The sequence below is a fragment of the Zingiber officinale genome, chromosome 3A, assembly GCF_018446385.1.
Source record: "Zingiber officinale cultivar Zhangliang chromosome 3A, Zo_v1.1, whole genome shotgun sequence".
NCBI classification, from domain to species: domain Eukaryota; kingdom Viridiplantae; phylum Streptophyta; class Magnoliopsida; order Zingiberales; family Zingiberaceae; genus Zingiber; species Zingiber officinale.
Genome location: NC_055990.1, coordinates 66,631,302 through 66,703,390, shown reverse-complemented (window position 1 = coordinate 66,703,390; position 72,089 = coordinate 66,631,302). Strand labels below are relative to the sequence as shown.

At 38.2% G+C, this 72,089-nt stretch overlaps 3 protein-coding genes across 5 annotated transcripts; 2 read left to right on the top strand and 1 right to left on the bottom strand.

Annotated features, from left to right (window-relative positions):
* The first annotated feature begins 36,556 nt into the window (after positions 1–36,556).
* On the top strand, positions 36,557–40,480 carry LOC122051962 (uncharacterized calcium-binding protein At1g02270-like). 2 transcript variants are annotated; one of them, XM_042613327.1, is made up of 10 exons: positions 36,557–36,792; positions 36,882–36,980; positions 37,058–37,163; positions 38,699–38,919; positions 39,011–39,087; positions 39,156–39,270; positions 39,377–39,502; positions 39,664–39,774; positions 39,851–39,958; positions 40,073–40,480. In XM_042613327.1, the coding sequence occupies exons 1-10, from the start codon at positions 36,613–36,615 to the stop codon at positions 40,292–40,294; spliced, it is 1,365 nt and encodes a 454-aa protein (XP_042469261.1). In that variant the 5' UTR covers positions 36,557–36,612; the 3' UTR covers positions 40,295–40,480. The 2 variants fall into 2 exon arrangements, with proteins under 2 accessions (XP_042469261.1, XP_042469260.1); XM_042613326.1 differs by having other exon boundaries at positions 36,876–36,980; positions 40,073–40,479.
* Positions 40,481–43,169: 2,689 nt separating this feature from the next.
* LOC122051961 (60S ribosomal protein L21-2) lies at positions 43,170–45,098 on the top strand. The gene is made up of 2 exons (XM_042613325.1): positions 43,170–43,482; positions 44,662–45,098. Exons 1-2 carry the CDS (start codon positions 43,246–43,248, stop codon positions 44,917–44,919), a joined length of 495 nt encoding a protein of 164 aa, XP_042469259.1. The 5' UTR covers positions 43,170–43,245; the 3' UTR covers positions 44,920–45,098.
* Positions 45,099–47,131: 2,033 nt separating this feature from the next.
* Positions 47,132–65,233, bottom strand: LOC122051960 (ras-related protein RABC1-like). 2 transcript variants are annotated; one of them, XM_042613322.1, is made up of 7 exons: positions 65,057–65,163; positions 64,723–64,945; positions 64,536–64,604; positions 61,682–61,747; positions 58,561–58,682; positions 47,981–48,109; positions 47,134–47,511 (listed from the first exon to the last, which is right to left on the bottom strand). In XM_042613322.1, the coding sequence occupies exons 2-7, from the start codon at positions 64,865–64,867 to the stop codon at positions 47,398–47,400; spliced, it is 645 nt and encodes a 214-aa protein (XP_042469256.1). In that variant the 5' UTR covers positions 64,868–64,945; positions 65,057–65,163; the 3' UTR covers positions 47,134–47,397. The 2 variants fall into 2 exon arrangements, with proteins under 2 accessions (XP_042469258.1, XP_042469256.1); XM_042613324.1 differs by lacking the exon at positions 61,682–61,747 and having other exon boundaries at positions 47,132–47,511; positions 65,057–65,233.
* Between the last annotated feature and the right edge of the window lie 6,856 nt (positions 65,234–72,089).

The window sequence follows — 72,089 nt, the reverse complement described above, 5'->3', positions numbered from 1 at the left end:
ATTCTTTGAAAGCCGCCAGGGAGCCAGTGAGGGCCTCGTTCAGATTCTGAAGCTTTTCCGCGTCGGCCGAGCGGCCCGCCTTCTCTCTGTCGAGCTACTCCATCAGCTCTTTTACCTTCAGCTCCAGGCCCCGAGCTTCCACGTTCTTTGTCTCCAGATCGGAGATGGCTGTATTTTTTTCGAGTGGTGGCCAGGGTTAATTTTGTGTCGAGCTACCTGACTTGTCGCTCGGACTCGGCCAAGGCGTGGGCCTGATTGGCTGTTTTCTTCTGCTCGGCCGCCAGCATATCCTGAGCCCTCTTAAGCTCCTTCTGCAGCTCGGAGTACGACGGGCCTTGAGAGCCGGACGGACCGCACGCCGCCTTCAGCTGCCTTAACTCCTCATCCACCATGTCTAGGCGGTTGGAGACTGCAATCTCCTCCACCCATCTCTGGCAAAAGAAAATTAGAGTTATTAGCGGCCGATCGGAAAGAATACATACAAAACTTCGGAGAGAGCGAACTTACCCCCGTGGCCTCCCGCATGTGGCTATTGGCCAAGTTTTGGAGGGGGATCAGCGCGGTGCGCACCCGAGCATCGGCCCACATCTCAGTTAGGGGCCCCTTCAATGTAATGGTGTGCTCGGGCGCGGTTGGTCGGTCGGCCTCTGGCAGCGGCTCTTCAGTCGGGAGATGAAGAGTGACCCGAATCGTGCGGCCATGACCGGGGGTCGTCCGACCGGCGGTCGGAAGGGGATCAGAAGCCGGCGCAGAAAACTGGGAATGAATGGTCGAGCGCTGGACTGAGTGACGAGCGGGCGGAAGGGTGCTGATCGGAGTAGCCTCAATGGGAGCAGCTGGCTCGTCCCATTCAGAAGGCGTCCGGTCGGACGGAATGGTTTCGGCCTCTGGCGCCTTGCCCCGAGCAGTCGCAGTGACCCGCTCGGATGGTTGGACCGCGGAGGTAGCCGACCGCAGGGGAGTCTCCACTCGGCGCCTCTTTTGTAGAGGCTGCTCCTCCTCCCGAGCGGAACCTTCCTTGGGGGCAGTTGGTTCTCCGGGGGGTGGCTCCGCTGGCCACGTTTTGTTGAGAAGCTTGAGCAGTCGACTCAGCCTGAGTCCCGCTCTCTCCTTCGTGGGATCCGACCGGCTGGATACCCAACGCTTCCATTTCTCTGGCCGCCACGGCTTCTAGCGCTGCTGCCTTTCTCTTCAAAACGCCGGTCATCACCGAATCCATGACGATGTCCGCTGCAAGGGAAAGAAAAGAAATCAGTTAGCAATTAAAGCAAATGCCCAAGCAAAATTCTTACCGAAGCTGGTCGGAAGAGGAGTACTTATGGGACTCAGGCCGAAGATGTACATCACTCCTTCGTGAAGAAGCTTATTGATGTCAAGTCGCAGACCGGCTAGTATATTTGCAGCGTGGAGATAGTCCAGTCGGGTCTTGAATTTCTTCAGCTCGGGAGTGGGGGGCGAGCTGACCTACCACTTGGTCGAGAAGTTGGCCTGATCGGGCATACAGATGTAGAAAAAACAATCCTTCCAATGTTTGTTGGAAGTAGGTAGCTTGTTGAAGAAGACTAAGCCGGGTCGAGCTTGGAACATGAAGGTACCCTGCTCGGCTTGCTTGGGGTAATAAAAATAAAAAAAGACCTCCAGTCGGAGGGAGATGTTGTGAATCTTGAATAAAACAACAACACCACAGAGGAGACGAAAGGTGTTGGGTACCAGACTGCCGAGCGGAATACCGAAAAAATTACAAATGTCTATGATGAAAGGATGTACAGGGAAACGCAGACCGGCAGTAAACTGGTCGTGGAAGACACAAAAAGCTCCGCGCGGCGGCCTGTGCGGCCGAGCGGAAGGACCGGCTAAAAGAAGTTCAAAATCTTCGGGGATTTCGAAATTATCGGTTAGAATGTTAAAGTCACGCTGATCAAATCGTGACTGCATGGTAGTGTACCAAGGGCCGAGGGACTGGTCTTCGGGATGGGAAGAGCTAGCCATGGGCCGATCGGAAGGAATCAAAAAGGTGAAAAGGCAGGAGAAAAACAACAGCAACCGAAAGGAGGTTGCAAGGATATCCCGAGGATGAAAATATGGAAAAGGAATGTAAGGAAAGTACCGGAAACAAGGAAAGATGACCTTACAATGAGAAGGAGCGGAAAAGAGGCGCCGGAGGTCGTCGGAAAGCAGAAGCGGAATCGCCGGAGCTCCAAAGCGCTGGGGGCAGGGGTCGAGATCGCAGAGGCAAATGAGAGAAAGAGAAGAAAACGAAGAATTTATAGGGTGGAGGCCGGGCGGCCTCCACCGTTGGATCCAGGTCATGGGAATCAAAGCGTGCATCGTGCCGTCCATTTCGAATCGCTTCGATCCCATCAAAGCACCATGCCACCGCCGCCGTACGATGATGACAGTGCACCACGTGGCATTCGACTATTTGAAGCATTTAATGAACGCATGCTCAGCCTTAATGTCGAAGATTGGCGCAGATTACGAGGAGATCCGATGAAGGCCACTGTTGATTCACTCAAGGCCATCTCTGCGGTAGGCCGATCGGAGGATACTAGCGTAAAGGAGCCGCCCAGCCAGACTCGCAGTCCAGTCAGTCGGACTAATCACCTCCTTCGACTAGACTTGAAGGGGAGGCAAGTGATCCGGCGGTAAGAACAGGGGACCCTCGTTGTAAGGGGTCAACGCCACGTGGAAGTCAAAGAGCCGAGCGGTCCATCGAAGAAGGTCGGACCAACTAGGCCGACAAGAAAAAGGGGTCTGACCGACCTTGCGGCCGCCCGGTGTTTAGCCGATAGCAAAAGGCACCCCTATGGAAGTCGGGGTTCCGGCGCTCATTGAGCAAGATCGTAGGGCCGAGCGGACGGCACGCTCGGCCGAAGACATGAAGCATACTGCTAACATTCGCCACAAAACACATTACCGATAATTTCCAGAGTGGACCATCATACATGATCGGTCGGACGGAAGGTGGAGGTGGGCCGGTCGGACGCCCGGCAGGAGTACGGGGAAAAAGACAAGGGACATTTTCTGACAGCGGGTATGTTCCACATGTAGGCCATACTCCAAATCTTATGACAGGGGGTTCCGCTGTCTCATCAAGGACATGCTTTGACTGTAGCAGTATGGGTCAGGTAAGCTTTCTGACAGACACATACCGAGGTATGGGTTGCGGACACGTATGCTCCTCGGAGGACGTGCAGGAGCTCTTTCACCGCTCTATATAAAGAGCCTCACACTTCACCGGAGGTACGCGTTTAAGAACTTTGGAGCCACTTGTTTCACTGCTAGCTTGCCTGACTTGAGCGTCGGAGGGTCGCCGCCGGGAACCCCTTCCCGGCCTGACTTCTGTGCAGGTTCGCCGGAGCTTCGTACGACTAGCCGGGGATCTACATCAGCAAATCGGAGAGCGCCACGTGCCCAGCGTCCGTTGATTCAGCATTCGGACAGGATCACTTCACCTAAGTCCTTCATTGAGAAACAAGTCCCTAGACAAGTCTTGACAGACTGTAGCAAAGGGATGTCTTTCCCAATGAGTAGTATGTCATCCACATACAATATAAGGAAGACAACTGTGCTCCCAACAACCTTCTTGTAGACACAAGGTTCGTCTTCATTCTTGATGAAACCAAACTATTTGATTGCATCATCGAATCGAAGATTCCAGCTCCGAGAAGTTTGCTTTAGTCCATAAATAGACCTATGCAGCTTGCATACTCTGCTAGTATGTTGTGGATCTACAAAACCCTTAGGTTGTGTCATGTACACATCTTCGAGTAGGTTTCATTCAGAAACACAGTTTTGATATCCATCTGCCAGATCTCATAATCGTGGTACGTCGCAATAGCAAGCATGATCCGAATGGATTTAAACATCGCTACTGGAGAAAAGGTTTCATCATAGTCAATACCATAAATTTGCTTGAAACCTTTAGCTACCAAGCGACCCTTATAAATAAGTCCATCCATGTTAGTCTTTCTCTTAAAGACCCACTTACACCTAATGGGTTTGACCCCTTCAGGTGGATCAACTAAAAGTCCATACTTCGTTAGTGTATATGGATTCCATCTCGGATCTCATGGCCTCTAGCCATTTCTTAGAATCTGGTCTCATCATAGCTTCCTGATAGGAGGTAGGCTCATCCTCAATGAGCACAACGTCATTATGGTCAGACAAGAGAAATGAATATCTCTCAGGCTGACGACGTACCCTATCAGACCTGCGAAGAGGGAGGTCTACTTGATCTGGTTGTTGTTCCTCAACTCCTTGTGGAACAACATCATCCACAACACTTTGTGGTTCTAGTTCAACTTCCATCGAGGCTTCAGTGCTATGGTTCACATCTTGAACTTCTTCATGATCGAACGTACTCCCACTAGTCTTTCTAGAAACAAAATCCCTTTCTAGAAATACCCCAGTCTTAGTCACAACTATCTTGTGTTGACTGAGAATGTAGAAGTAATATCCCTTCGTTTCCTTGGGATATCCAATAAAATAGCACTTATCGGATTTGGGTCCCAATTTGTCCGAGATTTGACGTCGAACGTAAGCCTCACAACCCCAAATCCTCATAAAAGACACCTGGGCATCTCTCCTAGTTCATATTCTATATGGTGTCTTTATTGCAGCTTTAGATGGAACTCGGTTGAGGATGAAGGCTGCTGTGTCTAGAGCATAGCCCCAAAGATACATGGGAAGATCTGTGTGACTCATCATAGATTATACCATATCTAATAAGGTATAATTCCTCCTTTCGAATACACCATTCCACTGTGGTGTTCCAGGAGGAGTGAGTTGAGATAGAATCCCACACTCAGCAAGATAGTCACGAAACTCATGGCTAAGGTATTCACCACCTTGATCTGATCAAAGTATCTTAATACTCTTGCCAAGCTGATTTTGTACTTTATTCTTGAATTCTTTGAACTTTTCAAAAGATTCTGACTTATGTGTCATCATATATACATAACCATATCTACTGAAATCATCAGTAAATGTAATGAAGTGCATATAACCACTCCTAACAGCGACATTAAAAGGTCCATATACATCACTATGTATAAGTCCTAACAAGTCAGTCGCTCTCTCGCTGTGTCCACTAAAGGGAGTCTTGGTCATCTTGCCCAGTAGGCATGACTCGCATGTCTCATATGATTCAAAATCAAATGAGTCCAATAAACCATCTTTATGGAGCTGGGATAAGCGTTTGTCATTTATATGACCTAAGCGACAATGCCAGATATATATTTGGTTCATATCATTTGACTTGAACCTCTTGGTACTTATGTTATAGATAGGGTTCTCAAGGTCTAGAATATAGAGTCCGTTCATCAGAGGTGCACTACAATAGAACATATCATTTAAATAAACTGAACAACATTTGTTCTTTATTATAAATGAAAAGTCTTTCTTGTCTAAACAAGAAACTGGTATAATGTTCTTAGTCAAAGCAGACACATAACAACAATCATCTAATTCTAGTACAAGCCCAGAGGGCAGAGATAGAGAATAAGTTCCTATAGCAACAACAGCAACCCATGCTCCATTACCTACTCATAGGTCCACCTCGCCCTTCTTCAATGCCCTGCTATTTCTCAGCGCCTGCACATTAGTGCAAATGTGAGAAGCACATCCGGTATCTAATACCCATGATGAAGAAATAGATAGATTGACTTCTATAACATATATACTTGAAGTGGAAGTCTCACTTCTCTTCTTCTTAAGATCTTCCAGGTACACTTTGTAGTTCCTCTTCTAGTGCCCGGTCTGACCGCAGTGGAAGCAGGTAGCATCCTTGGCAACCCCTCCTTTGGGTTTCAGTGCCTTGCCTTTACCCTTGGCTTGCGACTTTCCCTTACCTTTGGGCTTGCCCTTTCCCTTATGTTTCTGAATCATCAGAATAGAGTTGGGCTTAACCTTCTTAAGGTTGAGCTCAGCAGTTCTTAATATGCTAAGCAGCTCGGGCAGTGGCTTGTCAATTTCATTCATGTTGTAATTTAGAACAAATTGACTATAGCTATCTGGCAAGGATTGCAAGATCAGGTCAGTGGTCAGCTCTTGGCCAAGTGGGAATCCCAACCTCTATAGGTTTTCTATGCACCCAATCATTTTGAGTACATATGGACCTACGGGAGTCTCATCTTGCATCTTGCACTGAAATAGTGCCTTAGACATCTCGAATCTCTCGTGCCTCGCTTGTCCTTGATATAGTTGACGAAGATGTTCAACCATATCATAAGCGCCCATCAACTCGTGTTACTTCTGAAGCTCAGAGTTCATGGTCGCGAGAATAAGACATGACACATCTAATGTGTCATCTTGATGCTTCTTGTAAGCATCTGGATTAGCTCGCGTGGCAGTGGCAAGAGGTGCCTCGGGAATGGGCAACTCCAGGACGTACAGTTTTCTTTCCTGAGTGAGAACTATTCTTAGGTTCCTGTACTAGTCCAGGAAGTTAGCTCCATTGAGCTTGTCCTTATCGAGGACAGAACGCAGGGAGAAGGAGTTCGTGTTTGACGACATGGTAATCTACAACAAAAATGCAGAAAATAAATACCATATTCCAATTAATCATCTAATTAGGCCTTTAATTAAATGATGCTCCCACTGAATTATAGAACTTTTGTAGAATCAAGTCATGGTCGTGGTCAAACCACACTTACTAGATTCTTTCTAGCTATAATTCGTGTGGAACAAGATCCACATCATACTACACCTTGAGTTAGCTTTGGCTAAATCGCCCAAGACTTAGTATGATCGGTAGGTAAATAATTACCAATTACATCTCTATGCAACTCTTGTTTATAGGATCAAGATCCGCATGTATATTAAAACTTGAGTTAGCTTTGGCTAAATCGCCCAAGAGTTAATATAAATGTGATTTTGACCAATCTACCGAGCATTGGAAAATGTCTATAGTTAAACTCGATCCAATTGAGTTAACTAGTTACTCAATCTAATTGAGTTGTACTCACCCATGCGTTGATAAGTAGGACCAAGATTGTCCCTCCGCACCCTACCAAGATAATATGCGTTGCTCTGCTTTGGTAGATTCAACAACAACATGTGATCGAGGTAGTGATGGGTATCACGACATGGTAGACATTTTGAGTTGACGCGATTGAGATCTAATCTAATCGACGATGTGTATCATATACGCGATTTAGATCTAATCTAATCATGGAGGTGCATCATGTACGCGATTTAGATCTAATCTAATCGTTAAGGCACTAATTAATTACTATTCTAGCATGCATCACATACACACACACAAGCAATTAATTAAATTTTGTGATTAGTCATGGCCCTACTACGATCTTCTCAAGCCAATGAGAAGATCAGATGGTCAACCTAGGGTCAACAGCTTCCTCAAGCTCCTCCCTTTGACCGTCATGTGTTGCTCGCACCCTCCTCGTAACTCCGTATCGAGTGGACCTTCCACCGCTCCAATTTTGTACATTACAAAAGGTGAAACTCAAGTTAAATTTGAGTCTAAAAACTATTTTACAACAGGAATACAAATAGAAGGGCACGACGCGCAGGTCGCAAATCAAGTACAACACGCACAAACACACAAAATGGCGCCAGACCATATTATGAATTACACCACATATTTCCAATCAAATTGGGTTCTTTGGGCCATGATCATCACAAAATGATACATAATTCTAAATTATGTGATTTCCATAAATTTATGTAATTTTTCTAATATTTTTACGATTTTATGAGTCGCAACTTCCCGACGGTCCCAATTAGCGATTTTCGGGCGCAATCGCGGAACGAAGCCCCTTGCGGGGTTAGGGGCAGTACCCCTACTTGCGATATAACCATCACAAGTGTTCCTAAGTGATCCTATAGTGCCTTAGCCCACTGTCCCAAATCATTTTGGGCGAGACCTTGCCGATTCGGAAGGTGTTTCTCGGTAGTCGAAGCCTACAAGTGTTCAAACCCTTGTTGCTTCGCTTCTACGAGAAAAATACCCATAAAATACATAAAAATCGTAAATATACAGAAAGTTACAGAACTAATATTTTTCATAAAAATATAAAAGAAATTTGTACACGCTTCGCACGTGGCTCTGATACCACTGTTGGGATTTTCGAGCCGCAAAAATCACTTTTTGCGTTGCGGAAACCTTGAAATCTCATGCCACCAGATCCGTGCGAAGAAAATAATTTCAAAAACTTTACGTGTATGAGTTTCTAAACCTAGATCTACTCTAGATCTACATGGTAGAGAGATTACCCTTGATGCGAAGCCCTTCGCAAATCCCGCTCGTCCAAGGTTCGCCGGATCTCAAGGTTGTCAAGTGTACACCCCTCTATGTGTATCCACATGAACAAATCAATGGAGAGAACCTCTAAAGATGTGCTAGCAACCTTATAGGATCAGCAATGGTGGAGGAGAGGGAGAGAAGAAAGGTAGAGAGGAAGAAGATGGAGTTACAAAAACCAAAATGAAACTCACACACAACCATAAAGTGGCCGACCACTTCAAAGCCTTTTAAACCTCCATGGGATATCAAGAGTCACAACTCTTGATCTCCCTCATGAGGTGGCACACACATGTGGTAGCCTTGATGATGTGGCACATCATCATTAGTCCACTTAATGCCAACTCACAAATGAGGTGGCAATGGTCAAGTCAAACTTGACCTTTCATCTTCCTCTCAAGTCAAGTCAAACTTAACCACTTCTCTCCCATGGTTGATCAAATCTAACCATTGGTTCAAGTCAATTTTTAATTTAATGAATCTCTATTCATTGAATTAAATTAGCTCAATGAGTCTAAGTCCAAATTAGACTCATTTAACACATGAACCAAATTGAGTCCAACTCAATTAGTTTACTTTGGATTACTCTTAATCCAATTTGGTTCATCATATGAACCTAATCCTCTAGGTACATCAAATGAACCTAATCTCCATCTAATTGCCCTTTGTGTGTGACCCTATAGGTTCTTGTAATGTTGGCAATGCTCCTAAATCTATTTAGAAGCATAAGTAATGAGCGGTATCTAGCAACACATCATTACTACCCAAGTTACAAGAATGTTGAGATCCAACATCACCTTGTGACTACTAATTATGACCCCTCACAATATATGACAAGTGTCCTTCTATCCTAGACATCTAGATTTATCAATATGAGGCATAGACCGTGTCATCCTCTAATCAATTTAAATCTTGAATCCTAAGTAGACTCACTCAATCAAATGAGCTCAACATCTCATATTGACTCATTTGGGAATGGCCATGCACTTAGTGGTCTCACTCTATCAAGAATAATGATGTCACTCCCGTCATATAGGAGGGATAGATCTCATCGACATCACTGATATCCCTCCGCATAATTTGTTACATGCCCAGTAATCGCCTTTATAGTCCACCTAATTACGGGTGTCGTTTGATGAAGCCATAGTATGTAACTCTTTATGTAGGGAACCATGGTGACTTCAAGTCCAATGACTAATAGTCATACTAATAGCCACATGAGAAAGTATATGACAATCATATAACGATCCATGATACTTTCTCATGGCGGGTCATTCAGTATACATTCTCCAATGCATACCCATGTGTCAACTTGATATCTCCATATCCATGACTTGTGAGATCAAGTCATCGAGTTGACCTACATGCTAGTCTCATCGCATTAACATTGTGCCTGAATGTTAATACTTGACTAGGAATGATTAAGAGTAGTGTTCCCTATATTATCTCAATATCGATTTAACCAATCGATTGATATAGGTAAGAACCTTCTACTCAAGGACATTATTATACTTAGTTATTTGGCACCAATACAAGTAAGCATAATAACCATAAACAAATGCCTTTATATACATAAGAATATGATACAGCAAGTCCATACAACAATCATCAAATGATTGGCTCTAGGGCTCTAACTAACAGCCATAAATGAGTCCAGATTGAAGGGGATTATGTTGGCCACTGCACTAGTGTCTGTCCTAGTGGGAGTGGTGTCATCCTATTCATTTGTAAGAGTTCTGTTATTGTTACTATCATTATGTATGAATTGTATTAGTCCATTTAGTTCTTGTCCGTTTGTTATATGTTAACATATGTGGCATGTTTATATGAATGATATGTTCATTCATATCCTGATTACTTCATGATACATGAAAAATGATTAGTTCATTTAATTAAAGAAATCATGATAGAACGATGATTAGTTCATTTATTGGGATGTATGTAATAGTATTGATCAATGTTGATTTGATTGGACCATACAAATGATGAGTGGAAATGTAGTTATCACTTGATTTTGTAAACCAATTCAAATTAATATTGAGTCAATCATAAACTGCATGCATGTAAATTACACTGAATACTAAATAATATATTTATTTATGTAAGATCATGACAAATAAGAACATCGTAACTTGTATCGGGATAACTACAAAATCTGATAACTCAAGATATAATATGTTCTTGAAGAAAAATAAGTTCTTGAGGCTATAAAACATATTATGGAAGACCTGTAGATCCCACTATATAGAACAGACGAGATCTCAATGCCTATAGGGCATGGAAAAGGAAGGACTCCATTACTAAGGGAATATTGATTAGTTCAATGATGGATGACCTGATATTTGAGTATGTGCCATTACCATCGGCTCATGCTATCTGGGTCGTCCTTAGAGAAAAGTACAATGGAGGAAGTCTGAGCAAGCTTCGAAAGCTAACGATTAAATTTGACAATTGCATTAAGCGTTCGAATCTTTCAATGGTTCAACACCTCAGGGAGATGTCGAACATAATTCAGGAGCTTAAAACTACTGGTCATGAGTTGACCGATGAACAACAGGTTCAAACAGTTATTCGTTCCCTTCCAGATTCTTGAGAGACCATAAAGCAGACCCTAACTCACAGTGAGAGTATTAAGACTTTCATTGGCATCTCACGCCATATAGAATTGTAGGCGGAGAGAGTTGAATCCGCAAGGATTTTTGGACGAGCATATGTGGCTATTGGTTCTGTTGGATTGTCTGGATCTAAGAAAAAGAAATGGTTCAAGAAGGGGAAGGGAAAGAAGAAAGAAGTTGCTTCTGTGGAACAAGACCCAATCAAGAAGAAAGGAAAGAAGACTAGATTGAAACAATGCAAGTGTGTCTTCTTTTCTTGAGTATTTTGTTGCCAGCCCAGTGTTGTTAGTAGATTCTTATCTTTTGTGGATTATAGATTCAGAAGCAACCAATCATGTAGATCGGGAGTGAGTTACATTTGTGGAGTACCGTCGGATACTAGCTGGCAACAAATGGATATATGTAGGAAACAATGCAAGAATTAAAGTCAAAAGAATTGGCACTTGCAAGCTCAACCTACGTGGTGGGCGTACCCTGTTTCTATATGATGTCCTCTATGCTCCTGACATTCGACGGAATTTGATTTTCATCATTTGTCTTCTTGATTTAGGTTATTGTGTAAATTTTTTTAGCCGTTGTGTGGAACATTGAATTAACTCTGTGTTAATTGGGCATTGTTATGTAATAAATGGTTTTATGGTTCTTAATGTAGAACCGAATAATAATGGTTATTTTTCAAACATTGCTCTTACTAGTAATGCTGATATTAATGATGAAATTTGGCATGCTAGACTAGGACATATAAGACAAGAATAAATGAATAGATTAGCTAAGGAGGGCTTTTTAGACACTCATGCTAAGATAAACTTGTCTATATATGAGTATTGTCTTGCTGGAAAAGTAACTAGGAAACTATTTTTAAGACTATTAGGGCTGAATCATCATTGCAATTAATTCATTTGGATATTTATGGTCCAATAAATGTGAAGGCTTGAAATGGGAGTTCTTATTTCTTTATATTTATTGATAACTTCACTCGTTTTGATAATGTGTATTTGATTTCTCACAAATATGAAGCATTAGATTGCTTTATTCGTTACTTGAACGAAGTTGAGAATCAATTGAAAAGTAAGGTTAAAACCTTGTGCACTGACCGTAGAGGAGAATATTTGTCTGATCAGTACAAGATAATATGAATGAGAAAGGGATTATTAGACAGCTAACTATCCCTAGAACTCCACAGCAAAATGAGGTTGCTGAAAGAATAAATATGACTTTTCTTGAAATGGTTAGGTTTATGATGGCGCAGGCTAATTTGCCAATCTTCTATTGGGGGATGCATTATTAGTTGCGACCTATATACTTAACAAAGTGATTTCAAAGTTAGTTTCATCTATCCCACATGAACGTTGGATGGGCAGAAAGTTAGATTTGAGTAATCTGAGACCTTGGGATCAGCTGCCTACGATCATGATAAAATTCACAAACCCAGAGGAAAGAAGTATATCTTTATAAGGATTCTGAGACTTCTACGGGTTATGTTTTTATTGGTGAGCGACAAGATGGAACCATCTCTGAAATAGAGTCAAGAGATGCTACTTTTCTTGAAACTGAGTTCCCAACACGAGGTGAAGTTGATAAGACAATTCCTCTATATAAGATAGACGAGGAGGATAATGTTCCTTTATCAACAAATCAGGAGATGCCTGAATCTAGTCAACCTAGTGGGAGTAATTTGCTGCTGGATGAGTCAGTTTCTCAATAGTCTAACCTACGAAGAAGTAGTCATCAGATTATTCCTTGGAGAAGGTTTGATATTGAGAATGAGGCATTGATGATTCTCCCAATTGATAATGAGGAACCTTGAACAATTAAGGAAGCTTTTAGAAGCTTAGTAAGAGAAAATTGGAAAATTGCAATGGATGAGGAAATAGAGTCAATGAGAAAGAATCAAGTTTGGAATTTAGTCGATCTTCCTCCAGGCCAAAGAGCTATTGGGAATAAGTGGATTCTCAAAATAAAGAGGAAAGAAGATGGATCGATTAATCGATACAAAGCTTGATAAGTTACAAAAGGATACACTCAAATAGAGGGTATCAATTTTAAAGAGACATTCTCCTCATTTGTGAAGTTTGTGTCAATACATATCATCCTAGCTATAGTTGTACAATTTGATATAGAATTACATCAGATGGATGTAAAAATGACTTTCCTTAATGGTAATCTTGACAAAGAAATCTATATGGTACAACCAGAAGGTTACATTGCTGAAGGCCAAGGGAAAAGAGTATGTGGACTTAAGAAGTTTATATATGGGATAAAGCAAGCGTCAAGATAATGGAACATAAGATTTAATGAAGTCATTTTATCTTATAGTTTCGGAATGATCAATGAGGGTCATTGTGTTTACCTAAGAAAGGAAAAAAGAAAAGTTTGTCATTTTATCATTATATGTTGATGATATGCTAATAGCTGGAAGTGACATAAAGTGTGTGATAGAAGTCAAATGCTGGATTTCATCACAATTTGACATAATAGATATGGGAAAAGCATAGTACATCTTAGGAGTAAAGATCATTAGAGATCGATCAAAAAGACTTTTGGGTTTGTCTCAAGAACCTTATATCACTAAGATGCTACAACACTTCAATATGTCAGATTACAATACCGAACAAACGCCATAGCAAGAGGTACTGTTTTGAGCAAAAGTATGTATCCTAAGACTCCTAAGAAAATAGTCGAAATGAAGAAAAAAATCATATGTCAGTTCTATTGGTAGTTTGATGTACATTATGTGTTGGGACTAAATATGGCTAGAGGGAGGTGAATAGCTTGGCGTGATCTCGTGCTCGTCGTTGCTTGTTTCTTGTGATGAAATACAGCGGAAATACAAAGAGACAAACACACAACGCTAACTCGAGGATTTACTTGGTATCCACCTCAAGAAAAGGTGACTAGTCCAAGGATCCACACACTCACGCACCCTCCACTAATAAACACTCCTTTACGGTAACTACCGAAGGCAGAGAAGCTCTACAAGTTCACACTATAAGAAGAAAGGGAAAGGAAACAAAATATAAGCAAAAGCTTACAGGTTTGCACAAGAAAGCCATAACCCTAGCTTTCTTCTTCTTGTTGTAGATCCGTCTCTTGACTTGGAAAACCCTCCAAGAACTTCAAGAACTGGCGGTGAGAACTCTATGGAGAAATTGTGGAAGTGCTGTGAAGATCTGAGATGAAAATCATGAGTCACACCGAAGATGAACGCACGCCAACAGCTATATCCTGCGCCAACGGTAGGATCCCAATCGATTGGATTACTCCCAATCGATCGGGGAGGCTTTGGATCGATCGGTCGATCGATCCAGAGCACCTCTGTGCTCTCAAAAAATGCCTGGATCGATCGGTCGATCGATCCAGGGCTTATCGCACAGAATCGCGACTCCCAATCGATCGACTGATTGATTGGAGGCTCTGAATCGATTGGTCGATCGATCCAGAGCCATTCTGTGTGCGTGACACTTCTCCCCAATCGATCAACTGATCGATTGGGAGGAGGTTAGTCGCGGGGACTCACCCAATCGATCAGCCGATCGATTGGGCATGAGCCAATCGATCAGCTGATCGATTGGGCATGAGCCAATCGATCGGCTGATCAATCCAGCATAAGGTTTTTGCCCAAAACCAAGTCCAAAGTCCCCTAAACCAACATCCGGTCAACCATGATCTGTTGGTACATCATACCTAACATCCGGTCACCCTTTGACCTGCTAGGACCCACTCACCAAGTGTCTGGTCAATTCCTTTGACCCACTTGGACTTTTCTCCTCGTGCCAAGTGTTTGGTCATCCTTGACCCACTTAGACTTATCTCCTCGTGCCAAGTGTCCGGTCCTTCATGACCCACTTGGACTTCCACCAGATGTCTGGTCAACCTTGACCCATCTGGATTTCCTCGTGCCAAGTATCCGGTCAATCCCTTTGACCTACTTGGACTTCCCAACACCATATGTCCGATCAGTCTTGATCCATCTGGATTTCCTCGTGCCTGGCTTCACTCACCAGGTCTTTCCCAACTGCCTAGCTTCACTCACTAGGTCTTTCACCTGGCTTCACTCACCAGGATTTCCCTTCTGCCTAGCTTCACTCACTAGGACTTCTCATCTGCCTGGCTTCACTCACCAGGACTTCCAACTGCCTGACTTCACTCACCAGGACTTCCCAAATGCCTGGCTTCACTCACCAGGACTTCCAACTGCCTATCTTCACTCACCAGGACTTTCCAACTACCTGGCTTCATTCACCAGGACTTCCCAAATGCTTGGCTTCACTCACCAGGACTTCCAAATGCCTGACTTCACTCACCAGGACTTCCAATTGCCTGGCTTCACTCACCAGGACTTTCCAGTCAAGTATCCAGTCAACCTTGACCTACTTGACTCTCCTTCACACATGAACAATTGCACCTGCAATCTCCATGTATTGTCCACATGTATTGTCAAACATCAAAACCCAAACATCAAGACTCGAGCTTGACTCAATTCAAGCTCAGTCAACCAGGCCAACCTTGACTTAGGGAATATTGCACCAACAATCTCCCCCTTTTTGATATTTGACAATACCTCCTTTAAGTTAGGCTAATCTCATTGCCTAAACCTCCCATGCCAATATGAATGAGGGTTTCTTTCATTCTCCCCCTTTCCTAGAGGGCAAACTCCCTCTTTAGGTAATGAAAGCCTAACTTAACCACACATTCTCCCCCTATTAGCACACATCAAAAACTCTCCCCCTGAAGAGTTACCCAACATTGTTTACAACTTCACTCGTTGTTCACAACACAATAACGAAGGTTCCATACCCTTCATTTTTCTTAACGCTCATCCTTGAGCATATACCACTTGGTATATTCACACACGATTCAAATGAAGGTCTCATACCCTTCATTGTCATCAAATGCTCAACCGTGAGCATACATCACATGAATAACGAAGATATCCACTCTCCATTATATGCAAATGCTCAACCTTGAGCATTTTCGCGAAAGAAGGTTAACCACCTTCCAAGGTGTATGAAAAATATATTTTCATGTCCTTAAAGAGTAAATCCCCCAAAAGACATGCACATAACTTCTGTCATTGCACCAACAATGACTTGGAATCACTAAACCTTTAGGAAATCCAAATTTTGAAGTTTTTGAGGTTCAAAAATTCAATATTGAAACCAAACCTCAACCTAAACCTCTACTTAGTCTTTCTTAACCAATCCATACTTATTTTCATCATGAAAACTCCCCCTAAATGTATACAAATATGTTTTGAGGGGTTAGGAATGGTTACCTAGACTAAAGGTGGTTCAAAATGCTGAAATCAAACTTTCTCAACCAAAATCAGCATTCCCAATCGATTAGAGTTGGGTCCCAATCGATTGAACCCTGCTGAATCGATCCACTGATCGATTCAGACTGTGTGGATCGATCGGTTGATCGATCCAGCGAGCTTCTGCTCACGGGAAAACGCCTCTCAATCGATCGCCCGATCGATTGAGGCACTCCAATCGATCGGGTGATCGATTGGAGCTCTGAAAAACTGAAAATTTATTTCAGTGAATTTCATAACCTCCCCTAAAATTCTACAAGAATCGAAAAATCATGAAAATTCATGTAGACAATCCTTAGAGCATATATTATCAAGGAAAAATAGTTTTCTATGAAAATACTTCCTATTTTCCAAGATTGACACAAACTTGAAAACTCGTAAAAACTTTAGTGTTTTCTTCTAGTTTGTGTCTAACTTTTCAATGATGATTACTATCAAAAGATAGTCTTCATCAAGGTTTTCCAAAAGCATTTTAAATTGATTTTCAAAACCAATATCCAACCATGTTCTTTGGACTCAATGCACATGACTTGTACATTAGCTTTCCCAATGATTGGAAAACACATAACTATGTGTTTTGATGAACCTAAAACTCAAAAGAGTGCACTAAATCAACATCTTGAGTTTTGTTCATCATCCTAACATCTCACTTGTATTTAATGTGTACGAAACTACATACAAGTCACCTTATAGTTCTTAGTGAGATGTAAACTTTGGTTGTGCCCTAATCTAGGGATCATGCATATCTATCTAAGCATTTTGAGATTATGAACATCCACCAAAGATGTTACTTGTTAATAAATTCCATTTGTCCTTAATTGCAAGGAATTTAAAGGTTATGCATGATGCGATATGACATACATCAAAGATAAATAATTTTCAAAAGAAAATTTCCTAGAACTACATGATGTATGTATGACATGACATGGTATTTTTGTGTTTTTCATAATAAAATATGAATGCAAAATATGATGTCATGGCATATGATGGGCAAACAACGCATGGTAAATTAGCATAAAAGAAATACCTAGATTATCTATCTAAGTATCCTTAATCCTTAGCTAAATCAAAAATTTAAACCCTAAATTGCCCACTATTTCCCAAGAAAATGTCAAAAATTAATATTGACATTTCTTTTTGATTTTCCTAATTTTTTGCCAATTTAAATTAAGCATATTTCTCAAATTTTGACACATATTACTCTTTTAAAGAGTAACAAATTAAATTAAGGCTTAGATTTGCCTTTAACTTCCCAATAAGATGCCAACATCCCAACTTGGCATTTCTTTAGACGTGATTTCTTGTACCAATTAAAATTATACCCACATACTCAAATTATGACACATCTTACTCTTTCCAAGAGTAATCCATTTATCCATATCATTTTCAAAGGTTAACAATAATCTTGAAAATGCTCTTAGAGTGTCAACTTCATTATGATTAGGTTGACTACTTTTTCAATTAGAGTTGACACTTTCTAACCCATCTACGGGGTAGAGAAAATGCTCCTAGGAACCCAAAACCTATTGGTGCTCCTTGGATGCTTTAGGTACTCACTAGGGATAGCCTCCCTACATACCTTCTTAGTGACCTTGTTAGGCTTCTTAGAGGCCTTGGTCACATTTTCTAGGTCAACCCTAGGGATTGCTTCCCTTGTGACCTTCTTAGTGACTTTCTTGGACTTCTTAGAGGTTTTATTCACTTTTGTTACAAAAATACTCTTAGGAATAACCTCCCTAGTATTTTTGACTTGACCATTCGACTTAGGGTTGGTTCCATAATTATATGGAACCATATGGTAAGAGGGCACATCCTTTTTAGTTTTAGGTTTGTATCCCAAACCCCTATGGCCCGTGGATGACCCTTGTAGTACTAAACCTAGATTTTGCTCTTTTTCCCTTTTAGGATACTTTCCATCCTTTTTAGGATCTTTTCCATTTTATCAAGCCTTGACCTCAAGACTTGATTTTCTTCCCATAATTCCCTAGATTTTGATTTTTCCTTAAATCCATGAACATTTTTTTTTAGACCTATAACTAAAACTCTTAGTTTTCTTGCCTAGATTTTCATCTACCTTCCTAACCCTAGGTGTGATAGTTTTAGCATTTAGAGCCATATGTTTTTCTTTAATGCTATCATGCTCCCTATTCTTATGGTAAATAGCATTAAAATGGTATAAATTAGAACTAGCATGCTTTCTACCATTATTTAAAAGGGTAGACTCAATAAATGATACTTTCGTTTTACCTTGGAGGCTCCCCCTTGACTCATGCTTCCTCCTTAAGCCTTGACCGCTTTCTTCCTCTTAGGACATTGACTTCTATAATGTCCTTTTTGGTTGCACAAGAAGCACACAATGTGCTCCTTGTTTTTCCTTGTTGTGGGAGCGGTCTCCTTAGGCTTCTCCTTGCCTTTAGGTGCCACTTGGCCCTTCCTCTTGGCCAATTTAGGGCATTTGCTCTTGTAATGCCTATATTCCCTACACTCAAAACATATAATATGATTTTTAATTTTAATTGAAACATTTATACCTTCATGTGTAGGGATGACATCTTCTCCTTTTGATCCGGAGGTAGAAGCTTCCTCTTGTTCCGATAATGGTGCTCCTCCAATAGATTTGACTTGACTTGTGGAGGTGGAAGCTTCTTCATCCTCTTCTTCTCTTGACCCGGATGTGGAGACTTCTCATTCTTCTTGATCCGATGTCACCGAAATTTGCTCCCCCTCAATCCTAGATGTGGAGGCTTCTTCATCTTCATCTTGTATATGGAACAAAGAGTATGCTCCCTCTTTGCCCTTTTCATTGTACTTCTTTGAAGACGAGACTTCTTGGACTTCTTCTTTTGAAGTTGAGCATCTCTCAACCTCGGAGTCTTCCTCCTCTTGGTCTTGCTCTAATGAGTCACCCTCTTTGGATTTATCTTGACTTGGTACAATGGAGGGTTCTTCATGAAGCAATGCCAATTTGCTCCATAGCTCTTTGGCATCTTCAAATTCTCCAATTTTTTCCAAGATGTTGCTTGGCAATAGATTGACCAAAAGCTTGGTCACTTTGTCATTGGCTTCACATATTTGGATTTGTTCTTGGCTCCATTTGCTCTTCTTGAGGATCTTGCCCTTTGAGCTTGTTGGAGCTTTGAAGCCTTCCATTAGAGCAAACCATTGCTCTATCTCCATCATAAGAAAATTCTCGATCCTTGATTTTCATGAATCGAAACTTGTAGCTACATATGGTGGAGGCACCCTTCTGTCGAATCCAAGGTCATCTTGGAATTCCATTTGAAGTTGAGCTTGATGATGAAGTCTTTGACTTGATTGAATTTGCTCCAACTTCTACACCCTCTAGCCTTGTTGCCCCTTCCGGCGATGATTCCGGTGAAGAGCGGCCTTGCTCTGATACCACTTGTTGGGACCAAATATGGCTAGAGGGGGGATGAATAGCTCAGCGCGATCTCGTGCTCATCGTTGCTTGTTTCTTGTGATGAAATGCAGCGGAAAATACAAAGAGACAAACACACAATGCTAACTTGAGGATTTACTTGGTATCCACCTCAAGAAGAGGTGACTAGTCCAAGGATCCACACACTCACGCACCCTCCACTAATAAACACTCTTTTACGGTAACTACCGAATGCGGAGAAGCCCTACAAGTTCACACTACAAGAAGAAAGGGAAAGGAAACAAAATATAAGCAAAAGCTTACAGGTTTGCACAAGAAAACCCTAACCCTAGCTTTCTTCTTCTTGCTGTAGATCCGCCTCTTGACTTGGAAAAACCTCCAAGAACTTCAAGAACTGGCGGTGAGAACTCTATGGAGAAACTGTGGAAGCGCTGTGAAGATCTGAGATGAAAATCATGAGCCACACCGAAGATGAACGCACGCCAATAGCTATATCCTGCGCCAACGGTCGGATCCCAATCGATTGGATTGCTCCTAATCGATTGGGGAGGCTTTGGATCGATCGGTCAATCGATCCAAGGCTTATCGCACAGAATCGTGACTCTCAATCGATCGGCTGATCGATTGGAGGCTCTGAATCGATCGGTCAATCGATCCAGAGCCATTCTGTGTGCGCGACACTTCTCCCCAATCGATCCATTGATCGATTGGGAGGAGGTTGGTCGCGGGGACTCACCCAATCGATCAACCGATCGATTGGGCATGACCCAATCGATCGACTAATCGATCCAGCTCAAGGTTTTTGCGTAAAACCAAGTCCAAAGTCCCCTAAACCAACATTTGGTCAACCATGACCTATTGGTACATCATGCATAGTATCCGGTCACCGTTTGACCTACTAGGACCCACTCACCAAGTGTCCGGTCAATTCCTTCGACCCACTTGGACTTTTGTCCTCGTGCCAAGTGTTCGGTCATCGTTGACCCCACTTGGACTTATCTCCTCGTACTAAGTGTCCGGTCCTTCATGACCCACTTAGACTTCCACCAGATGTCTGGTCAACCTTGACCCATCTGGATTTCCTCGTGCCAAGTATCTGGTCAATCCCTTTGACCTACTTGGACTTCCCAACACCAGATGTCCGATCAGTCTTGATCCATCTGGATTTCCTCGTGCCTGGTGTCACTCACCAGGTCTTTCCCAACTGCCTAGCTTCACTCACTAGGTCTTTCACCTGGCTTCACTCACCAGGATTTCCCTTCTGCCTAACTTCACTCACTAGGACTTCTCATCTACCTGGCTTCACTCACCAAGACTTCCAACTGCCTGGCTTCACTTACCAAGACTTCCCAATGTCTGGATTCACTCACCAAGACTTCCAAATGCCTGGCTTCACTCACCAAGACTTTCCAACTGCCTGGCTTCACTCACCAGGACTTTTCAACTGCTTGGCTTCACTCACCAGGACTTTCCAAATGTCTGGCTTCACTCACTAGGACTTCCAATTGCCTGGCTTCACTCACCAGGACTTTCCAGTCAAGTATCCAGTCAACCTTGACCTACTTGACTCTCCTTCACACATGAACAATTGCACCTGCAATCTCCATGTATTATCCACATGTATTGTCAAACATCGAAATCCAAACATCAAGACTCGAGCTTAACTCAATTCAAGCTCAGTCAACCAGGTCAACCTTGACCTAGGGAATATTGCACCAACATTATATTGTGTACTTATCTTGATATAAGATATGGTGTTGGCTTAGTTAGTCGTTTCCAGTTAAACCCAGGATCGAGACACTGGAAAGCGACGAAGAGGATAATTAAATACCTCAAAAGGATAACAGATTATGTATCTATTTTTCAAGGATCTAAGGTGAGCTTGAGTGGCTACACAAATGCAGATTAGGAAGGAGACCTTGATGATAGAAAATCCACACCAGTCTATACATTTTTGCTAAATGGTGGCACCATCTCATGGAATAGCAAGAAGTAGGCTTATGTAGCCTTGTCAACATTGGAAGTTGTGTGGCTTGCACATCAGTTGTGCAACAATCTATCTAGTTGAAAAAGGTTCCTAAAGCATTTGAAGATTGCTGAGGACAGTGGGAGTCCTGTTGTAGTGTACTGTAATGGCCAAGCTAAAGATCCCAAATATCACAACAAAGGCAAGCATATAGAATTAAGTATAATTTTATAAGGGATTTGTGGACAAGAAAATGATAATTCTTGAGTATATCCCTACACGTACTATGCTTGCAAATCCTTATACTAAGCCATTGACTAAAGAGTCATTTCAAAGAATGGGAAGTCTTTGTGACTTCGTAAAATGTAACTGTTGGTGCGGCTAGCACTAACGATTTAACCTAGGTTTTGATGAATGACAAATAGGTTAAGTTAGTTTTGTTGTTGTCTGACACTTTGATTGAGTGTGCAGGAGAAGTCCAGACAGGTCGACGGGCTGACCGGATGTCTGGCACGAAGTCCAGCTAGGTCGACAGGCTGACTGGATAGCTGGCGAGAAGTCCAAGCGGGTCGACGGGCTGACCGGATGCTTGGCGAGAAGTCCAGCTAGGTCGACGGGCTGACCGGATAGCTGGCGAGAAGTCCAAGCGGGTCGACGGGCTGACCGGACGCTTGGCGAGAAGTCCAGACGGGTCGACGGGCTGACCGGACGTCTGGCAGGTAAGTGAGGTAAGTCACTGGAGGGGAGTGACTGCGAGGACGCGTTCCCGGGAAGGGAACATTAGGCGTCGATCCGGCTTAGATCCATTTCGGATGTCTAAGTCGAGATCGTGACTAGATTCCGGTCTCGGAAAGACGGAATCTAAGTCATACTCTTTGCTATTACTTTGTTGAACTTTAATTGTGCTAACAATCTGTTTTACAGGATATATATTTGCCTCCGGACTAACGTTTGTCGTGCAGGACGGATTCTGCGGGAAAACAGGGTCCGGGCGCCCGGAAGGAATCCAGGCGCCCGGAGGTCCGGGCGCCCGGAAGGGATCCGGGCGCCCGGGAGGCAAACTTTATCCTGATTGCGCATCGCCACGTGGAGCATCTCGGGTTGAGCAGCTACGTCACATTCCAGGCGCCCGGAAGGGATCCAGGCGCCCGGAACAGCATATAAAAGAAGCCCCAGGCAGGAGCTTCAAAATCAATCAAACTGAGAATTCTTCTACTGCTGGTCTTGCTGCTCAACGTTCAGTGCGACGCCAACAAAGCTCCGACACTACGCTCCATTCTTTTTCCTTCTTGTCGGTATTTTGTTTTTAGTTTTTATTAGCATTCACTGTACGGTTCTTTTGTAATCATTATTTCGAATTGCTAGTGATTGCCCAACGAAAGTGGTCAAGGACCACGGGCCTTCGAGTAGGAGTCGTCACAGGCTCCGAACGAAGTAAAACAACTGTGTCTATTTTACTTTTCCGCTGCGTTTATACTCATCTTTTTCGAATCGATATTCACCCCCCCTCTATCGAATCTAACGGTCCTACAAGTGGTATCAGAGCAGGTACCGCTCTGATTTGGTGCAACCACCAATCAGACTGGGGGTGATTTTTTTTGTTTTCAGTTTTACACTCAAAACTTGTTTATCATTTTTTTTGCAATATCAATCTAGATTTATTTTACTATTTTTCTCTTCCCGCACTACTAATCTAAGACCAAGTCTTGGGATATTTTTTTCGGTTATTTACCTGTGCACAGAATGTCCCAACAAGAAGGATTTAGCACGGTGCGACCTCCACTCTTCAACGGGGACGACTTCCCGTACTGGAAGAAGCGCATGGAGGTCTACCTCAAAACAGACTTCGACCAGTGGATGAGCATTACGAGACCCTACAAAATTCCAGTGGACAACGCCGACAATCTAGTAGATCCTGAAGACTGGACAACAGATCTGAAGAAAAAAGCATCAACAGAAAATAAGGCGATCAACACTCTACAATGTGGATTGACAAGAGAAGAACTGAACAGAGTCGGTCCACATAAAAACGCTAAAGAGCTATGGGACAAGTTGATCGAGCTGCACGAGGGAACGAGCGACGCCAAGGTAACAAAACGAGACCTTCTCTTAAATAAAATTTTTAATATAAAAATGCAGGAAGGTGAAATGGCGAATCAACTACACGCGAGGATCAAGGACATCCTCAACGGGCTTCATGCAATAGGCCACCAGATGGAGAACAGAGACTTAATAAGGTACGCATTAAACGCCTTTCCACGTAATAGTTTGTGGGCATCAATAGTGGATGCCTACAAAATCTCTAAGAATCTTTCTAACTTAAAATTAGATGAGCTTTTCTGTGAATTAGAATTACACGAACAAACTAATGCTGGAGCCGAGAAAGGTATAGCTCTATTTGCAGGGTCCTCCAAAGAAAAGAAAAGCAAGCCTGAATTTGAAGAAGAATCTGACCAAGACTCCGAAAACGAAGAACACCTGGTGAACTTGGTAAGAAAAATGTTCACCAGGAGAAAGAGGAGCTTCAGCAAAAAGGATCTTCAAAAGATCAGCTCTCCCTCAGAACAAAAGAACGTGACTTGCTACGGCTGCAACAAAAAGGGACATTACAAGAACGAATGCCCAAAACTAAAGTTCGACAAACCAAAGCCAACAAAAAAGAAAGCACTCAAAGCAACGTGGGACGACTCCTCGGACGAATCAGAGGAAGAAGAGCAGAAACATCAGAGCCACCTCGCACTGATGGCTCGCGAAGCTGAAACTGAAAATGAGTCGGAAGATGAAGACGGGTCTGAACCCAAAACAAGCCACGAGTCCGTACTCGTTTCCGAAGGCTCGAATGAGGTATATTTTAATTTAAACAAAAAGTTTTTTAGAATCATTTCTTGTTTAAATAGTAAATTAACCAAAGTAGAAAATGAAAACAAATTACTTCTTGAGGAAAATCAAAACCTCAAGGTACAATTAAAAAATTCAAATCCAACTCAAGATCTAACACTTGAGGAGGAGAATTTATCATTAAAAAATGAAATAAACAATTTAAAGGAGATGTTAGAAAAATTCACAACAAGATCAAAAAATTTAGACTTAATCCTAAATAATCAAAAAGCATGTTATAATAAAACCGGATTAGGATATAAGTCGAATTCAAATAAAACCTTCAAATCATTAATAACCCAATACAAGTCAACCAATCTAGCTTGGGTTCCGAAAGCGTGTCTAACCACGCAAGTAGGACTTAATCAATATTATATACCTAAAGAAAAAATACATTATATAAAATTAAATAAACCAAACCAAAATCCAAAATACAAACCCAAATCAAACTCAAAATCTAAACAGTTTAAAAAACAACAAAATTATCACCAAGTTAACTATAACTATAAAAAGAATCGACACAAGCCTAAAATCAAAACTTAAATTAATGGCCAATAATTCAGGGGGAGGCTCCAGAATAGTTGGCACCTCCAAAACTAACAAACCCGGCAGGGCAATTAGAATTAGAGACCAAGTTTAACTTGAATCATGGTATTGGTGAAATTTTTGGATGATAGTACTTTAGGGAAACTTGGGCATCGCATGTCTAGAAAGATATGGTTTCGATCTGGTGCATTTGGCCAAGTGGAACTGACCGAAGCTACCCTTAAACGAATCCTAACCAGTTAGACCAAGATTTAGTACTAAGTTCCGTGGATAGGACTATTCGGAAAACCTCGAAAGGTTGGTTACTTCTAATGATGTCCTTGTGACTCACCAAGCTTAGAAGTTTATCCGAAGAATGCCTATTTGTGGAAACCAAAGCTAAGTCTGAATCTAACACAAGTTAAACCAAAACTCTGTAATCAAACCAATTTCATCTCACAAAATCATAGGATTCCCTGATTGATAATATAGATCGGGTGAGATGAATAAGGCTTAAAAATTATTTTCAAAATTTTAATTTTAAACTTAAAAATTAATTTCAAAATTTTAATTTTAAACTTAAAAATTAATTTCAAAATTTTAATTTTAAACTTAAAAATTAATTTCAAAATTTTAATTTTAAACTTAAAAATTAATTTCAAAATTTTAATTTTAAACTTAAAAATTAATTTCAAAATTTTAATTTTAAACTTAAAAATAAATTTCAAAATTTTAATTTTAAACTTAAAAATTAATTTCAAAATTTTAATTTTAAACTTAAAAATAAATTTCAAAATTTTAATTTTAAACTAAAAAATAAATTTCAAAATTTTAATTTTAAACTTAAAAAGTAATTTCAAAATTTTAATTTTAAACTTAAAAATAAATTTCAAAATTTAAATTTTAAACTTAAAAGTAATTTCAAAATTTTAATTTTAAACTTAAAAATAAATTTCAAAATTTTAATTTTAAACTTAAAAATTAATTTCAAAATTTTAATTTTAAACTTAAAAATAAATTTCAAAATTTTAATTTTAAACTTAAAAATTAATTTCAAAATTTTAATTTTAAACTTAAAAATTAATTTCAAAATTTTAATTTTAAACTTAAAAATTAATTTCAAAATTTTAATTTTAAACTTAAAAATTAATTTCAAAATTTTAATTTTAAACTTAAAAATAAATTTCAAAATTTTAATTTTAAACTTAAAAATTGTTTTCAAAATTTTAATTTTAAACTTAAAAATTAATTTCAAAATTTTAATTTTAAACTTAAAAATTGTTTTCAAAATTTTAATTTTAAACTTAAAAATTAATTTCAAAATTTTAAACTTAAAAATTAATTTCAAAATTTTAATTTTTAACCTAAAAATTAATTTCAAAATTTTAATTTTAAACCTAAAAATTAATTTCAAAATTTTAATTTTAAACTTAAAAATAATTTCAAAATTTTAATTTTAAACTTAAAAATTAATTTCAAAATTTTAATTTTAAACTTAAATTAATTTCAAATTTTTAATTTTAACTTAAAAATTATTTTCAAAATTTTAATTTTAAACTTAAAAATTAATTTCAAAATTTTAAACTTAAATTAATTCTACACTTAAATAATACATGCTCAAAAGACTAACTTTAAATCCTACTTACTGTAGGAAACCAAGTGGATTTTAGACAGTGATTGCTCCAAACATATGACTGGAGATCACACCAAGTTCACTCAACTCACTTACAAAAGCCTAGGAACAGTTGCCTTTGGAAACAACGGCAAACTCAAGGTAATTGGTATAGGTAATATTGAATTAAAATTAGACTTTATAATTACAAATGTTTTACTTGTTGAAAATTTTAAATATAATCTTCTAAGTATAAGTCAATTGTGTGATACTAGGTATAAGGTCAAATTTCTATCTACAGAATGTTTAATCAAACATCTAGATAATCCTACCATAAACTTAAAAGGTTTTAGAAAAGACAACATCTATGCCATCAACCTAACCATTTCTCTCATTAAGTGTTATTTAACACAAAAAGAAGAAACTTGGTTATGGCATAGGAGGATGTCTCACACCAACTTTAGAAATATAAGTAAACTAAATGGACTTGTAAAAGGCTTACCAAAGCTACCTAACTTAGATTCAACCATATGTAATGCTTGTCAACAAGGCAAACAAACTAAATCAGCCCACAAACAAACAAATCAACCACAAACTAACTCAATCTTAGAACTTCTACATTTAGATCTTTTTGACTCCCATGGAGTCAAATCTATAAATGGAAACTTATATTGTTTAGTAATTATAGACGACTATTCTAGGTTTACTTGGGTAAAATTCTTAAAACATAAAGATGAAACTTTTGAAATTTTTACAAATTTTTGCAAACAGATTGAGAATGAAAAAGATATTAAAATTAAAAGAATTAGGAGTGACAACGGAGGAGAATTTAAAAATCACCACTTTAACAGTTTTTGTCTAGAAAACGGTTACCATCATGAGTTCTCATGCCCTAAAACCCCCCAACAAAATGGAATTGTAGAAAGAAAAAATAGAACCTTACTTGAAGCTTCTAGAACAATGTTAAATGAGTATAACCTACCTAAATACTTTTGGGCAGAAGCCGTTAGTACAGCCTGCTACGTACAGAACAGAACAACAATAAATAAAACTCATAACAAAACGTTCTTCGAATTGTTTTATAATAAACAACCAAATATAAAATATTTTAAGGTATTTAGGTGCCCAATTTTCATCTTAAATACAAGAGAACACTTAGGAAAATTCACCTCTAAAATTGAAAATGGAATTTTTGTAGGGTATTCCCTAAATAGTAGAGGCTACAGAATTTACAATAAGGTTACCTTAAAAATTGAAGAAACTACTAATGTAAAATTTGAAGAAACTAAACAAGACATAGGATCTACACAAACACCTGAGTTTGTTCCAGAAACCAACCAAACTCTAAGTCATGAAGAAGAGGAACAACATCAGGAGGATCAACCTCCTAGAACAATAAGGGTTAACCCAAATCATCCAACTGATCAAATAATTGGTGACCCAGAATTAAGAGTTCAAACCAGATCATCTTTTAGAAACCTAAGTCAAATTTCATTAATTTCAAAAATTGAACCCAAAACTGTGGATGAATCCCTACTAGACCCAGTTTGGATCATAGCTATGCAAGAAGAACTAGCCCAATTTAAGCGTAATGAGGTCTGGGACCTAGTTCCACCACCTAAGAACAAGAAAATAATAGAAACAAAATGGGTATTCAGAAACAAACTAAGTGAAACTGGGGAAATTACTAGAAATAAGGCTAGGCTGGTTGCCAAAGGATTTAGTCAAGTTGAAGGACTTGACTATGATGAAACATATGCCCCAGTAGCCAGATTAGAATCCATTAGAATGTTACTAGGTTATGCAGCCCATAAGGGACTCAAACTATACCAAATGGACGTTAAGTCTGCCTTTCTCAATGGACTAATTAAAGAAGAAGTTTATGTAGGTCAGCCTCCTGGGTTTGAAAGTCTAGAACACCCTGATTATGTTTTTAAATTAAAGAAAGCACTATATGGACTTAAACAAGCTCCCAGGGCATGGTATGAGAGGCTAACATCTTACTTAACATCTAAAGGATTCAAACAAGGTCAAATTGACCCAACCTTGTTTGTTAAATCATTAAATACAGACATATTTATTGCACAAATATACGTAGATGATATAATATTTGGCTCAACAAATTCAGAATTTTTAGAAGAATTTATTAATCTAATGGAAAAAGAATTTGAAATGAGCTTAGTGGGAAAATTAACCTATTTCTTAGGATTACAAATCAAACAAACAAATGAAGGAAATTATATTTATCAACATAAATACACCAAAGAATTACTTAAAAAATTCGGAATGGAAAATACAAAAGAAATAAAAACACCTATGGCAGTAAACACAATCTTAGACAGTGACCCAAATGGAAAACCAATTGATTTAAAATACTATAGAAGTGCAATAGGTAGCCTACTGTACTTAACTGCAAGCCGACCTGATATCTTATTTGCAGTTAGTATGTGTGCTAGATACCAAACTTGTGCTAAGGAATCCCATTTGACACAAGTTAAAAGAATTTTTAGATATCTTAAAGGAACAACAAATGTAGGAATCTGGTATCCTAAGACAAATAATTTTGAACTAATAGGGTATTCTGACTCAGATTATGCTGGATGCAAATTAGACCGCAAAAGCACAAGTGGTGGATGCCAATTATTAGGTTCATCACTTGTTAGCTGGTTTAGTAGAAAGCAACATTGTGTTGCTCTATCTACAACTAAGTCAGAATACATAGCTATAGGCGAATGTGTTGCACAATTATTATGGATGATGCATACTCTAAAAGATTTCAACTTAAACATCACGAATGTAAAAGTATTAATTGACAATATAAGTTCAATTAACTTAACCAAGAATCCTGTGCATCATTCAAGAACCAAACATATTGAAATTAGACACCACTTCATCATGGATCATGTTACTAAAGGTGATATTGAACTCAAGTACATTAAGTCCAAATCAAATTTAGCTGACATTTTTACAAAACCTCTCCCTGAAAGTGAATTTAGCACCTTACGACGAAAATTAGGGATGTGCTTAATAGACTAGGATCTTTCAAAAATACTTTCAAAAATGATTTTACCAAATTGTAAGTCAAATTTATTTGTTTTCAAACTTTCCATTTTTAGATTTTTAAAAACAGTTTTGGCCTTAGACTAGTGTTGAATCCTTAGAAAGCATGTACCCATAGGACTAGTTTTTTGAGCATCTCACCAACACCCTAGGTTTACCTTGCTTGTGTTTGACAAACATAGAAAGGGGTGAGATGCATAGGCCAACTGTCTGGACTTAAGATGCTTATTTCAGTGCATCAACATAAGTCTGGACGTTAAATACAACTCAGATATTAATCAGATTAAAGTTAATCAGTCAAGTCAAAAAAAAAAAAAAATTGACTGCCTGTAATCAACTTAATCTGACTAACCATGTGAAAGCTACTATCTTCTGATAGCTAGTTAGTACCTAATTGGTTAGACAGCTGGTTAAAGTTAAATATCAAGTTCAGGGGGAGAATTAACTCAAATCTTGTGTAAATGCCTTTTAAAACCTAACCTATGTTTAAACATTGATTTACAAAATTTAAATTTAACTAAGTATTTGAAAAATGTGAAAGTTTAATCCCACCCAATTTTCAAACCTGATTTGAAAAATTAACTATTTCCAAATTTAGCCTTTATCATATTATCCTTAAAAATTAATTTTTGAAAATTTTATTTCTTGAAAACTTTTTTTTTTTTGTTTTGAAAAATCGAAGTTGAAAAAGTAGATGTTACTTAAACATAAAATGTAAATTTGAAAAACCTATTTTGAAAATTTCCACACGCATGAGAGTTAAACTTGATTAAACTCAAATTTATACTTTTCAAAACTCAACCTGTCTCCCCCAAGTCAACTTGACTATTTGTTTTACTTGGTGTTAAAAAATTACACTTTTATAGTTCAAATTTTGAACCAAACTTAGATATCTTTCAAAATTTGATTACCTGTTACAGTAACTCTTCACTATGATTATTTACCTTTGTTCATTTTTTTGATGAATGCCAAAGGGGGAGAAGGGTTAGGTGGTTAAGTTAGCTAAACCAATTTGAAAACACAAACTAACTTTAAAACCACACAAATGCATGTTGTTTCTTGCATATACCTTCACTAACTTAACCAGGTTGTCATTCCATCAAAAAGGGGGAGATTGTTGGTGCGGCTAGCACTAACGATTTAACCTAGGTTTTGATGAATGACAAATAGGTTAAGTTAGTTTTGTTGTTGTCTGACACTTTGATTGAGTGTGCAGGAGAAGTCCAGACAGGTCGACGGGCTGACCGGATGTCTGGCGAGAAGTCCAAGCGGGTCGACGGGCTGACCGGATGCTTGGCGAGAAGTCCAGCTAGGTTGACGGGCTGACCGGATAGCTGGCGAGAAGTCCAAGCGGGTCGACGGGCTGACCGGACGCTTGGCGAGAAGTCCAGACGGGTCTACGGGCTGACCGGACGTCTGGCAGGTAAGTGAGGTAAGTCACTGGAGGGGAGTGACTGCGAGGACGCGTTCCCGGGAAGGGAACATTAGGCGTCAATCCGGCTTAGATCCATTTCGAATGTCTAAGTCGAGATCGTGACTAGATTCCGGTCTCGGAAAGACGGAATCTAAGTCATACTCTTTGCTATTACTTTGTTGAACTTTAATTGTGCTAACAATTTGTTTTACAGGATATATATTTGCCTCCGGACTAACGTTTGTCGTGCAGGACGGATTCTGCAGGAAAACAGGGTCCGAGCGCCCGGAAGGAATCCAGGCGCCCGGAGGTCCGGGTGCCCGGAAGGGATCCGGGCGCCCGGGAGGTAAACTTTATCCTGATTGCGCATCGCCACGTGGAGCATCTCGGGTTGAGCAGCTACGTCACATTCCAGGCACCCGGAAGGGATCCAGGCGCCCGGAACAGCATATAAAAGAAGCCCCAGGCAGGAGCTTCAAAATCAATCAAACTGAGAATTCTTCTACTGCAGGTCTTGCTGCTCAACGTTCAGTGCGACGCCAACAAAGCTCCGACACTACGCTCCATTCTTTTTCCTTCTTGTCGGTATTTTGTTTTTAGTTTTCATTAGCATTCACTGTACGGTTCTTTTGTAATCATTATTTCGAATTGCTAGTGATTGCCCAACGAAAGTGGTCAAGGACCACGAGCCTTCGAGTAGGAGTCGTCACAGGCTCCGAACGAAGTAAAACAACTGTGTCTATTTTACTTTTCCGCTGCGTTTATACTCGTCTTTTTCGAATCGATATTCACCCCCCCCCCCCTCTATCGAATCTAACGGTCCTACAGTAACACGTTGTAAATGTCATGATCTATTCAGTGTATAAGTTGTTACATTTTGGATTAAAGTCTCGATGAGTATGTTGGCAGGTTAAGATTGGTCCACTCACATGGACAATCATCTCTATTTATTGAGTATAAATAGAGGTAAGCCCGTTGCTTATGGGACAACTTATGTAGCTGTGAATAGAGGCATACCTATAAGTTAAGGTCACCTTGATAATTGTGTCAAAATGAGATCATTTATGTAATGATCGAAGTAAATGAACCCACCATTTACTAAACCTGTTCAAAGCTAGATTGGAATTCATATGTTGAATTCAGGATTAGACATTAGGTATGTCTAAATCGAAATCTGACGATGTTAAAATTTGAGAATAACATCCACTCTTTTTTTAGTAAAGAGAATAATATCGTCGCATGTGATCCATACCACATGTGCTATGGAGTCAAGAAGGGTAGTAGGAGAATGGATCCATGTTTCTCTACTATGTGAGACCTTTGAGATTATAAGTTAATCTCAGTTTTTGCCCTTAGTGACTATTTAGCTATTTACTTGAAGTTTTAATCAGTGTCAGCTACTTTAGCATGTATCCTATGACTATGGATGATTCGGTCTATTGAATAGAATTAGGAAAGTGACTGATTGAAATGAATGAATTCTAGCTAAAAAGGAAAATTAAATAGATTTACATCTTTTGATGTTATTCACTAGTCGACCCATTTCTGTTATGTATAGAAATGAATATAATATTGAATATGGAAGATGTTCTTGACAAATGGTCATTATAAGGGATTAGAGATGTTCATATTGATATAAATAAATATTATTTAATCTGGGTAAAAAGTAAGACATGGAAATCTCTAAGATAATGGCTATGTGCCACTGGGAGATTGGATGTTTTCTGGATAACGGATATGTTCCGCTAGGAGAGAGGCTATGTGCCATTATGAGAGTGTCTCTAATTTTATTTGAAAGAGCGACTAAGTAAAGTGTAACAACTTTGTTAGCAGTGATTGCTCAGAGAGCAGCTATATAAGGTGTAACAATCTTCTTAGCAATAAATGCTTAGTGTGTTTGCTGTCACACGAACCATTTTTCCTAAAGTATGAATTGGATGTTCTTATTTAGTTTTTGTAACTAATTAGTATTTTTCTCCAGCCTTCATATAGTCTATGTGACTTATTTGGTCTTTGTGACTAATTAATGTTTGGCTTTGGCCCTGTGACATGATCATCTTGTAGTCTATGTGACTGACATGGTCTATATGACAAGATAACCTTTATGGATTGACTTGGACAAGTGGAAAATTTTGGAGAAGGAAGGTGAGAAGGTGCCTCTTCCCCTTCCTCTTCCAATCCAATCACCTTCCTCCATAAATGAAGGAAGGGGAAGAGACCTTCTACACCAAGCAACCTAAAGTGAGATGAACACAAGAGAGAAAGGAAGAGGGGACTTGCTATGTGCGAGTTTTTGGGCAAAGTTAAAGAGAATGAGTTTGTCCCATATGAAAGGTTTCTGTGCAAGGTTCGTCCATATGCACAAGATTGAAAGAGGCATGAAGAACATTCAAGATTAGTTTATCCAATCTCGCAAGAGGGATTTGATTTGTGAACCATGAAGAGCTTTACAATTCTGTGATCGTTCTTCCGTCAGCAAGTCTTACCGGTGCCGATTGTAGATCTGCGGGAGATCGCTGTAAGTGTTTACAGTTTTCGTGTTTACTGTTTTTTCATGCTTAGAACTGTCAATATTCTCTTGATGTCTAAAGTTCAAAAAATCATAAATCAAAATGAAACATAAACCTCATAAATCAAAATTGTATTATAAGATCAGATACCAATAAAATTATTATGCCCCAAATTTTAATTGTTTATTAGATCAAAGGGTAGTAAACCATATAAGAAATAAAAGTACAAAATTCAATTCACCCAACATAAATATCAATGAAAAATATAAATCGAGACATTACTAATTATTAATGCATATGTGCATGTTCATTTATACATATCAAGAACCCAAACTGAAAAAAAATTTGATAATAAACCTTAAATGCTAAAAGGAGAAAATCAAAAAGAAAAAAATATATTGGCATTTGTTAAATTATATATATATAATCTTTTGCTTTGTCTATTTAGAGTGTAGGATTTTTTAACTTAGTTATATAAGACTTTATGCTTTATATTTCTAACCTTCTTTTTTGATTTAATAATATGACTAATTATTTCCTCTTCTTAATTTTTATATGATATCAAAGTAAGGCTCTCATTCTATATGAAGTTTTACAACGAGTCATTTCAATGAACTAGTTACCATAACTAACATCCACGTTTAAACTATCGACATCCCAATGTCTCCATCCAGTGAGAAAATAGCTGCTTGGCGAATCAAGAAATATAACCCGTGCTAGTCTTATAGAATTGATGATATCCGAATGCATCAATTCGACGACTAGGGAATATTGTTACTGTTTGTTTGTGTATAAATCTCAAAGTATTTTCTAAAAAAGGATAGATCATAAAGATGCTCTAACACCTTTCTAAAAATGGACCTGTAATCTCTACATTTGGCTAGGTGAAAGCTTCTAGTGTACAGTTTGCTTATGAAATATTATCTATCATTCATAACACAAAACAACAAAAAGGAATATGAGGTTGTTGGGTTGAAGGACCCATAATATGCTTACCTAGCAAGCTGACTGAATCCCTCCTATAACCCGATCGACAATCGCTTACAAGGGTAATCTGATTGGATTTACGGAGTGTGGTTGGGGACTCGTCCCTCACTCGGCCTATCTATTAAGCCAAAGAGTTCGATCGGACCGGGTGTCCAATCTATCCGATCAGATCGTAGTTTCGATCTGTTGAATTACTCGGCCTAGCTAGTTAATCGTGCAATCTTCGAGTGGCGAAGAAGACTTGGCTCTAGAGGGTGTTGCCTTATCTATAGTTATTCATCAATATTGAGGGACTCAGCATCCTACCGGCCCAATTGTCTAAGTGGATAACCTCTCAGCTGCGATGATCAATTGTGCTGGCTTCGAGGGTTGACCCCTCATTAACTTTGATCCCCATATCAACTGGTCTCCTAGACTTTGACCTGACTCAGGGGGCCCCACCTTATTCATTGTATTAGTTAACATTATCCGCTCTTCGAAATGACAGATTCTAAAAATACCATCAACCATTAGGATAAATCAAAAAGTACTCATAGAATTCATCCATGCAGCCAGATTTCTTAGACCCGTTTCTCGTGCAAAGAAAAATCTCCTACAATTTGATGTAGTTGAGGCTCAAATTTTAGATCCCTTGATAATTACACTTTTTAGATGGCGCCAGGTATCCAGTTTTCCGAATTAACTAAATTTGGCGTGATCAATCCGGCCTCACAAAAGTTTTTCACCGACCACTAAGGTAAATTGGGAAACACTAATGGAGCCTCATCCAAACGGCAAGCATTCTTAGGTCTGCTTCTCACTAGAGGGAAAATCTCCTGAAATGTGCTACAGTTGATATTCGAATATTAAATTCCTTGGTCTAACTATTCCTTGGTCTAACTTAGTCCGATAGTTAATATATAATAACAATTTGATATTTTTTAAAAAAAAAATTAAGTGGTAAGATTCTTAAGGTATCATCTGTTACCTCCCTTCCCCCTAGTTAGACATGTCGATTTACGTTGATCATATACAGTATGCTTCTAAATATTATTTTAGGTTATATGACCTCTGCAGCTTAGAATTAAGTCGAGACTAACAAGACAATCAGTATGTTCACTTTTGAAGGTCCTAAGAATTGGTTTGTGAAATAACCATCTTACTTAGGTCTTAAAAACTCATACATATTCTCGCACATTTATTATTCATAGATACCCATTAAAGTAGAATAAACATTTAATTTTGATGGGCATCTGGATGTGCCAAAGATGTAAGTATAAAAAAAAATAAATCCAATTAGTCTTGGGACGATTGGTTCAATTTTATGAAATTTTTCTATCGACTACCAAGTTAAATCGGGAAATGTTCGCGGTGGGTGGTCAAGACGTCCGGAATCTTTTAATTGTGTGTCCTATTTAGAGAAAAAAAATTTAAAATATAAATATAAAAATCATAGGAACATATATATATTCAAAAATTTATATTTTGAGTAGTGTAAGTGTATTATTAAGGTGAAATGACTATGTTATTTTACTATTTATGAAAATGACTGTGAATGAACAATTTAAATGTACAAAGGGAGTTTAAGATTTTTGTTAAAAACTAATTAATTTCCCTAAAAGTTAAATTACGTTCACCGGCCCTGAATTGGATCAACCATCCAAATTAAGGTATATTCCATACGACTCTATTCCATGGGAATAAAATCTTGTGGCGTGCCTCAAAAATGGCCTTCCATTTTACCGCCCTTTGCATTCGAGCCAAGGATTTGATTCGCTGGCCTAAATCCAACGCTAGAATCTTATTTTTTAACTCGCTCACTGGATTCTGATTCCGTCGTGCCGAAAAAGAATAAAGTTATCCCATAGTTTACCTTTTAAAAAGTTAGGATTATTAAAATAATAGGTTTTTCATTATACGAGATTTACAGGGTTATTAAAATAATAATATGTAATTGAATGTGTCAAATAAAGACTTTATCGGCTGGCGAGCGATAAATCTCCTTTTCCTGATTTAAGATCAGACGGACACCATTAGCAGCGTCCGCCGATGACCAGCATCTCCGCCTTTTCGATGTGTCATCCGCCATGGCATCTCCGCCTTCCTGGCTCTTCCTCCTCCCCTTTAAATCGCCTCGCCGTCCTCCCCGACGCAGAGCTCTGCACCGACGCGCCGCCTGCAACTCCCGTAGGATGATCACCGATCGCAGCGTCTCGTGCACCACCTTCAACATTCTCGCGCCCATCTACAAACGCCTCAGCGAGAAGGTACTCCAATCGAATCGTCGGCTTCGTTTTCGATCTTTTGCCCCTCGATGTAGGGTTCATTGCTTTCATTTCCTCCGCATTAGGATCAGGGTTGCCGGGAGAGCCAGTACAGGAGCTACTGGCTGAGCCGGAACGAGAGCATCATCGACCGCCTCTTGGGAGATCGGTCCTCCATCATTTGCCTTCAGGTGAAAATACTTGTTCCTTTCCGACGTTTAGGGTTTTCGTCTCGTAACTCGCCCATTGGTTGATCGGTATTGTTTAGGAGGTTTGGTTGGATAACGAGGAGCTGGTGAATCTATACGAAAAGAGGCTTGGAGATGCAGGGTATGTCAATTTCAAGCTTGCTCGGACGAACAATCGCGGGGATGGTGCGTGAGCTTCTCGTCGTCGTCTTCCTGTTGCTTTCCCCCCCTTTTTTGTTTTTTTTTTATCCCCTTCAGATGTTTCATTACGCTTCTTTATTCTATCGATGTTCTCGATTGGACAGAAATAAATAGGCTCTTAGTCATCAACTGATTCTTTAATTATCTGCACGTAAGCCTCTACGTTTTATTTCCAGGGGCTAGTAAACTTCTAAGATCAAACTCCTCCCAAATATGGTCATTATGGATTTGAATTTTCTACTTTTGACAGAACAGAAATCCACTTTGCTGCTGTATTTTTATTGACTTTTTTTACTTTGCCCCTCAAAATTTAAGAAATTGCAGTTTACCCATAAGAGCTGTCTAACTGTATCGTTTTGCCCTTCTGATTTAGACTCTGTCAAGTATATATGTTTGTCAACATTAACTTCGTGTTCATGGAGAGTCAGTGTTAACTGTTAAGTTTGTGTGACTATTTTATCTTTAAATTTGACCAAGATGTTGATCAATGCTACAACAGATTTGAAAATTCTGGGTGATAAACTGATATTTTTGAATATTCTAATGATGAAATGATAAATTTTGGATCTAAAAGTGAAATTTTCTCTAATTCTATGTTTGAACATTCTATAAAAGTTTTACTGAGTACATTCAAAGTCAAAAGTTTCAAATAGTATAGCCAGTCCCTTTTAAAGATCTGATAATAATTTTAAAATATGAATTTAATATTTTTGGCATATAGTCAACCACTTTTGGGTTCCATTTCCTTTTATTTTGTTTATTTAAAGCCTTCTTCCCCATTCTAAAGTATCACTCAATCATCATCATGAGGTAAGAAGTTCAGATCACACTGGGCCAAGCCTCAGTAAGCTTGAACTAGACTCTAACTAGGATGACTGGATGACTGGATGAAAATAATAATAAAAAAAAAGTGCTCATTGCTAGCTGAGAATGATCATGGATCCAATATATAATTTTGAAAAGGTGAACCAAGAGCAGTTGAAGCTCCGGAACAAGCGAGTAAGCCTTTAGTTTCTCATGTTTATCTGGAACAAGAGAGTATGCTCTGGAAAAGTGCTTAATGTTACCATGTTTAATAGCATGTATGAAATAGGTTTAGGTGAATGCATGAGTGTCTTCGTATAAAACATCGACTTACCTCCTATGCAAACGTTGTAAGATATAAATATGAAACATTTGAGACAATCTTTTTGGTTGCAAACATTGCCTTTGCTATGTTTCTTGGACTCAATACAAGTATCAGAAAAACATATGAATCTTAGTGTCGACAAAAATTGTTTCCATGAACTATCTATACAAATTCAATAATGATCTATGTGTTTGACTTCATAACATTTGTATTTTCTAAAGTTTGATGCTTCACCTTCAAAGATGGACATACGTTGATATATAAATGTATAATTGGAGAATAAAGATTCATTTCATAAGGCTATTAGTTTCATTGGAATTTATGTTTAGATTTTACTGATTCAACTTGATGCTGCATCACTACTCACATCCAACTCATGTTTTTATTACAGGTCTCCTCACTGCTGTGCATAGTGAATATTTTAGGATTATAGACTACCAGAAGATGCTCTTTAATGATTTGGGAGATCGTGTTGCACAGCTACTACGTGTTGAATCAGTTGTTCCTTTATGTCAAGGGTGTACTAGTAGCATAAATTTACAAATCATTATTGTGAATACACATTTATTATTTCCACATGATGCTAGTCTTTGTATAGTTCGGTTGCAACAGGTACTATATCCTTGTTTCTGATTTTCTTGGCTTTTGAATTCAAGTTCTTAAAATTCTTATGGAAACCTCATCATGTTGTTGTAATTGTTAGGTATACAAAATACTTCAGTGCATAGAAACATATCAGAATGACAACAATCTTAGTTCTATTCCGATTGTACTTTCTGGGTAAGTATTTCTGCTTTTTAGTTTTTTTAGTTAAATCTTATCTTCACTAATCCCTTCATCCGATACAGAGATTGGAATGGAAGCAAACGAGGCCATGTCTATAAGTTTCTTAGGTCACAGGGATTTGTATCATCATATGATATTGCTCACCACTACACTGACAGTGATGCAGATTGCCACAAGGTAATCTTCATAAGTTTAGAAATGAATTATGTTAGTCTGATGTAAGTGCTTCAATTTACATGCTTGTAGGTTTTCTTTTCCTCTTTCTATATCTCATTTTTTTTAGTGGGTTAGCCACCGCAATCACCGAGGGAACATTTGTGGAGTTGATTTTATATGGCTTTTGAATCCAAACAAGTTTAGGAAGCCCCTTCGAACCAGCTGGAAAGAAGCAGTCTTTGGCATTATTAAGGTGAATACTTGTTGCCAATTTCCTGAAAAATTAGGATGGAATTCTTGAGTCATATTATTTGGACATAAGTTTGTTTAATTTTGAATTATGGTTTAACCTTATATTGTCTTGAATTTTAAAATCATTTAACCGAGCTAATTATTTGCTCTTTGTTGCTTCAGTATCTTTTGCATTCAGCTTCTCTTTCAAAAGAAAATGCCTTTGCTTTCCTTAAAGTGGATAGTCCTGGCGACTATATTCATTACACCGGGTTTTGTCAAGCTCTCCGTCAGGTAGTCCTGTTTTAGAAGATTGGGATACTTTTTAGCAACATTGAAATGAATGTTCTCATAGCTTCGACTAATGCAGTGGGGTTTAATTGGCCAACGCGATGGCCTTTGTCATGAAGATGTAAAATATTTGTGGGCTCAAGCTGATATTGAAGGAGACGGTGTTGTGGATTTTGAAGAATTTCAGGTAAACTGCATGTCACTAAGCACTTTCCTCAACATCATTGGGTGCTATATAGTGAAAACACTTCCAAACGCTCAATGACTTACAATTTGCTTCATTTAATGGTATCATTTTCAGCGATGCATTTGGAGCCCGAGATGGTCTGAGCATCCTGACGAGAGCTCAGAAGAATGGACAGAACTAGGATCAGGCACAGAGACACGCATGACCTTTGGTTTCAGCGTAAAGGACGCAGTTCTTTTTCCTCCAGAAGTTGAGAGAGGGATGTGGCCAGAGAATTATTCTCTTTCTGATCATGCACCATTAACCGTAGTGTTTTCACCTGTGAAGTTATCGTAACTTCCGGCGAATTACTTGAGCTCATGGGAGCCAATTTTACGAGCGCCTATGACTGCTACGTAGTTTAGCATTATGCAAATAAAGCATAAGAAATTTTGATTTTATCCTTTTTCCGTCATGCAAGTCTCTTGTATTTCTTCGGGTAATGATGTCTCTTGAATATGCAACTTTTGGCACATCACAATTTAGCAATTCAAGCATGCAATAAGTTGATCGCAGTGACAAGTAAAGATAGACAAACAAATACTTAAAAAAATTGATTCTTATTGATAATTCTCCCTGCCAGAAAATATTAGAGAAATCTTATAAAAAGAATCTAAAAATTAAGGCGCACAAATACTGAAATGTACAACAACAATATAGTAAAAGTTATACGCTAAGGTTGTTACGTTGATCGAGGTTGAAGCCCAAAGTTGCAGCAGGTCATCGCAGCAGATTGAAAAGCACGGGACCACAACAAGCACAGTGAGTACGAGTAGAAAGACTAGTAGCAAGATGAAGAGTTAAGGCTCCTTATATAGAGCTTATTCGATTGTTGATATGGCATACTTCCAGTTGACTCAAACCTCTCTGCTTGATTGGAAGCTGCTGACATGGTTACAATATTTATAGATAAATAATATCGCCTGCGGTCTTCGATCCATTGGAAGCCCTTTGGTCACTTGGAGCTAGGTCAAGATCTTGACCGACTCTCCGGATCGCTGGATCTCATCACTATTGGTCTCTTGGAAGCCATTTGATTGCCTCAAAGCTACGATCGATTACTCCTTGCTTTGTTTGCAGTACTCAGTATTCTAGAAAATGTAAAGTTACTCATACTTCCTTTCGGTTTAAATGTTTTCTTCCTTGTTGACTTACGTGTAATGAGTTATGAAGGTATAACTCCCAACTAAAGTTACTCGCATTTTCCTTAACAAGATATTCAGCTCCCCAATTGACTCATCTAGTGCGAGTTGCCAAGATTCGGCTCCCAACTGACTCTACTTAGAATTGTTTACGAAGATTTCAGCTTCCAGCTGACTCTACTTAGACTTAATCCACCTAGTTTCTAACTAGAATTTATTTGTTCTCAACTAAAATTTAACTTCTACCTGATTCCTAATCAAGACATTAGTTGCCTAGTCTCACTAGGACTTATCTAATGTCTGGTTTTCAATCTAACTAAATCTAACTTTAAGTTTAGTCATATATCAAAACCTTGAGTTCAATATGATGCTCCCACTGTCAACATTAAGTTCATTTATCTTATGTAAAATTTGAAATTCGATTAAGTTCATTTATCTTATGTAAAATGTGAAATTGGATGTTTGAAACTTCACTTGTGTAGTTGAAAGGAGCACTAGCATAATTAAAACTTATATAAAATATATATTGATATTCACGCAAATCCGATCCATATGGAGCAGACTTGATAGCCCGTTATAACTAGGTAGCAACCTCTATAAATAGGGCAGTAAGGGAACATCCCAACCAAGAACATCCCTCAACCCCCTCCATTCTTATTCTCCTCCTAACCATAGCAGGATCAAACTTTTCTCCCTAATAGGCATGAGTTTGGCCTGATTTTGATGTTTGGGTTGATTTTCTTATTCTTCTCTGACTTTAAAGGGATGGAGTTGCTCTCTTTGGTTGGCATGGGGTCTGTTGTTCAAATGGGTTTTCTTGTTCTCCCCCAACTTCAATGAAATCAAACTTTTCTCACATATCAGTATGGGTTTGTGTTTGGATGAGTTTTCTTATTCTCCTCACGACCTCAGTGGAATCGATCTTCTCTCACCAGTTGGTGTCAGATTGATGTTCTTTCTCTTGGCATAGGACTGGTTTTCTTGGTCTCCCCACAATCTCATTGGGATCTCCCTGGTTGGCGCTAGATTGCTGTTATTATTTCTACGACTTCAATGGGATCGAATTTCTCTATCTAATTAGTGCAAAATTGGATTTCTAATTATCGAGATTGAACTTTTCTCCCTAATTGGTGTAGGCTTTCTAACTTGACTTTCCAAGTCCCTCCAGTGATTGACAGCTCTAGTCTCCATCAAACTTAGTGACTCAGCTCCTCCATTGCATCTCCTAGATCACTTCTATAGCTCAACAACTTGGACACCACACGCTTCCTAAATCGAACTTCGTTCGACTTAGCTCGTCAGACTCGGAGGAGACTAATAAAACCCTCAGAGATCCAATCCACATGGAACGGACCTGATAGCCTATTATGACTTGGGGGCGTCCTTTATAAATACGACAGTAAAAGAATGGGGAAGGCGGCATTGAAGGGGTCACGCCATCTCTCAACGTAGGTTTGACTGTCGAAGGGGTCACGTCGACTACACCGACACTCACTGATGGGTGTGATTGCAGACAGATATTCGGATGGAAATAGAATTAAGCTCTACCAAATTCGAACGAGTTGTCCGAATAGAATTAAACTCTACCAGATTCGAACTTGTGGAAAGAAGCAATGGAGTTTTGGCCGACTTCATCACACATATATTATGCTTTGACTTTTTGGATAAGATGTTTAATAATTTGTGAAATTGTTATGAAAGTACACTTTTTACTATTTTTTTTTAAAAAATTATTATGAAATGTGTGTGTGTTTTCCCTTGCAACCAAGCCCGTATTGCCTTAGCTCGACACACGGTTCAGGTTGAATCCCGGCCGAGTTTTAATGGGTCTATCCAGGTACGAGTCAGGTTACGCCCGGACCGGACCGGACCAGTTGAGGATAAACTTGAGCTATACCATAATATATCTAACAATTAATTAATCCTTTTGGAAAGAGGCAATTTGAGAGACTTTGGGCTCCAAATTCTAATTGGGCCGGTTCGCACACCATTGAGGCCGCTCATTCGAACTACGATAAATACGCGGCCATTGAAACCCTAGCGCTGTCCTCATTCCTTGGCATCCATAGCAGGCGGCGGAGCAAAGGAAGGAGGCAGTGAAGCAAAATGCCGGCTGGTCACGGGCTGCGCTCCAGGACGAGGGATCTCTTTTCGCGGCCATTCCGCAAGAAGGGATACATTCCCCTGACAACCTACCTGCGCACCTACAAGATCGGTGACTACGTCGACGTCAAGGTGAACGGCGCCGTCCATAAGGGTATGCCCCATAAGTTCTACCACGGCCGCACTGGCAGAGTCTGGAACGTTACCAAGCGTGCAATCGGTGTCGAGATCAACAAACAGGTCTGAGTTCTCTCGTTTTTTTTATGCTGCATGTGAATCTGTAGTTTGCTTGCAGGTTGTTTTCGATTGTTGAAATTTTCATAGAGACGTAAATGCAGCATTTTTTTTTTAACCAAAGGATGTTTATTGCCTGTTTCTCCAGTTGCTTAGTTTTGTCAGGAACTACAAAGGTTTACGATTTATGAAATTTTTCTAGAATCCCTGAAAGCTTGAGTATTCATTGTGCTAAAGGGTATCTGTGCAGTAATCCCGCGCGGGCATTTGAGGAACAATTGGCATTGACACCTATGGTCTTGAATTTCAAGAGAAATTACATTCTTCTAATCTACCTGCTGTTAGCTCGTGGAGTTTCAATAGAAGATGAACCTCTAGATTGACCATCCTGTTTGATGAAGACTATTGTATCAAGAACCTCATCTCTTGATCATTATGACATTTTAGATGCCTGATTCATTATAAGGATTCGTCAGTATATCTTTAATAATCTGATAACCGCTTTTCCTCGATGGAAATGTGCACGGGGACTACTAAATTCATTCAACAGACGAAATGAAAAGACCTTTTATGATTCATTTTTATTAATCTGCTGTCGTTTTTATGATGTTTTATTCCATGATGTTTCAAATTAATTTGCCCCAAGATTAGCATATGCTGATTCATTTAGATTAGTGCCTAGGAGCTTTATGTTTAGATCATCTGATAAAAAAATTATGGTCGAAAATGATTGTTGTTATGGATTTTTTTTTTTTGCAAATAATTTTTAAATTAGTTTGGAGCTGATTCTACTAAAATATAAAAAAAATAAATTGCAATAAAATCTAATTACAGTATCTTATCGATGAATGTTGGTGTTAATACTTTTTATGCCATTTCAAAACTTAATTGAGTGATACGATGATAATTTGGAACTTTATAGTCTTCTTGGCCCTGCCCTTGTAGTTCTTTTTATTTGTGCTGAAGTATGCCAAAATATGGTTCAACTAGTTTTTTGTTTTGTTTTTATTTTAAATAATTAACTGAAATTGAACAAGATTGGTTTCACTTATAGTCCTTGATCAACTGGTTGAAAACTGTGGTTCTCTCCCTTGGCTTATTGTACGTCATGCAATGAGCTGTTTATCAAGTATAGTGACTTTCAGTTTATATTCACTGATGATCTACCGACTCTTTCAACTTCAGGTTGGTAATCGTATCATCAGGAAGAGGATTCATGTTCGTGTAGAGCACGTCCTGCCTTCTAGATGTCAGGAAGATTTTCGTGCGAGAGTGAAGAAAAATGACCAATTGAAGAGCGATGCAAAGGCACGCGGTGAGATCATCAGCACTAAGAGGCAACCTGAAGGCCCTAAGCCTGGCTTCATGGTGGAAGGTGCCACATTGGAGACTGTCACACCCATTCCATATGATGTTGTCAATGATCTTAAGGGTGGTTATTAGTCTTTATACTTCCATTTTGATTCTATTGGTTTTGGGCAAAACTTTATATATCCATCTAAAATAGTTGTGTTGGCTGAACTAGTATTGTCAACTTTTATGTAGTCTGAGAGACCTCGTTGTGTTCTTTTCATCCTTAAGAGTTTGAGACAAACCTATGGTGGTGTTCTCTTTCCCTTTCAGCTTGCATTACTAAAGCTTTGATGTTTACTGTGATTCTGTTGATGCCTATCTCTCATGGAGAATGAAATTCCTGAATATAATTGATGTTTCTATGTCGTTGGATATTGCTTGCTCAATCATTCAATCGCACTTCTCTTTTGAATCACCATTCTTATAAATTTCCATTTTATTTCATGTTTCTTTACCTGGCTTTGAATAATTTGGAAAATATACATTTTGTGTGAAGACTGAATTCATATTAATTATGAATGCTATAGTTTAAATTATAATTATGGATAATTGAGTTTAATATTTTGGATCAATTTCACACTTTATTTTGGGAAAATTTTGTTACATGGAATTCATTAAGAAAAGGAAGAGGTGGTAATAATTCACTTTCAAAAAAGTGTGGATGAATTAGCTATTGAAGAGACATTAACAAATTCTATCTCAACAATTTATTCAGTCAAAAGTTCTATAATGAGATTCTTATAAACCAACCTAGTCAAATTCAGGAAGAAAAAAAAAAGTAAATGATTTAACAAAAGCTGTTCTGCGTTTGTTTGCTCAAATAACCATGTAAGAGTACCAATGTTAAAACCCTATGAAATTGTTCAAGTGGTGATTGTCACTTTTTTTTTCTTTGAATTTTATGATCAAAGAGATTGGAGAGTCAATTGATCCAAAACCAAAAGTTAAAAGTTGCACGCGCGCACACGCACACATAATCTTCATAATAACAATTAAATGTATAAATGTTATTGTAGCATAATCCACTCAACTATTTTGTGTTTGACATCATTTCTAGTTGATTTCGACTACTCAACCAACTAATAAATATTTTATTCAACTTCAGCTCATTTTATATGAACTAGTCAACTATATTATTCCTAAACAACTATTAACAATACCAATCAACTGTTAAGAGTGAATGATCGAGCTAGAGGAACATGAATAGCGATTGTAAACCAACTAATGTGATTCTCAACTAATATTGCTATCGATAGTAAGGTCATAAAACTATATAAATGTGGTTCAGTGAATAATACTCTAATATTCATAATAACAATTAAATGTATAAATGTTATTGTAGCATAATTCACTAACTATTTTTTGTTTGACATTATTTCTAGTTGATTTCGGCTACTCAATCAATTAATAAATATTTTGTTCAACTTCAGCTCATTCTATATGAACTAGTCAACTATACTATTCCTAATCAACTAATAACAATACCAGTCAATTGTTAGGAGTGAATGATTAAGCTAGAGGAACATGAATAATAATTATAAACCAACTAATATGATTCTCAACTAATATTGCTATCGATAGTAAGGTCATATAAATAATTAGCGTAGTGAAAATGAAATAAACATACAATTGCACTCTAATAAACATACAATTACACTCTAATAATTAGCGTTGTAATTGGTCAAACTCTTATTCCATGGCTTATGATCTACCAGTGGATCATTATTGGAAAGCTACTATTTTTCTCACAAGATTAATTCAGAAAGATGGAGAAATCTCTTACGATTCCAAGAGTCATTAGGATTTACATTAAAAGTTATAACACAATAGAGAAACTCTAATAAAACTTGATCAATCTTATTTTCAATAGCCTACAATGAGCTCTCCTTTTATAATCTTCAATATCTTTTGTTGTTTATTGTCCAAACTATTGTCATCAGTTGATTACTCAATCAAAATTTGATTACTGCAGCACAGTGACAACTCCTTTGTGTTTTCCACATTAGCAAACAGTCTTATTAGCGGTTGACTATTGGCATTAGTCGACTACCCAACCGACTCAACCACAAACAGAACAATTCTATTCGCAATATCATTAGACCTAATCAATTGATTTTCATATCAATCGACTGGACGAACCACAAAGCTCGAATGTGTTTTGTTCATAGGATCTTTAGAGACCCAATCAACTGATTTTCGTATGTTGCTCAAACCATAAATCTTGAAACACTTCAAGATATTAGGTTTTCCAGCGGAGTTGAATTAAAAACAGATTCGAAGTTGTCAGTATTTGAGAAAAATTGCAAAGTAGTTTGCAACAAAATACCCTCATTCAACTTTTCTTTACAGAATCTAAACCACCTTCATGATTAGAGGCATCTACATGATTCATTATCTCGGTGCATTTGACTTGTCCATAAGCTTCTACACCACCTCCATTTTAACTACACAATCCATTACATTACATCATCTCAAGACACCTCTATTTTAAACACTTTTGATCAGTAGGAACAGCAACCCTCATTTATTCCCGGGACAACATATCTAAGACCAAGAAGTTCCGCTAATTTATCCGCAGCATCCTGCCCCTGAAGAAGGAACAAAGACAGGGGGACCAGGAATTCCCTGCATGTCGTGCAGCATCTTCATCACATTTGCTGGTTCGTCCATAACTCCCAGAACCTAAGACCAATTATGCAGTTAGATACACTAAAATGTCCTTGGCTACAAAGCACCTGCATCAATAAGTTTAAACTAGATTACTAGTCCAAAAGTCCCTCCTTTGAATTGTTTTTTTCCCTTTTTTGATAATTCAAGTGTTCAAGCATTATTAATTCTATGCACGCTAAGTGGTGCATAAGTTGTTTCTGTATTATATCCAATCTAGGGAAGACCTCAATCTTTTAATTGGAGTGAAGGATTCTGGCAATCAAACTAAAGAAACAGGCCTCCAAAGACATGGAAACTTAGCAATTCCTCACTGTTGAAAGTTAATATTCAATTAACAATAAAATTAGACAATACAAATAGGCATTTAAACAAAGAGTAGACAGTGTAATAGTTGTGACAGATACAACTCAATAATTCAAAGATTAGTCAAAACTTCACGTTTTTTTTCCAAATATATCACAACTAGTGAGCTATATGGTACCTTTAGTAGAAGTCCTTCAAAACACTTCGCCACATTTTCTCCTGTTTTCGCACTGCTCTCATAAAACAAAAAGCCATGTTGATTTGCAAATGCAATCCCTTCTTCTCTTGTAACCATCCTAGAACTCTCCTAATGCATGTAAATTTAACTGATAAAAAATCATAGAGAATATATCTAATATAATCTGTACATGTATACAATGAAGTTTTGATAACAGGAGAAAAGTTATATCTTTTCACTACATACACCATGTTAAAATGTTTAAGAAAACTAAGATGTATGAACTAATATAAGAGAGAACACTTCCTTTCCGAAAGAATGCTTCTCTAGAATTGAGGCATTTTAACAAAAGGATACTTTATGAAAGATATAACTATAATCATCACTGACTTGGCAGCTTAGTCACTTAGGGAATTGATATTTGCACAAGCAACTTATTACCTGTTTAAATTGTTTAATGACTTGAGTTTCTCTACAGTATTAACAAGGGACAACTTTCCCAACCAGTGGAAAGCAGAGCTGCTAGTCGACGTGCCCAGCAAATCTGAACCCATGCACATAAACCAAAGCAGCCAAATTTATTATGTCCTTTTGCATAAAAGGATAGGATTAACGGAAAGTTATATTTGGTGGCTTCCCTTCACCCATAAAGATAGGTCTTCTCTTTAATTGTTCAAATCATTCCAACTAATGTTGTGATGATCCCTCCTCTTGAACTCTTCTCCTCCTCTGCTCCTCTCTAAAAGTTCAAGGTTTTGAAAGTTTATCAGAACTCAATTTTGGGTGATTTTATATCAAGTCAAAGGTCTTTGTATTTTGGAAGAGGTTTATTGATAAACCATTAACCACCGGTCAACGAATGAGCTAACGCGCACGCTCTCCATAGATTATTGGTAAGAAGGATGAAAGGACTTGAAAAACACTCCAAAAGAGAGTTAGAATGCCACCGGGGATGGATCCTAGCAGGCCACTCCGGTGCTCAAGTTAGGGTTCGCTTGAGGTGGTTGAATTGGCTAAGGAGAAGTAGGGTTCTTGTGTGCGCATACTTGCGCCCACAGGAGTGGATGACCTTCTAAAGGGTTGTAAAGTGCACGTTCCACAAGATGTGCGCTTCTATTTACCACGTGCTCCGAGATGTTTACTGTTGTTCTCCACGTCTTCCGGGAGAAACAGTCTAATTAATGAGGCGGTTACAATGGTTACATCGCCTCTTTATCCACACGCCTTCTCTGCGTTTTCAGCGGGCCATGTCGGGTGTGGGCCAGGACAGATAAGGAAGGAGGTTGATGTTAAGTGACCCTAAGGATAGACGAAGTCGGTAGCTGAGGCCAAGTTCAGGATGATGTCGGCAACTGAGGCCGAGTCCTGGATGATGTTGGCCATCGAGGCCAAGTTCAGGATGATGTTTGCAACGGAGGCCGAGTCCGAGATGATGTCAGAAACTAAAACTGAATCCGAGATGATGTCGGCAATGGAGGTTAAGTTAGGGATGATGTCGGCGACCGAGACAAAATCAGGGACGATGTAAGCGATCGAGGCCGAGCTAGGGACGATGTCGGCAACTGAATGATATCGGCGACCAAGGCCGAGCCATGGATGATGTCGACGACTTAGGACGAGTTGTAATAGTTGACTTATCTCCGAGTAAACTCCATTCCTTGGGACGAGTGTACTGAGTAGGTTCGATCAGACTTAAGCCCCATTTAGGCCAAGTCTGATCCCCTTTTGATCACGTCTGACCCGCCTTGACTTTGACTCAGCATGACTCTTGACCACATGAAAAATGTGGGAGCCACAACTTCTGCCATATCATTTCCTATAAGGGTGAGTTCACATCCAAAGGGGTGACTAGACAACCAACAATATTGAGTGAAGATGGTACCAAAAAGGGTGAGTCTACCAACTTAGAAGGGGTATTTTAACAGCTAATGGTAGAGTCATCAATAACAATCATCCTAAGGGGTCAATCAATTCAAAAAAAAAAGTGCCTCAACAACCAAAGAATGTCAAATTTAAAGTGATGCAATCCATGCTGTCATATTGATGCCTCACTGGTTTAAGTCATCAAATTATCAACAAGTAGTGCAAAAGGTGATAACACTCACCCCGGATGCCTAGTATCACCGTCTTCCGGCTAGATACAGGTAGGTAAATCACAGGAGATATTTTGCCTTAGCACGACTCTTTGCAAGGGGAGGTCAAACACCCAACGAAACATTTTGCACCCAACAAGTAATCTGATTGGACCTAAACCAATTGGATTAATTTTGATAGATTTCATTCAAAAATTACTTATCAAAGAGCCTAGGTAACCCTCTTCTACCTATATGTAGTTATTAATGATATAGGACTATTTAGGCCCCTACATTACATATATTTACATTGACTTAATGAATCCATAACACTTTCCCTCGAGCAGATTTGGATACATTATATAAATAAAGCTACAAATATATTCAATTATAGACTCTTTTAAGGACTTGATCAATAAATCTATTAACCGGTTGTTAAAACCATCAAAAAGTGGTATCTTATTAAATTGCATTCTCTCTAAGATCATAACTCTATATTCTATCTCCACTCTTGACCTTGCTACTATTTTGTATCTATAGGGGAACTTGAGAGTATCTCACAAGCTGAAGATAGCCAAACATCTTTCCTTGAAGCACTTTTCAAGTAATGTAGGGTTCTCATAGTTGTTGCCTAATGAAATGATAATGCAATAAGTTTTGAAGTGGTTAACAATGAATAAACATTTAATCGAGAAGACCCCATCTACAACCCAGAGTGAACTTCCCTAGAGGAAGAGAAATCCACTTTCATGTGTCATCGTTGAAAGTATCCATCTCATTGATTGGAACCTAGGATCGCCCTAGATCCAAAAGTTCCTTTCAAATATTCCTAAGAATTGTCTGTGAGGGTAAAAAGGAGACAAAGTTAGAGTATTTGGCCGACAAAGATATATAGGATATAAAATGAGGAAGTATATAGGATGTGGAACACTTATAGTACCTTTTGTGAATGAAAACGGAAATGCCTAAATTATTAGGGGATCTGGGGTGACAATTGACAAACAAAGAATGGGAGACTCTTGGGGGCTGCTTGAGGTATCGTCATGGTGCGATCACCAACTTTACTTGCACAATGGAGGTGCCTCAGGTGGTAGATTAGCAACGCTAGAGATGAGTGAGGGGAGACCCACATTGGTGATTTAAAAAATAATCATAGACAGATTTAAATGAGGGCTATCTTGGGCTATGCCCCAGCCCTATTGCCCAACCCAAATATTTTTTTTAAAGGGATAAATCTAATTTTAACGTATTATGTTCTGTTTACGTATCTAGCTCTATATATCTCTCTACAGACATCTTCAATGAAAAGAACAAGCGGGCAATGAATTTGGTAACCCTAAGGCTTAATCTTTTTCTTATTCTCTTATCTGTCATCCTGTCCACATCCGCAACCTGCTGAAATCAAGTCGCATGATGCTTTGGCTGTGCACATGACCAACTCGTGTGACTGCAGCCATGGCCTCTACTACATGGCCAAAGCATCATGCAGCCGTTGATGCTGCTACCAAAGCATCGTTCAGCCGCTGTAGTGGTTGTCGTCGTGCGGCCAAAGCATCGCACGACCACCTCCTTGGTTTTTTGTGTTAATCACTTGATTTTGTTGGATCTACGACTTGATTTTGTCTATTTTACTCTCAGTTTGAAAAACGTATTCAGTAAGTTATTCTATTGTACTTGGGTTTGAAAGACGGAGATATTGCAAAGGCTGGAAAGAAGAAGTGAGCTAAATTGAAAAAAATTCTCAAATAGACATTGTTGTTGCACTCTAGGCCCTCGCCCACGAAGGTGTAGTCGTCGACATGGTTGCCCGTGATAGTAGTTTCATGACTGGATCGGCGTATCCTCCATGTCGACGTACCCTTATGAGTTATGTTGATGCCGAAGGCAAGCAACTATGGATTGAGGTCCTACGCAAGCTGCTTGGCATGACCTTGTGCTGCGCTCGTGATTCACTACGTCTACCTTATCGTCAGCGGCATGCTCTCTAACGCAAATGTCAACGGCAAGGCCTTCTGCCATGACCCCCAAATTTTCAATGTCTATGAATTAGATATCATTATCGGTACATTAACTTAATAATTTCATAAATAATGAAAAAAATACATTCAATACAAATTTAAAATTCGGTGAAATATAGGAAAATATAAGATGGTAACGAGCTAGCGCGAAGTGAACTCTGTTAGTATTAACCCTAATACCAATTATGTGATGGTTGTAAAGGGCTCATTTTGTATCATATTTCATTATTAATAAAAGACAAAATTGGTTATTATATTTATTTCAGATCAGTGTCGATTGAATAAGTATAATAATGTCCTTGGCTAGTAGGTTCTTATCTACAGCATATCAATTAGTTGAATTGATAGTGAGATATTATAGATATACATAGAACACTACTTTTAACTATTCCTAGTCAAATATTACTATACAAGGACAATATTAATGCGTTGAGACTAGCATGTAGGTCAACGGATGACTTAATCTCATAAGTCATGAATATGAGATATCAGGTTGATACATGAGTATATATTAGAGAATATGTACTGAATGACCTGCCATGAGAATATTTCATGGATCGTTATATGAGTGTCATAAACATTCTCATGTGACTATTGGTATGAATAGTTATTAGACCTAAAGTCACTATAGTTCCCTACATGAGAAATTGTGTACTTTGGTATCGGCAAACGTCACCTGTAACAAGGTGGACAATAAAGTCGATCACTGGATATGTAATGAATTTTGCGAAGGGATGTGAGTGATGTAGATGAGATCTATCCTTCCATATGACGGAAGCGATATCTGTGGGCCCCTTGATTAGTAGGACACAAGAAAGGATGGTCATGCTCAAATAAGTCAATATGAGATATTGAGCTTATTTGACTGGGTGTGTCTACTTAGAGATCAAGAAACACAATGGTTGATAAGAGGATGACACGGTCTATGCCTCATTAATTAATCTAGATATCAAGGATAGAGGGACCAAGTCATACAAGATAATAGTCACAGACAGGTTAGGTCGGATTTCAACTTTCTCGTCACTTGGGTAGCAATGATGCCTTGCTAGACGCCACTCATTGCTTATGTATCTAAATATTGATTTGGATACATTACCAATATTATGAGAACCTATTGGGTCACACACAAAGAACAAGTAGATTTAGAGATGGGTTTATATGATGAATCATTAGATTAAGTCTAATCTGAATTAGACTTATTGAGTTACACTCAATTGGATCTAATTATTGGATTAAGTCCAATTCAAACTAGACTCAAGGAGTCAATTCAAATTAATGAAATAGTTATTCATTGAATTTGAAATTGCATGAGATTAATTGAGTAAGACTCGATTGAATTAGACTTGAGTTAGACTCAAGGGAATTAGACTTGAGTTAGACTCAAGTGAGGATTAATGGAAATTCAATGAGTCATTCAATTTTTGAAATTGAATTTAAAAATGAAGAGTTTTAAGTGTGGTCCTTAATGGAGAGTGAATGTTCATTAAGGCACATTAATTAAATTCATGCTCATTAAGTGTTTTGGATGAAAATACTTAAGCAATTTTCTCTCATTTTTTATTACTTCTTCATTCTCCTTCCTCTTCTCTACTCCTCTTGGCCGAAATTACCTTGCTTGGTTGCTAGCACAACCTTAGGTAATTTTCTTCTCCATTTTTGTGAGTTTGTGAGACAAACGGAGATACTTGTTCATGTGGATACCGTAGAGGCACGAACGTGTGATCGTGCTGAGATCCAAGCTGTCTGAAGTCCGTGAGCATGCACCAAAGGTATAACCTTTCATTCTCTTTTATAAAACTTAGTATATTTTCTTTCCCTTCGCATGGATCTCCTGGAGGAACTAGATGGTTTCTGTTGCGCATAAGCGTGTTTAGCGCTCTAGTTCTTTACAAACTCGGACCTCTTTTATGTCGTCCTCAATGGACTCGATCAACTCGGAATCAACCCAACCCTCTAATTTTTAGATACGTCCCTGAGAATAATAATGTAGGAATAGAAAGAACTTCTTGCAAGTTAGATTGAGAGGTATAGAGAGAAAGGAGTGGACTCGTGAAAAGTTGCATCAATAGTTGATAAATGACGAAATACCCCTTAACCCTTTGGAGACATTATTTATAAGGAAAATACTTTGATACCATATTAAGGGAATATTATTCATCATAAAGCCCTAGGTACCCCCAACTTATAAATAGATATTATTAAGGTTATAAAATATTATAAATACACCCTTACATTACTTATGTTTACACATGAACCCAATTAACTTTAAAAACACTTTATCTTTCCGGTTATCTATTAAAGCAATTTCATAGTTCAAAATTTGTTAAATTACAAGATGACCTCTACTCCCTTCTACTTTAGGATTGTTAAATGTGCAATTCATTTCCAGATTCAATTTATTCTGATACATATTGCTATATAGAACATAAGGGCATAAAGCAAACATAAAAATTGCAACAATAACAAAACAAACATTTTCTATAGACAAAATTCTCTAATTCCGTTAACAAAAGTTTCAAAATACTTTCAAGGGTAACCCAGTGCACGAAGCTCCCACCAATGCTGGGTCTCGGGAAAGGGTTTATTATACGCAATCTTATCATTTTTTGCAAGAGACTGTTTTCGAGACTCGAACCAGTGACCTCTAGGCCACATGACAACAACTTTACCATTGCGCCAAGGATCCCCTTCAAAGATCCTCTTACTATCAATAAAATTCTCTTAACAATAAACATAAGTTTATTCTTTGGTGTCAATGTCAAGCAGATAATCTCTTTTCCTTTAGTAATCACAATCTAAAAAATGATCACTACATAGATTCTATGATCATGCATAATTATTAAAGAGTTGTTGAATCTATCATCTTGTACTATATATATATATATATATATATATATATATAAAAGACGTATTATTCTTTGAAATTTACTAAAGGATGCACATGTTTCCCAAAATTCACTTCGTCCAATCTCCAAAACTATTAATCGACTAGAAGTGGTTCCAGTCAACTTTGACTAGATGTGATTCCAGTTGGCTAGTTGTCATCAAACACCTCTAGCCAAAAGTGTTTGATGACCCTAGAGGTCTTCAATTCATGCCAAATAGTAATATTTGCATTCCTTAGCTTCCTCTAAGACAATCCATGTTAATTTTTCTAGATTTTGAGCCTTATAAAGCAATCAAGCACTTTTTATCAAAAGTGTTTGACGACAAGTTTCAAGTTAGTACTAAATGAGAATTGTTGCACTCCTGGGATTTCCTTAAGTTTGCTCCTATTAATATTTCAAATTTTGAGCTTATAGAACCATCAAGTACTTTTTTTCAAATGTGTTTGATACCTATCACTCAACTTGTTAGTTGATTGGAAGTGCCTTCAGTCAATGGATTTGATTCTAATTTATTGGTCACCATTGAACACTTTTGGCCAGATGTGCTTGACAACAATAGAGGTCTTGAACACTTTTATGCTAACTTTACATTGTTATGTTCTCGGTGTTCCCCTATATTTGTCTATATTTGCTTTTTTTTCTAGATTGTAAGCCATCTAGGCCATTAAGCACTTTTGTCAAAAGTGTTTGTTTGATAATCTTAAAGTTCTTAGATTTGTGTCAAATGAACATTATTGCACTCCTATTAACCAATTTTTGTCAAAATGCTTGATGGCCTTGCAGGCCTCAAATTAGTGTTAAATGAATTGCATTACACTTCAAGGGTTCACATAAGTCGATCCATACTCATTTTTCCAATTTTGAGTCCTCTTCAGAATGATGTCAATTAGGGATTAAGAAGTCCCCTTATTCATTCCATATTTGTTTTTGATGATTTTGAGTTCTACATAATCATCAAACATTTTTTCAAAGGTGTTTCACGACTACCAGTCAAATGTAAGTGACTTTAATAAACTAGATGTGATTGGTCATTGTCAAACAATTTTGTGTAAAAATGTTTAACAAACCCTAGAGCCCTCGGATTCATAGCAAATGGGTATTGTTGCACTTTAAGGGCTCTATTCAGTTTGTTCTTATTCAATTTTTTTTTTCTTCATGGCCATTAAGCACTTTTGATAAAAAAAATCTCAAGGCTTTAAATTTGTGTCAAATGAGCATGATTGCACTTTTAAAATTTCCTAAGTGTCCATATTTATTTTCAAGATTTTGAGAGATTTATTGTCATTAAACACTTTGTAGGAAGTGTTTATTAACCCTAGAGGCCTTAGATTCATGCTAAATGAGTATAGTTGCACTCCTACTATTCCTTTAAGTCTACCATATCCATTTTCCCTAATTCTGAGTCCTACGATCCCTTAAGTTTATCCATTTTTTTTATTTTAAACTCTATATGGGTCGTTAAGCACTTTTTTGCCAAAAGTATTTGATGACCCTAAACACCTCAAATTCATGTCAAATGAGCATGATTACACTCACTCTTGGATTCTCTTAAATCTTGTCCCTGTTTTTTATTTTGAGGCCTATATGATATTATAACGTTAAACACTTTTTACTAAAGGATTTTGACAGTGACAGGTCAACTAGAATCACATCTAGGCAATTGATATCACTCAGATTACATCACTTCTAATTAACTAGCTAGTTGTTTGACACACTTCTAGTTGTCAGCCAGTGTTCTAAATGGCGGTCAAGGAGACCACCTAAGAGGGAGGCAGGCATCAACCGCACCACCTCAGGCTAAGGTGGTGCTTTAGGCGGCAACTCATCTTCTTCCACTACCGCTGCACCTGGAGTCGCCGTTGCTGCCATTCGCCACCGCGACACGTTCGAATGCATGCCTTAGGCTTGAGGATGAGTTCGGATGCGTTGCCCAAGCTCGGACGAGGCGTCTAGATCCTGCGATGCATTCGGACATGTAGCGCAAGCTTGGACGCGTTGCTCGAGCTCGACGACGGACCCGGACGCATCGCTCGGGCCCAACAATAAGCCTCGACACGTTGCTCAGTGACGCGTCCAAACTCGTCGCGTGATCCCGGCGATGTGTCAAACTTGTCGCCCAACTGAAACAGAGTACGCGAGTAAGTTGTAAGTTAGGGTTTAATTAAATTACTTTATGTTAATAATTTTAACTCCTAACTATGATAGGGATAATTTAAATAGACTTAATTAAAATCTAATAAAATTATCCTATTAATTTAATATATATATATATATATTATTTTTATTTTTAAATATTTAATTTTTAATGAATAAATTTGATTAAAAGTAAATATTATAAAGAATAATAATTATTTATAATATTATGTATAAAAAATGAGACACGTGAAGGAGTAAATGCCAAGCTAGAATCTTGGAGGGAAACACTAGAAGGGAAAGGTTTTAAGCTTAGTAGATTAAAGACAGAATATATGGAATTTAAATTTAGCAATATTAGAAGTAATGAAACAATTGTTAAGATAGGAGAAGACGAGTTGCCTCGAACCGAGAGATTTAAATATTTAGGATCATTTTTACAAAATGATGGAGGGATTGAGAGAGACGTCTTACATAGAATACAAGCAGGATGAGTGAAATGGAGGGGAGCGTCGGGTGTTTTATGAGACCGTAAAGTACCTCTTAAACTTAAAGGTAAGTTCTATAAAACCGCAGTTAGACCTGCTATGTTATATGGAGCTGAATGTTGGGCTATGACTCGAGCACATGAGCATAAGATGAGAGCATAAGATGAGAGTTGCAGAGATGAGGATGTTAAGGTGGATGTGAGGACATACGAAGATGGACAAAATAAGGAATGAGAGCATTAGAGAGAAAGTCGGAGTTGCATCTATTGAGGACAAACTCCGAGAGACACGTTTACGATGGTACGGACATGTACTTAGACGACCAATAAATGCTCCAGTTAGGCGATGTGAAACTATGATAAACATGCATATCAAACGAGGAAGAGGAAGACCAAAAAAGACTTGGTTAGCAACAATAAAACAAGATAAAATTTATTTAAATATAGATGATGATATAATAGGAGATAGAGCTCAATGGCGTAAAAGGATTCATACAGCCGACCCCACCTAGTGGAAAAAGGCTTGGTTGTTGTATGTATAAAAAATGTAAAAAATATTCAATCGCCTCGGCACCGCCTAGGTGTCGAGGCGGTAGGCAATCACTGACCGCCCTCCACCGCCTGCCACCATTTACAACACTGCTGCCAGCTAATTGACCTCGCTTCCAATTAAATGATGATTTGGGTGGTAACAAGTCCAATGTAGCAGCTTGAACAAAGGGACACTTTAGGAAACAAGTGCTCCCTTTGGTAAATTTCAAAGTATGATAAACCCTTTTGTTATTTTGAAAACTTAGGTGCACCTTATGGTAAATTATTGCTCAAACTTCTGGGTGCAAAATGTTTGAAAATTGTTAATGGAATATTCACACCCTTTTAAGACATTCCTAGAGTTATAAAATCCATGGTTTGACACAATGACCAGTAGAATTCAGAACAATGAGGAAGAAGGAAAGATGGTCATAACAAAATAAAAACTTACTAGATCCAATTTGTTTCCAACGAGCACTTTAACAGAGTCATGATATGCTGAATATAGCTTCAGTTCCTCGATCCATTTGTTAGCCAAACTCGTGAATGTATCTTTCCTAGTCACATCATAAACTAACAAGTGAATGGAAGTTAGTGTATTATGCAACACTATTTATCCCAAAAAACAAATTATTATAGAACATAAAAGTAGATGTAAAGGTGCAATAACTAGATATGGATAAAAAAAAAATTGGCTAACAATATAGGCCAAGAACCATATAGACTATAATTGGCCCCTGTATATTGTAGAATTACCAAAGTGAGTGATTAGCCATTCAATTGTATTCCACACCATACAAAAAAGCATCACAGAGGTTAAAAAAACATACTAGACTTTCTCTTTTTGAAAATTCTAAGATCTTATATTCCAACAGGAAATCCCAACTAGTCATAGAATTAAGAACTATGCCAACAACTTGTCTTTTGCATGATTGTTATAATCACTTCTCCAAAATTTTGCAAAGGAACTAGAGAGCATAGTAAGAGAAAAAGTATAATTCAACGTCTTGCAACAAGAAGTGAAACATCCCGTGCGATGATAAAGACAAAATGTATAGATGAAAAGGACAACGAGATAGAATTGTATCTTTAAGCAATAAAATGCACACTAGTGGCATTTTGTTAGATTGCAGAATAAGGATGAAGACAATTTTTCACTCTCCTCACTACTTACTAAATGAGGGAGGGGCATGAGTCTCGTCAGAGTTCCTACTAGTCTTCTAGCTCCTACAGCGCTCATGGTTCCTCCTTTATTTTTAATGGCAACTTAGGGAGTGAATGTTGTATGTATGTGAGTGTAGTGGCTTCATCTCCACTAACTCACTCATCCCCTCCAGGTTCTCATAGGAGCTTCGGGGTCTAGTGGCCAATATGACTGATGAAGCCATCAACATTGCCTAGATGCTTGAGGTGCCTAAGCTAAGGCCATTTTGGTAGCTTTGTACATATATGAAAAATCCTCCTGTTGTTGCAAGTGTTCAGGTGAGAGGCATTGATTATCTTCGTGCAGTGAGGTGAAGTGTCATATTCCATGTTTGGACACTATGCTTCAGTAGGCTAAGGCCTTCGGATGCTTTTACATCCTCCCCTTCACTACCCCACCTCAAACCTTCCCAACCTTTTAGATAAGCTTTTGCTATTTTATCGCCAGAATCTCCAGCCATCAACTTCCTGACTACTCCACTTTTCTTCGAATTGAAGATATTGTGTTGCTCTCTTCTTGAAGGAGCTCATTGAGGTTCAACCAAGTTAGTTCAATAGTCTAGGTCTATAAATGGGGCTAGATTTGGAAGGTTATTAGGTCGAAGAGAGACTTCTTTCATATAAAAAATTGTGGCATGTCGATATTTTGCCATCAAATGGAGACACTGACCACCATAAGACTTGGACATGACAAAAATTTTGTTGGGGCATCTAGTGCATCCCATGTTGACTCTCACGGCTCTCCTCCATTTAAGAAACAACACCCTACCTTCTAAGAAGATCTGATATGCACTTCTTTGATTGCTTCGCCGTAGCTCCAATACGGACTCGTTACCCTTCAAGTTCAAACAAGTATTTGACAAGAAGCTATGTCAGGTTCACTTAGCACCCGGCAATTCTAGATCCACTTAGATGTGTATATTAGGCACCCCCCACATGTCAGATCAAGCTCGCAATAGTAATGGGCCAAAATGAAAAGCAATTATAATCCTTAAAAGTGCAAAAGAAAGACCAAAGAATCTCTCAATTTTAAATAAAAAAAAATAATTTAGAAATACTTTAATTATTTACTTAATAATATCCTTTTAATTCTTTTTTTATTATTCAATAATTTATTTTATAATTGTTTTCAATTTAATCCTTTGTCATTTCTCACTTAAACAATGCTGACATTGTAAGAATGTCATTACCTCAACAATGTATCTCTTCACGTCAAGATAATTTTAATTTTAAATTTTTATTGATGCATTAAATTTATTAACAACTATTTTTTATTATATAAATAATAATTAAATTTTTAATATTTATATTAGGATATAGTAAAGCTTTTAGTTGTCAGGTTAAAAATGTTAAATCCTCTTAGATTTATGAGTAGAATTCTTAACATATTCTGTATCTATGTACTTAAGGGCCTAACAAACTTCACCATTAGGTGTGAAGTTTTCTCTAGGAAATCGTGCTCTGAAGGAGTTTTCTCAAGAGGAATCTTCAGCAAGGGGAGTTATTCAATTGGGTGGTCTATTTTCTGGACATATCTAGAGACCTTCCAGAAGTCCTAGGAAATCGTGCTCTGAAGGAGTTTTCTCAAGAGGAATCTTCAGCAAGGGGGGTTATTCAATTGGGTGGTCTATTTTCTGGACATATCTAGAGACCTTCCAGAAGTCCTCCTAGGCAATTCTCTCTCTCTCGATCTTTGTTAGTGATCTCTCTTCGCAGAATAAACTAGTTTTCACGAATGCTTATGGACCTTGCTATGATGTAGAGAGATAGGAGTTCTTTACAAAATTGCATTATATTTATAGCTTGATAGATGACCCTCGGATAGTGGGAGGACTTGTACATTCAGCCAGAGGAGAGGTTAAATTACATTCAAGCTCTCTTGTGGAACTAGTTGGCTGAACAAGAAGTTATTAATATTTTTATTTACAATAAAGAGTATACATGACATCAGTGTAACAGGAGTTACCTAATGTGCTAAGTTTGATTGGTTTTGTATGAATGTCCAAGCTTATATTCTCGCTTTGACATAAGACTTATTAGGCTCTTTCTTCTAGTTTATTTGATTGTTCCCCCTTATTCCTCCACAGTGAGATTCTCTAACCTTCATAAGGTCTTTAGGTTTGAGAACAAATAGTTATTTGAGCCAGAATTCTACTTTCATGTATAGAAATACTAGTCACATGCCCTTCTTCAGAAATTCAAGGGGCTTAGGGTTGCTTAACCTCGAAACTTTCAATATGGCACTTCATTGCCTGTGGTGGCGGTTATGTAAATGCAATTTCGTAGCATCATGGAAACTAATTCTGGATGTAACTTACAAGCCACATAGTTAACTGGATGCTTGCTATTCCCTCTCATAAACTACTCACCCATAAGTATTCCATGAGCTCCTCTGTAGAAAGAACTAGTGAGTGTCCTGAACCTTTCCTGCCCAGCTGCAAAATAAGGAAGGATAGGTTTAAAGCAACAACAGTGAAAACTCAGAAAAATCATGTGGAGATATAAACTTACAACCATTATACATACCATATTACATTACGGATGTATGTTTACATGGATTTAAAAGAACTTATTTTTTATCAGAAGATGCTAGTGCCAATGTCAGATTTAAATAAGAGATACATTAAGCTATGAAGATTCATGATTGGAATCTACTTCACCACATTTCTAGATAAAAAATTTCTATAATACCAGTTAACGCTAAAAATGTTGTTGGGATTTATGAACTAGCTATGATTGAATGGTGAGCCTGTCATCCAGTCGACATCTCAGTCCATGGAGTCATCGATATAGTGGCATGGGCTACAATTAGTGAAGCTGGGGCGCTATGTCACGAACCATTGCACTTCCTGGATTTACTGGCTGGCCGGAGTGTGGGGCCAGACTATCTATCTCAAAATTAGTCGGATTGTAAGATCTAGATACCTGGTGTAAAAAAAATGACTACAATTAGTACTTAGCCAACATAAACCCTTTTGGGTTAGCCAACCAACCACCCATTGAAGCATAATCATCGACAAACCCTCTCAGTAAGTAGTAGGTCAAGGCAAGGGTTGGTAATATAGTCCAATAGACTGAAACAATACAAATAGCTATTGCGAACCAACAACAAAGTTGATTAGAATAAATCTCCAATTGAGAGGAAGCGAATATGGTGGGCTAGAAATCAAAGTGGGTCACGGTTGACTACACACCTGATAATGAAAAAAGTCCAAACAAGTAAAGGGGAATAGAATGTTTGGCAATGGAGAAGTCCTGGTAGGTCAAGATTGACTAGATGTTAGACATGAGATAGGAAGTTCTAGCAAGTTAAGGTTCATCAGATGCTTGACAACGGTGAAGTTCCGATAGGTCAAGGTTGACTGGATGTTAGACATGATACGGAAAGTCCTAGCAGGTTAAGGTTAATCGGATGCTAGACAACGGTGAAGTTCTGATGGTATACTACATAATAGTGGAGTCTCGGTAGGATCCCAGCAGCTTAAGTTGATTGACTATTAGCAAAAGAATTCCTGGTAAGTTGAAGTCAATTAGATATTAGGTAGAGTGAAAATTTAGCCTTGGTTAGGCTGAAACAGAGGTATCAATTGACTGCTATAGACTAGTAATCGACTAATAAACCCTAAAAACTTGAGTTTGAAGTTTAAGGTGGTTTGCAGGTTAATCAATTAGCTGATGAGATTCATCAGTCGATTGATAACACTATTGGAGTAAAGAAAATATTTGAAACTTGACTGATCCACTTGACTAACCATTATTAATAGATTAATGGAGATGACTAATGACACTACTAGAGCAAAACAAAGAATTTTTGAGTTGGTTCAAGAACTTGACTATTGATGCAATAGTAGTCGATTATTGTGATCAATGTTGAGTTAGAAGAGCCATTTTATAGGTACAACATTCGAATTCTAGAAGAAAATAGACTGATGGTGACAAGCGATTAATTGTTAGGTAGTTTCCCATCACGACTATTACAGAGGGTTTCATGGAGGATTTTGGATGTCAATTCTTGGGGGTTTTGGAGGAGAGTGTTACTGCATCTCCAGACCTTCAAGAGGCAATCCAAAGAAACTACAAAGCGAGTAGAGTGACATTCATTTGTAAAGTTGTTTCATTTGCGCTGTATTTATTTGCATTTGTATCTTTTGTTTTTTTTTGTTCATGTTGCATATAAAGAACAAAGATTGTAAGAGATTTCTCTGCCTCCAAAAGGTATCCGAGAAGGAGAAAGCATAATGGTGATACCGCTAAGACGCTAGGCCATAGAGTAGGAACTAAGGATTCGGAACCACCATGTAAAATTGAGGTGTCTTTGTTCTTGTGCTTTTTTTATGTATTATATTATGTTTCCCACAGCATATTAACATATTATAGACAAGCCGACGATCGACAAGCGACGAAACGCCAGTCACCCCCCTCTAGCGACGTCATCAATCCCAACACAATGGACGCAAGGTGGTCCCAACTTGGTGTGATAGTGAATGTGAGGTACCCCTCTAGCTTGGCATGAGGGTGAACAGGAGTCAATCCCTCCAACTCAAGGTAAAAGTGGATGCAAGGTGGTTCCCCTAGCTCGGCACAATAATGAATGAGAAACATGCCACTCCTGCTTCACTTGTATTGCTTGTGTGACTCAACAAAACAATCAATTGAGTTGCTAATTGAATGATTTAGTCAAGTATTCACCAACACCACTATGAAATACTTGATTTAATTGAGATTAAAAAAAGATATTTCTTCAATTAGCAATTAAATTTTGGAAATTTTGATATTCTAATTTTTTAGTCAATTTAGCATCTCTTATTGGTCTCATGAGAACTAGCATTGCATGCTGGAGTTATCGTTTCTTAATTTGCTTCCATAAAATCAAATCAGGTCAATCACTCGGGTCACTCAATTAGTTTTGAATATTAATGTTTTATTCATCCAATTTGTTTACAATGGTTTACACTTCTGAAATAGTCTAGTCTTACACCTATTTGATTAATTGGTTACTAAAAATAAATTTCTGAAACTTATAGTAGATTATAATAGAGATAAACATAGCCATGAAGGAGAAGAAAAAAACTACAGTAAATTCATACCATAGTTGGAGATTTAATTAAACTGATGCCAGCTCGATGATTAAATCTCCTTGCTTATTTAAATAACATTGATTACAAATCAAGAAAGATTTAAGTGAGAGAAATTAATGCTGATAGTTCACTTCAGATAACTAACCAGTGTCCCATATTGTAATCTTTACTTTCTTGTCACCCAATGTAAGAATCTTGGTCTTGAAATCAACCCCTACGAGTTCCAAATGAAATCATCAAAAGAATGCGACTAAGTTATCCATATCAAACAAGAACACGGAGCTACCTCATGGATTTCAGGAAAAGAGTTAAGGAGGAAGGGGTATACGCACCGACTGTTGGGGACGGAAGGTGGTCACCTTTATTATCGGAGGTGTAGTTGAGGATGATGCTACTCTTACCCACCCCGGAATCCCCTATCAGCACTATTTTGAACGTGTAATCATAGCCTTTCTCTGGAGCAGAAGATGAATTCATTTCCAGTCTGTGCTGCTGCTACAAGAAGAAAAAAGGGGTTTTTTTTCCCTTCCAAGTGTCCCTCGATCTCTTGATATGCTGGTAACAATGGTGGCGGTGAGAGACTTAAAGAAAACGAGAAGAGAAAAAAGAAAAGACTTGGGAATCATTTTTCAATCAGATTGTAGAGAGGAAAAGAAGCGTGGATACCCTGCCGAGAATCGATGCGATGCATTGCTTTCCCTTTTCCCTCTCTTATTCTAAGTCATCTCGCTCCGTTGCGTTATTTTGTGCTTCATGGGATAGATTCTGCTTTAAGAGTTCTTTCCAATATTCCTTGAATGGATAAGCCCGACGTCTTTTGCTTCCCTAAGCTTTATCGACCGTAACGCGGCGGGGGCGGCGGGGCGGCTTCCGCGGCGGCATAACGAAGCCAATTTCGTCCGCAAAGAAATCTTATATTAAACCAATATTATCATGGCACCTGTTTGTTGTGGAACCGATGGTAACATCCATGCTTCATTATTATATATTTATTTTAATTTTTCAATGCTTGAGTTATAATAGCCAGGGTCATTATAAACATTAGGTTCCTTCCTTTTTTATAGTGGCTGGTGCAGATTGAGGAGGTCCCATAGTTGCATCTGGAGGTGGATTATATTGTGAAACAGCCGATGTGGAGGCCATTGAACTTTCAGCGGTAACTTTGGTAATTGGATAATCGAGCTCTAGTTCTTCATCTTCATCAAGAGTTGCAATATATTCATAGTCATCCTCAAATTATGTTGCAAAATACTCATAGTCATCCTCAAATTCTATTGCAATAGAATGATAATCTCCAGAAGAGGCAGAAGAGGCGTCGTCGTCAGATAACACATCACCTTTCGCGAATGAATTGGTCCATTCATTAGTAATCACATAGAGTTCTTCACTAAAGTTGTCATTATCATCATAAAAAGAGAAGTGAGGAATATTTGGTTGTCGATGAAGACGTTTGCTATTTTCATGCTCCTTATGAAATTTATCAATAGTAATTTTTCCATAAATAAGACGTCGAAGGGGAGAATCATAATACTCTCTTGTCTGAGAGATTGAAGTGGTAGGATTGTCTTTATGTAGAGTCACTACGGTATTCCGCAAGGCTAGTAAGTGATGAAATTTATCTTCAAATATTAAGATAAGGAAGTATTGATGTCCAAAACTTGTGATAAGGCGACCGACTTTATTAACTGATTGCAAAAGACTGTCGAGCACATAAATCTCCACACACGGAGTCGTGGCCAGTCAGGTGAGCATGAAAGTTTTATAAATTCCTAAGTTGTAAGCAAGAATTTAGGCTTAATATTTCCTTTATATATCTGAAAGGTTTGAACAAAATATAAGGGAGTGGTATAATATTTCCCGAACCGTACACCTTGAATACCTTGATCTTGCTAGAGAAACTGAACCAAAGCTTTCTGACATAGCCAATAATATTGCCGTAATCTTTAATCAAGTATCTCTTCTTTCAAAAATTTCTCTAAAACATTTCTACTCTTTGAAGGAAGAAAATAGGGAATTAAAACAAAAGATAGGGCATCTCCAAAAATCTATTAAAAATCTTGAAAAGGAGGTGTTTAGTAGGAGGCCCATTACCCAAACAGAAGTAAGAAATTTGGTTAGAGATATTGCCTAGCAACCTAAACTGGTGGAAGAGGAGGCACTTAAAATAACAGAGGAATTAAAAAATAGTGTGCGAAAGGTTGAGCACCTTATTGAAAATCTGAAGCAGTTAATAGGTGGATGACTTTAGAAGAACAGAAGGATAATTCAGACTATAAAAAAATCCTTAAAAATTACTGAGTCCTTGGAAACCCCCGCCTGTGGATTTCTAATACCAATAGAATTCAAAATTGCTTTTGACTTACAAAGGGCTATCATTAAGCAAAACAATACATTGCTATCACTTGCACTTAATTTAACAGTACAGGTTCAGGAACTACAGAACTTGGTAAAGAGACCTCAAACTACTTCGGTGGTGCCGACAACTTCTTCTAAGGAGCTTGAGGATTCTATTGCTGATCTCACAAAAAGAATTGGAAGCTTAAGTTTGGGAAGTGATCCAGTAATCCCAAAGAAGAAGGGTTCTATACTTGTTTTCAAAAATCCAGCAGATATTTTGAAAAATGAAAAGAGAAAATGAGCTCATCGGCGAGACCCCCAGCTATAGGCTCTTCAACAACAACTATGCCCAGTACTGAAGATCAAATTCGTGATTATAGCCAAAATCAACGACGAATCTACAACCTACAAAGAAGATTGATGCCAAGTCAAAGAAGATCTCGAAGGACTATAGAAACTCAATTAAGCTCTGAAGAACAATTAGAAGTGTCAAGGTCTCAAAGAGTCGGGATGGTACCAGTAGAAATACTTTATTCAACTGGCTATAGACCTACACAGCATAGAGTTTATCAGCATTATTCTGAAGAAGACATCCTATGCATTGATAATAACCAGGTAGACCTACCCCTGGTAACAGAACAAAGTCATCAAGTGTTACGACACGCAAATTTTCAGCATGTTCATATTGGCCTTATTATGGTAAGAATTTATACTCTTCATCGATGAAATACAGGAGTTATGGCTTTAGTTGTCCTAAGAGACACACGTTGGCGAGATGATATATCCATTATAGCCACAATGGAAATGAATCTAACCCAAGGAACACAATGGAAATAAAGTTGGTAATAAAGAGCGAATTGCAATGCTTAGTGAGATGGAACTACCTGAGGAATTTGATGTTGTCTCTGTAGATTTAGAAGAAACAGATAGTGATGCAATATGCAACATCTCTGAGGGAGAACATGATACTGAGCAATACTGTAGTACGGTAACAAGTTCTACTCCTGAATTCTTATTTGTGCTAATAGGGGAAACCCAAGGATGGCAGGTGCAAGCGGATATTCCTGAAATACAGTTCTCTTGTGAGCATGAATGGTTAATTAATGCTGAAGTCAGTTCCTAGCATATTCAATGCATCTTCTGCAAAAGAATAACGGGGAAAAGATCTAGAGGACATTGCACTAAGTGTTTTCTAATAACATGTGTCTTATGTGCAGGTGATTATTTAAAAATAAATTTCAGACCCACTCCCCCGCCATCAATACAATATGATGACAGAAGATTAATTACAGAACTAATCGATTATACTCAATATTTAATGGCTAAAAATCAAAGATTGATGGATGAACTAGCCAGAGTCAAAAGAAGAAATCAGGAAAAGGAAGATTTATTATCAGAAGAATTACTGGATGATTTGCAAGAATTATCACTTGAAGACATATAGAAGGGAAAAGAGCAAGTTAGTATTTCATATCTTGAAGAACAAATTGTGTCAAAAATTACATATGGCCAAATATCCCACAAAGGTACTCTCAATAGATTATATAATATTTGAGTCAATTTTGAAATACCAGAAGTACCTCCTTTCAGTGTCAACGCAATATTAGACAATGGTGCAACTTCTTGCTGCATCGACACAAGGACAATACCAAGTCAGGCCATAGAAAATAATTCTTATGTTATTATGATAAATGGTGTAAACTCTCAGCAGGAGGAAAGAAAGAAGTTGAAGGCGGGACAAATGATCATTGGGGAAAATAAATTTAGAATTCCCTTCACATATGCTTTCGAAATGACACTCGGAAGAGGTATACAAATGGTACTTGGATGTAATTTCATTCGAAGCATGCAGGGTGGAGTAAGGATAAAAGGTAATGAAGTAACCTTCTATAAGAATATTACTACCATCATGACAAACCAAAGCACGGCAACAGCAATTGAGGAGCTTAATTTGGAAGAAATAGAATATATCCAAATCCAAGAAGAGGTATTCTTTACTGGCATTGAATCTAACCAAAATATCCTGGCAAAATATGGAACATTATTTCATAGGTTGAAGAAGCAAGGATATATTGGGGGAAAACCCTCTGCAACATTGGGCAAAGAATGAGATCCTATGCAAGATTGACATTATTAATCTTGATATTACCATTCAAGATAAACCACTCTCAAGTGTCACACTAGCTTTAAAAAAGGCCTTCGAGAGACATATTGAAGCACTCCTCAAATTAAAGGTAATAAGACCAAGTAAAAGCAGAAACAAAACCATGGAGATGATAGTTCAATCTAGTACATCCATACATAGACCCAACTACTGGAAAGGAGATAAAAGGAAAAGAGCGTATGGTTTTCAACGATAAAATGCTCAATGATAATACTTATAAAGACTAGTATTGTCTTCCTGGAATCAATACCATATTAGAAAAGGTAGGGAATCCCAAGATATATTAAAAAAGGTAGGGAATTCCAAGATATATTCAAAATTTGACTTGCAATCTGATTTCCATCAGGTCGCTATGGATCCTACCTCAATTGAATGGACGACCTTCATTTGTCCATCAAGATTATTCGAATGGCTGATAATGCCATTCGATTTAAAGAATACTCCTGCTATATTTCAACGAAAGATGGATCAATGTTTCAAAGGTACAGAGGATTTTATAGCTGTTTATATTGATGATATTCGGGTATTTTCTAAATCAGAAAGAGACCATACAAAGCATCTTGGAATTATGCTCACTATTTGTCAAAAGAATGTCTTAATCCTCTCTCCTACCAAATATAAAATTGAGGTTCCAAAAATTGAATTCTTGGGAGCAGAAATTGGAGAAGGATGACTTAAACTACAACCGCATATAATTAAGAAGATAATAGAGTTTAAAGAGGAGCAGCTAAAGGAAAGAGGGGGATGCAATCATGGTTAGGTATTCTCAACTATGCACGCACCTATATTCCTAATTTAAGCTCAAAACTGGGACCTCTCTATGAAAAAACTTCGTCGCATGGTGATAAAAGAATGAAAGCTTCTGACTGGGCCCTTGTCCGTGAAATAAAAGCCCAAGTAAATCAACTTCCAGATCTGGAGATACCTCCTGAAGGAGCATACATTATTTTAGAAACAGACGGATCTATGATGCGCTGGGGCGGAATATGCAAATGGAAGCCCACAAATTTGATCCAAGAAGCATTGAAAAAGTTTGTGCTTATGCCCATGGAAAATTCCCTATTGTAAAATTAGTAATTGATGCAGAAATCTATGCAGCAATGGAAACTATGACGGTGCTCAAAATTTATTTCCTTGACAAAGAAGAGATCACTCTGCGAACAGACTGTCAGGTGATAATTAGTTTCCATAATAAAACAACAAGGAATAAACCATCCAGAGTCTGGTGGCTTGATTTTACTAATTATATCACTAGAACGGGTGTAAAGGTAAATTTTGAATACATTGATGGCAAACTTAATATTCTTGCAGATACCCTATCCAGGCTGATAGCAGGGCAAGAGCCAATTGCGGTGTTAACCGAAGGATCAACGTCCGTGGATGCGGTTGAAGAAGCATCGGCTTCCTCAAGATTCCCACTACTCACAAGATATGAGGACCTTATCCATGACACGTTGCCAAAAATATTATCAACAAAGGAACATGAAAAGCGGCATCAAATGGCAAAAATTGAAGATAAAGCGATTGATAATATGCTAGAATCCCTGCGAGAATTAGAGTTAATCATCCAAATGAAGGAATATGATTTCCTCAGACGAAGACAAGCGGAAGGAGGGAACGAGAGTTACTGGCATAGAAATCTTGACACTGTCCACGAAAGTAGAAAAGACCTGTTTACAGAAGGACAGCACATAATGCAACTTGGCAAAGAGATAAGATCAGCCCCACCTTAGTGACATTATGGAGCAAGTGGTGGGTGCCTTTCTCGAAAAAAAAAATCCAAAATACACCGCTTTAAAGGATTTGAGCCTCGGGGAGCCGATCTTTTAATAAAGTAAAAGATGTAAGGTCTTGTCATGTGTGCTGTAAAGTAAGCCTTTAGAGTTGTAAATGTTGGAAATGGGGATAGTGGGGAACGTGACCTATGTTCTCCACTACTCATAATAGAAAAGGTCCATTATGCCCCTGGTTTATTTCCCTATATAAAAGGGATGCGTCCAAGGATCAGAGAGGATAATCAGGGTGTGTTGGAGACGAGAGTAAGAGGAGAATATCTGAGGCGGTGGGATTTGGTTTGTAGAATTACGGAGGGCTTTCCGATCCTGTGATCGCTCTTCCGACAGCGAGTTTCGTCATCGCCGATTGCGGATCTGCGGGAGATCGCTGTAAGTTTTTACCGCTTTTATTTTATTAGTCTATCATGCATTTAGAATATAAATCTACATTGGTATCAGAGCGCGTAGTTATTTCTAAATGTTTATAGACGAATTATGAAATTGTCATACGAATGTTTCCTCGTTTTGTCATTTCCCGTCGCTGTTTTGCACGACTAATGTGTCGTAGCATACACATTGTGTCAAATTTGTAAAATCAAGACCGCTGGATTTGCCGGCGACGGCAGTCTGTGGGCGTCGTTGGTGTCCTGGCTGGCCGGCTATGTGTTGGTGGCTAGGACAGTCAGAACCACTATCGGCGGTCTCGTCGAGCCTAAAATTGATTGGTTTTTGGTGTTGGAAATGACCGGCTGCCATCGGCAGAAGGCTGGCATGGCCGACGACTGTGTTTGTCGCAGTTGCGGTGTGGGCAGCGTGATCGAAGTGGACGGCTTGGTGGCATGCACAGCGTACACGACGTGCACAACGTGCACGGTATGCGTGGTGTGCGTGCATGGGGTTGTGCGGCAAAGAAAAACGAATAGAGATAAAGATGAATTTTTTTTTTATTTTTTCAAAACAAAAACAGAAACGTGGCAATGATGTGATATGATAACGAAATTTTTATTTCATGCGAATAATTTTGTTTTGGTTTTTCAAGAAATTTTTTTTAAGCTTACGTGTTTAAAAAAAGATTATTTATATATATTAATATATATAAATAATGCATGTTAAAATTAATTAAAATTATGATTATTGGTTAATTTTAATTAATCAGGTGGGTTTAAACTGGTTGGTCCAATTAGACCCGGTTTAGATTAAATCATTGGGTTTAATTAAACCAATTTGATCCAACCCCAAATTAATTTGGGTTGATTAGTTAGACTTGGACCAAATATGATCAAATGACCAGATTTGCTCTAATGGGTCAGATTTGATCAAAACAATTAGATTTGTTCTTATTGGTCGGACTTAAACCAATGGACATTGGTTTGATCAAACGGACCTGAGTTTGATCAATAAGTCTGAAATTGGTAGAATGGAC

Coding starts and splice junctions, on each gene's coding strand:
- LOC122051962 (XM_042613326.1), top strand. CDS start 36,613: ATGGCATCTCCGCCTTCCTGGCTCTTCCTCCTCCCCTTTAAATCGCCT. Junction 36,981..37,057: donor CCTCCATCATTTGCCTTCAG/GTGAAAATACTT, acceptor GGTATTGTTTAG/GAGGTTTGGTTGGATAACGA. Junction 39,088..39,155: donor ATTCCGATTGTACTTTCTGG/GTAAGTATTTCT, acceptor CATCCGATACAG/AGATTGGAATGGAAGCAAAC.
- LOC122051961 (XM_042613325.1), top strand. CDS start 43,246: ATGCCGGCTGGTCACGGGCTGCGCTCCAGGACGAGGGATCTCTTTTCG. Junction 43,483..44,661: donor GTGTCGAGATCAACAAACAG/GTCTGAGTTCTC, acceptor TTTCAACTTCAG/GTTGGTAATCGTATCATCAG.
- LOC122051960 (XM_042613322.1), bottom strand. CDS start 64,867: ATGAATTCATCTTCTGCTCCAGAGAAAGGCTATGATTACACGTTCAAA. Junction 48,110..58,560: donor TTGGAAACAAATTGGATCTA/GTAAGTTTTTAT, acceptor TACATGCATTAG/GAGAGTTCTAGGATGGTTAC. Junction 47,512..47,980: donor TTGAAGGACTTCTACTAAAG/GTACCATATAGC, acceptor AATTGGTCTTAG/GTTCTGGGAGTTATGGACGA.